We start from the raw sequence: 71226 nt of genomic DNA on the forward strand, positions 1-71226 counted from the left end.
TGGATCTTTCATTTATTTGCTACTTTATGTTATGAAATGCTTATTGCTGCTAAAGGCATATCTGGCATTGGTTTGTTGAAAACCTAACTCAGAAATGAGTTTGAGATTAAATACTTAGGTGCTGCAAAGAAGATTTTGGAGATGAGATCCACAGAGATAGGAAAGCTGGAAAGTTATACTTATCTCAAGAAAAGTACATTGAGAAAGTTCTTCAGAGATTTGGAATGTCTAATTCCAAACTAGTAAGTACACCACTTACTACACACTTTAAACTTTCAGCTTCCCTATCTCCTCAGACAGACGAGGAGGAACAGTTCATGGCTAGTGTTCCTTATTCTAGTGTAGTTGGCAGTATAATGTACGCAATAGTTTACATTTGTCCAGACATTTCATAGGCAGTGAGCGTTGTTAGCAGGTATATGGCTAATCCAGGTAAGACTCATTGATAGGCTGTGAAATGGATACTCAAGTATTTGAGAGGGACTTTGGATTTTGGCTTAATATATGATAGAGATGTTGATTTCAGTTCCAGAGTTATTGGTTATGTTAATTCTGATTATGCTGGGGACTTAGATAAAAGAATATCATTAACAAGTTATGTTTTCACTTTGTGTGGGTCTGCTATCAGTTGGAAAGCAACATTGCAATCCATCGTTGCTTTATCAACTACAGAGGCGGAGTACATGGCAGCAGCAAAGGCTGTTAAGGAGGCCATTTGGTTGAAAGATTTGATCGCTGACTTGGGACTACAGCAAGATGAGATTTCAGTATTCTGTGACCGTCATAATTCAATACATTTGACCAAAAATCAAATGTATTATGAGAGAACGAAGAACGTTGATGTCAGGTGTCATTTTCTCAGAGAGATTATTACAGAGGGTGTTATAGAGATTCTGAAGATTGCTACTACTGAGAATCCAGCAGATATGATGACAAAGCCAGTTGCGGTGTACAAGTTCAAACTCTATTTAGACTTGATTGATGTTCGGGGTTTGTGATTCCCTTGGGGGATTTGGTGGAGGGGGTTGGTTCTATGGTCAGAGTGTTAGGCTTGGTAGATTTTAAGCCAAGGTGGAGATTTGTTAAGAGGTAGCTTGAATCTAGTTGAAATAACGACTCTGCAGTATGTCCACTCGAGCGGTGGTTCTTCAGCTTGAGCGAAATGCAAGTCAGAGACTTTCGCTCGACACCGCTAGACATTCAACTCGAGTGGTATACAAGTCCGAGAGTTTAGCTCAACACCTGCTCGACAGTCAGCTCGAACGAGGTGCCAAAACCCTACATTCGCTCGAGCGCCGCTTGAGTACTCACTCAAGCCAATGTTCTAAGCAAAGGGGCACGGTTTTCAACAAATAGGAAACAGCGCATACCTTTTTATTTCTTAACAACTTCAATCGTTTTGAGCTTTTTTAAAGAGCCAATGACATTTGTGAGAGAGAGACATGAGGGAGAGTTAACTTCTCGGTGAAGAAGTTTTGCATTAAATCTCATGTATTCTATCTTTGTTTTATAGTGAAATATCTGATATCGATCCTGTCAGTAGACGTAGATTTACATTGAACTGAATTACTTAAATCTTGATGTTCTGTGTATAATTATCATTATTTTTCTTTTATTTATTTCTACTGTAATACTTCAAATTAGTCTTCATATCCGGTTATTCCCAACAAATTTAATGTTATTTGATCCATTGGATCGTCTGAGAGTGCAGCAAAACATGAAAAGAGAGTTTGAATTCGATTAAATAAAGCGCGTGAGATGCAAAGGATGAACGTCGGTACTGGAAAGTTGCGATTTTGGTGTGAAAAATTGCTTGAAGAAGACTTTTTTAAGAAAATATTATGTACTATAGCTCTAGGCTCGAGTAGCACTCCAGACAGGTGAAGTACTGCAGGTCGACTTTAGGAAAGAGACCCATGCAGTTGTGACCTTGTACATACGACGACAGTATCTTTGCAATTAAAATGACATGATCATATCCGCCAACCTGTTCAGGGAGTTGTCGGACGAACCACCTTCTCTAATACAAAGTTCAACTTTTCCCTTCAGATTATTAGCATTCTCTCTCACCACCTCCCCTTCCTTATCCACCATTAATTTTCTTACAGCTTTCTCTATCTGACCTCTCTCCAACTCCTCCAATTCCAAACCTACCCTCCACACATGGCTCAGGTACCTTGCATTCACTTTCTGGTCCCCGAAAGAAGGTCTGCAAATCATTGGAACCCCTTCACAAATACTCTCCAGCGTTGAGTTCCAGCCACAATGGCTCAAAAACCCTCCCACCGCGCTATGTGCCAGAACTTCCTTCTGGGGTGCCCATTTCACAATGCAACCTTTCTCTCCAAGAGTTTCTCTGAGAACTTTAGGAAGTTCTTCTATCCATTGATCTGAACCGTAACTATTTGAGCCAGGTCGAATCACCCACAAGAAAGGCTGCTGACTGTTGGCTAGTCCCCATGCCATTTCAGCTAGCTCTTTCTCATCCATGGATGCTATGCTTCCCATGCTTACGTATATAACTGAGTTTTTAGTTTGCTTCCCAAGCCATGACATACAGCTCGTGTCTTCTTCCAATAAGCTACTGCTATAAGAGGCTGGAGCAAATTTGTGCACAGGACCGACGGGAAGAACTGGAACTTGGCATTGTTGTTGGATTTGCTCCAATAATGATAGTTCAAGGCTTTCCATGGTATTCCAAACGATGGCTGATGATGTTCCAATATTATACGAGTCAACAACTAGCTGCTCAAAGCCGCATAAAGTTTTAGACCTGGGAACGGGTAGATCCTTAAACCTGAGTAGATGAAAACCAGGGACTGGGTCCTGTGACGCAGAATCTGTTATCGATTCGTAGCGGTTAGTACTAGCTAGCACGGTACTGCCAAAAAAAGTAAAGAGCGGCGCTATTCTGCCGCTCACCGCTCAACCAAAATTTCTATTTTTATTTTTAATTTTTTAATTTATATTTATTTATCATTTTAATTAATTTTTAAAAAATATTAATATATTATTTAAAGAAAAGAATAAAAAAATAAAAATAAATGAAATATTAAAATGAGAGGCAAATGGAGTGGCCCGTCAGATTCATCACTATACCAAAAGAGGAAAAAAAAAAAGATTGAACATATTCTTGAAACTTTTTATTTTTTTTATAAGAAAATGCTACTTTGACATCTAACACCTCATTTTAACACTTTTTTTATTTTAATTTTTTTTAATGTAACGAAGGAAGTAATTATTAGTATATCGATTTTTTTTTTCTATTTTTTTAAAATTTTTTATTCCGTGCATTGTAGATCACTGAGATTTCATTTTTTTTCCTAAGCCACGGATCAGATTTTGTGTGAGAATGGCACTTATCTATAGTCACATATATACCTTGAAAGGGAATGTAACCTTCGAGTGTGAGAATGGCAGTACGAGCCAAAAAAGTAGCAGCACTGGTGGTGCGTAAGACGATGCTTGGAAGCTTCAAAGAATTGGCCACAGCCTGGGAGATGTACAAGAGCTCATCATGGATGATGCAGGCGACATCATCGTTTTGGCCTCCTCGCCGTTGCGTCATTATCTGAGACAAGCATTCCTGGAGATGCGATTTGCATCCGACATTCGCCACCTGTATAATTCTTACTAGATCCCCGGATGATATGTCGTCCCCGGATAAGCCATCCTGGAACGGAATGAACTCGAAAGAAGGATGGTTGGAAGGGTTAGGAGAGTTGAACTTGCAGTGAATAACTGTAATGGAGAATCCCTTGGAGTGAAGAAAGCTACCTAGTTGAAGCATGGGATTTATGTGTCCTTGAAATGGACATGGCAGTAGAACTAACCGGCGCCGATGTTTCTGTCCGTTCTTTTCCATCTCCGACCTGCCTCTCAGGGACGTTACACGAAGGACGAGGTTGAAGCCAGTGTATCGATTTTTGCTAAGAGAGCTGCTAGTGACTGCTACTCTTTATAAGGAGGCCCGTGTACTCCATCATTTGTCTTTTTGTCCATATCAGCATATGTCAAATGACTAAAATGACATGATGTGGATTTGCACAAAATAGTATATGAAAGGAGGCATTCGATTTTATTTTGTCGCTTACCCAGCCCGGATGAACCTCTTATGCTTTGTGCCGTTTGAAATCCGGCGTCGTGGTCTGCTTTCAACTCTTCCACCACCATTATCGTCATCGGTAACGTAGTCAATACCTCCTCTACCACCATCGTCGTCAGCGGTAACGTAGTCAATACGTTATATCAATATGATGACAAAGGCTTCCTGCAACTTACCTTTACAATCCATGTGGACCAGCAGAGATGTATTATAGAGATATGTATATTGTCATATAATTACATAATAGTTACAGCAGCAACATTGGTGATAGCAGAACACAAACTGTAATGACAATTGGTTTTGATGCATAAAATATCTCATCTCATAGTTATAATTTTTTAAAATTTTTATATAAAATATAATAAATAATTTAATTTTTTTAAATTTTAAAATAAAAATTATATTAAAAAATTATATTTTAATAATATTTTATTTAATTTTTAACAAAATATATCATCTGAATTGTAAAGTTAAAAAAAAACAAATACAATAACAGCATATCAGGAAATATTATTTGTTTATTTCATTTGACTTTTGTGAAACGCCTACCTTTGAGATAGTGATCCCCCATCACCCATTTCATGGCCCCCAAACACGCATCCCTAGACTAATCAAAGCTATTATACCAAACCAAAAATACGAAATGATACCGAACAGTCAATACCTCATTCTGCACAATTTCAAAGCTTGATTCTCTGTTCCGATGAATAGGGCCAAAATATGCACAAAATCTAAACGCAACTATAACTCCTTGTTGGATTTGCAAGTAAAATAAAGAATCACCACAAAGAAAGAAGACGAAATAAATAATTCTGATTGCTTATAAAATAGAAGAAACGACACAAATGCTACAGAATACCCATCGAGATAGTACTGTTTTGTTTCAAAGGGGAAAAAAAGCTAGGAAGAACATTTGTATTCCACCCAGTTAGACATGACTTTTATCAAAAAAATACCCAAGACTTGACTTCAAACTCTCTTCTGTATTCAAAGAAATACCCATCCGGGTAATAACATATCATTTTTTCACCTAACAACGTGTTTTCACCTAACAACGTGCACTCATTCATAGCATTCTTGAGCTACATCAAGGCAAGATTTATTGTTAATGCAAATAATGAAGTTATTGCGATGGAGAAATCACTAAGGTACCTGCGATAGAGAAACCAATTTGAATGAGAGCTCTACCAAACTCCTCTGCAATGGAGTCGCCGACAGCTTTAATGGGATGCTGACATCTTGGTCAGTAGCTCTGTTAGGAACTCTGGTCTTGTCCCTAATACTAAAGACCACGAGCTTGCCTTGGTGAGGATGATGACCGAGTGACCTTACCAACTTGCTTAGCCTTCAACAAAGGGTTTATGCTTGAATGATGGAATGATAGAAATGATGATGGAATTGGATAGGCTAAATGTTTAGTGGAGGCAAATCAATGTGAGCGGCTAGACTTGTCCTTGAGTGTGGCACCAAGATGATATGCTAGGGTTGGATGAGTGAGGTGACGTTAGGGTTTAGGGTGATGGGTGACTAGGGTTGGCGTGGCTAGGATGAGGAATTGGGTTTAGGATGAAAGGCAACTAGGGTTGCCGTGGACTATGGGGATGGATTAGGATTGGCGAGATTGAGGGGTTGGCTAGGATGAGGGACTAGGGTTTCAGATGCAAGAGGCAACTACGGTTGCCGTGCACTATGGGAATGGATTAAGATTGGCGAGATTGAGGGATTGGCTAGGAGGAAATAAAGAAAAGATTTATAAGTGGTTGGAATCTATGTAGGAAAGTGGAAATTTGAATTTTCTTAAAGTGGACGGATTGGAATGGATATGGAAAGGTTTCAAGATGGAATGAATCTTTTGGGGAATAAGGGATTTCGGGTTTGGCTATTTAGGTAAGTCAATGGTTGACTTGAAAGATTTTAGGAATGAGGGATTTAAGGAATTGAAGAGGATTAGCAATTCCTTAAATCAAGGGATTTGAAATGGGAGGAAGTCAAGATTCCTAAAAGGAAAGAATTACCTTATAGGGACTTGAGATGGATGGCTAGGGTTTGATGGAGGGAATACATAGTGTGGCCGAATATGGTAAGTATGGAAAGATGGGAGGCAATTAGGGTTTCAGCTAGGTCAACGGTTTTGATGGATGAAGGGCAAGTATGGGAATGGTTCACTTATGGAAAGTAGGGCAAACACTAGGGTGTTATGGATGAGAGACTTTAATGTGGCCGAATATGGTAAATGGAAGGTAAGGGCAAGGGTTTTATGGAGGTGATGGAAGCAAGGTAATTTATGGAAAGTGTACTAGGGCAAACAATGAGGTGGTCGACTTTTGTAGGTGGCAAGGATCAAATGGATGAATGGGTTGGGTTGTTGGCCAAACAACACAAGGAATTCTCAAGAACAATGCACATAAAATAATAAGATCAAATGATAGAAAATGGAAGACAAGAGATGGAATAGAAAATGCTCATAAGATTAATTGATCTTTAGGGATTCACGAATTGCATCCTAAAGATGAAAAGAAACAAAATAGATTGAACCACACATATTCATGAATTGCAAGGTGTGGTCCTCTCTTAGGGGATTCATGTATTGCACCCCAAAGAGCCCAAGTGCCTAGCACCGAAAAGATGACATCAAGAACAATAGTCTACCCACTTAAGAAATTTTCCAAAAGATGTAAAAGAAATGCCTAAAGGTCCTATTTATAGAGATTACAAATTGGAAACCTCCAATAGGTCCCTTTGAATATAAATTAAATAAATAAATAAATATAAAAAATGATGGTCTTGCATGGCCAATGTGGCCCATGATATGTGTTGGCCCTTGGTGGCCTAGGCTGGCCCATGGCATAGGCTATGGGCATGGTTGGCAAGGCTGCTAACGTGTTGCTGGCATGGCCCAGGCATGGCCTGAGTGCTGGTATGGCTGGCATGGCCCGGGTAGGGGACTGGGCGCTGGGGCTGCAGTAGGGGCATGCTAGCATGGCCCAGGCAAGGTGACTAGGCGCTGGGCTTCACTGGCCTATGTCGAGCGCCAGGCTGTGCGCGTTGGGGCTGCGCACGCGGCGCGTGCGCACTGGGCAGGTTGGGCGTGCTATGCACACTGGCCTGGTCAGCAGCCTTACTAGGCATCCTGGGCATGTCATGGTAGGGGCTATGGCATGCATGTGGGCCTGCTGTTGGGCTATCCAACCTTGTCTCGACATGGCTAGTGGTTTGGCCGTGGGCCACAAGACATGGGATCCTGACAAGCTCACACCATGGTCGGTAGCTCTGGTAGAGTTCGTCATCGCCCACCTTCTCTTCCCAGTTTATTTCTCCATCGCGCCCAAATGCCCAGTTCCTTCAAGCCAATCTCTAGCACTCTAAAACGAACCGTTTTTGGGCATTTAATCAAGCCTCGTTTTGGCCACATAAAAGGTGCGTGTGCAGACCTCTAATTGGGTATTGTATTAAGAATTTCTCATTATTTATTAGGTAGATTGAAACCCTAGACGTAAACTTTTTCTCAAGCTTTTTATAAAAAAATATTTTCGGAGTTTACTTTTTACAAAATTCTACTGTAAGTATATATATATATATATATATATATATATATATATATATATATATTAGTAAAATACTGAAACTTCTCATAAATCGGAAACATTACAATATTTATCCTTTAAAAATCCTACTATACCGTTTTATTTTGCTCTCTTATTTTGACTGTTTATGTATTTAATTTTTTTTTTTTACTTTTTAATTAAAGAAGTGACTATTAGTATATTAGTGTATTTTTTATTTTTAAAAAATATTGAAATATGTTAAAAAAAACGTAAAAATAAAAAAAGAAGATAAAAATAAAAACTGAGATTTGTACTAGTGGACACACCTAGTAGTCAAATCTGGGTGACACACTATAGCTAAGTCTGGTTTGGATCTACAAAACTATCTCATCTCATCTTATATTTACAATTTTCTCAAACTCACATACAAAATATAATAAACAATTCAATTTTTTCAAATTCTAAAATAAAAATTATATTTTAATAATATTTTATTCAATTTTTAATAAAATATTTTGTCTTATATCATTTGAACTGCGTAACCAAACAAGGCCTAAAACTACTCAAAGACGAAATTAATAGATCAAGAGGGATATTCTTCTTCCATCCATATGATAGATACCCAAAAGATAAAGATCGAGCAAAATTGTGACAAGAGAAACAGCAGTACTGATTTTAGTCTGTTTTCCTTAATTTGTACTTAGCTGCTAGACGCAACGTGGAACTATCTATATATGTTGACGACTTGACGTCGATACTCAAAAGAGAACAAACTAATAGTGACATAAATGATGTTTTCTCAATCTTTATGATCTTAACAATTAATGACTTGCATGCATGGACAAAGTAATTGACGAGGAACGACAAATGAAGTTGAAGTTAGACACCGTTTGTTTCATTTTTCAATTTCCGTGAATCAACATTGATATGTGCAACAAAAACTGAATTATTACTGTTCATGTATTGTTAATCTCCAATTTCTTTTTCCAATTTATTATAGAGTTATCAAACCAATAAATCCACGACAAGGTGACAAACGAGTCCTTGTTTTGATTCGAGTTTAGAAGCTTAAAACCTGCTTTTAACAGCTTAAAAATATATATATATTTTTTTTAAATGATATGTTTAGTAAAAAAGCGTCGTAACTAAATTAAAAATCGTTTTAAATATATATTATAATGATGGGATCACCAAAATCGTAGATCTGCATCGTAATAACTAACAATGATGCTTTGGGCTTGAACTTTGAAGGCCTTTTTATCCATTCCATGCCTCAATCCTTCGAATCTAATTTGATTCCTTTCCTTTCCATTACTTTACTTTCCTTTCCTTTCCTTCTTTCTCAAAAAGTATCAACTTTGATCTCACGCGCGGTCCCAAAAGCACATTTTCTTTTTCTTTTTGTTTTAAATAGTTTAAGAATCTTTTCAGTTTCTCTTATGTAAAATAGTTTTAAGGATTTATTTTTGAAAAAATAAAATCATATAATTTCGAAAAGATTATTGGGTTTAACGGTAATACTATATACAATTTTGGAATATGCAGTCTTAGCGTGCTTCATTTTCAATTAATTGGAGAATATTATTAAAAAATAATTTTTTCATGTAGATCTCAGATTTATCTACTTTTTTCAAATGAAGTATGCAGTGACTGCACACTCTCAATCTCAATTTGGATACACAATCCTCTTATCTCATCTCATCTCATGAATACAACTTTTCCAAATGTCCACACAAAAATATAATAACAATTTAATTTTTTTGAAATCTCAAAATGAAAATAATACTAAAAAATATATTTTAACAATATTTTATTTAACTATTATTCAAAATATCTAATCTCATTTCATCTGAATTGCCTATCCAAACCTAACCTAAGACTTTAAATATCATTTCACTTGTAGTTTAAATACAATAAAGTAAAAGGAATCCAGATGAAGTAATCCGCATTGGATTTTTTTCTTCTAAATGGTCAAAAAATGTTATATTTTAATTACCTACACATAATCAAGATTAAGTCGAATCGAAAAATATTATTTATTACAATCTCATCTATTTTTATTTTAATTTAGATTGCGAGTTTTTGTATAATTTTTAAAGTTAGAAAGTAAGAATTAGGAGATAGATTAGTAAATTAGTTTTGCAGAATTAATAAAATGTTTTTAGTTTAAGCGATATTCGTAAGAATATCAATAAATTTCAAGATATACTTTATATGTGCATCCCTCACCCTTTTTAGATTGTGAAATTTAAAAAAAAAAAAAAAAAACTCTAAAGATCTTAATCTTCCATAATTTATGAGGTTGAATATTAATTAAAGAAGTAAACGCTTTAAAATAATAGAAGAAGAGTGTCGTCATTTTAATAAAAGAAATGTTATATATCAGTCACTATTTATTTTTATATTTTATATTTATAGATTTTTTTTATAGAATATATTTTTATAGAATATGGAATAGTAAATAATAAATGAGAAGAATTTATTTTTTTGTAAAGGAGAATTTGAGTGGTTACCGCCATCAAAGACCACATGGAAAATTGTGAGAGAAGCGACAAACACTACCTCCAAATTTGGTAATCGGGAGAGAAAATGAAAGAAAAAATGAGAGAAACCATAAAGAAAAAAGGTGTATGATGTGATTGAGCAATAATAAACACTGATGACAAAGACATTCGATAATCATAGTTCGAAACTCACCATCATACGGCATTATCACCTTCTTCTTTTTCTTTAAACTCTATTACGACATTGTCCTTAATATTTGAATATATTTTTTATCTTGTCATTTATATATAGAAATATTTTAATTATAAAAAAATATCATAAAATAAATTTATAAATTGATATTGTAACATATCATATAAAATCATATCATTTTATAAATTTATTTTTATAAAATATCTTTATAAATATAACATTTCTCATTTATAAATGAGTGCATTAACACTTTTTTTGCCTGATATAAGACTAGTAATAAACAATTTATAAAACATAAAAAATTTAAAATATATATATATACACTATGACTTGATTTGAAAAGAAATTAATTTTTAAATTTATTTTACAAATCAAGTCTTGTACTATTTTTTTTTTGAAAGTGAAGTCTTGTACTATTAATTATTGAGAAAATCTATTAACACATTTTTGTCAACACATCAAGCATACTGCTAATTTGGAAACATTCCACCTTAATTATGCAAAACAAATGATTGGTCTTTTTATTTTTTTAAAGTTATAAATTATAATGGGTCTCACTTTACTTTTTAGCAATAACTTTTAGAGGAGGTTTAGATAATGAATTGAGATAAAATAAAAGTTAAAAATTGAATAAAATATTGTTAAAATATTATTTTTTAAGAATTTACGATACATCAACTACTATTCACTCTTACACCTCATACCTATAGGGTAGCATAATAGTCACCAATTGAGAAATTCTCATATTTCTTTTTCCTTTTTTTATGTATTTTTTTAATCATCTTAAATATTTTTTAAAAAAAATTTACAATATCATTAAATAAATAATTCTTTAGTCGCTTATAATAAAAATAATAATAATTCTTTAATCGGTAAATAAATAAATACTTGTTGGGGAGTCTGGGATCCGACCCATTATCGGATCCATATCATTTTCCAAACTTATATCTATCTCACTTTTTTTAAGAATAAAGTTACATCTATCATTATTTAAATCAAAATAAAAAACAAATCGATACAAAACAAATAAATAAGAGTCCCAAAAGGTGGGGCCCAGGAACATCCCCTCCGGTGCCTCTGATGTGACCGCGTCATATCCGGTCTGCCTTTTTAGCCGTCTGATCAAAACGATTGGTCTCTGTCTCTGCACCCTGCTTTGACTACATGTACCGCACAAAAAACAAACGAGCTCCAGCCAGAAACACTCGCAGGACTCTCTCTCTCTCTCTCTCTCTCTCTCTCTCTCTCTCCCTCCCAGTGCGACGGTCTGTGGAGCTCTGACTGTAGCTCTTTTTGCTGATACTATCTACGGCTTTGGCGTTTGGGGAAGAAAAAGGGTAGCATTAGGATTACGAGGCGATTGATTTCTCTGTTTTTTTCTCTTCGCGAATCTTTTCCTACTCCCGAACTATGCACCGACAGGCGTTATGTTCTTTATTATTTTTATTAAGTTTGCTTTGGCTTTCGTATAGCTGGAGAATCGTTGTATCGTTACTTGTGGCTTATCCTAAAGACTTTCGAAAGTGGTTTTCATGGACCACCCGATTTTTCTTTTTAATCATTTTTGGCTTTAAGTGTATGTTTATCCGGTTTTATCATTTACGATTGTCCGTATACTGCCTATTGTCATCTTTCATTCCGAACTTCTTTTTCTCTACGTGAGAGTTCAAATTTGTCTCATCATTTGGATGCGACTGATGATAGCGTCTTTGCTACCGGTGCGTAAGAGTCACCTGGTACCAACCGCGCATTCTTATGCATCGTGAGTGCAAGCAAAACGAAAATACTGATAGCAACTAGAAGACCCGTGACCACTAAAATTGTTCAGTGACCTTGCATTTTGGTTTGGGAAATGAAAAAGAGGTAGAGTGGGGGAGGAGGTATTAGCAATCCATATTCATTTTCTTCCCCAATGGGATCTTAAAAGGTCTGTGATTATGGGACAATGAAAAAAAAAAAAAACAATTCAGGTGATCGACAACATCTAGAAACTTCTGGGAAGCCCTTACAGTGTCAAGCTGCGAGAAAGGGTAAAACTGAAAAGCCTAATCTATAGTATGCTGATCTTCTTCATGAAATTACTAAGAATGCAAAGGACATCCCACTCAAATCTTAGGATAATCTTCAAAAACAACAGAATGGTAGGAAGGCAACCGAAGAAGATGAACTTGTGAATTACATGTCAAATTTGCCAAGTTATCTGGAGAGAGGAGAGAAACTACAGGAGAAAGTTTTGACTGTGGGCGTCTTGAAAAATAGCACTATGGTCATAAACAGGTAGCAGATGAGAGCAGTCAGTAATCACAATCTAGTAGCAGCACATCATCGTCATTTTCGACGGATGGTTCATCTGCTCATTCTAGCAGAGGTCATATATATATAGCCACTCTCCTGCTCGTCCAAGGACACGACATCCTTCAATATTGCATTGCCATCTGATGGAATCTCCAATAGAAGGTCATTCTCAAGATGTCCAAGCCTTGAGGGAAAGTGCTGGAAAGTTTCAAGATCTTAAATCTGCAGAGAGCAACATCTTGAGTGGGCAGCGGAAGTTCATAGATCAGCCTCTTCGTAATACAGTAATCAAAAGAGAACAAACTAATTGTGAGAAGCGATCAGAAACCACAGATTTTTTTTTTTATTTTGTTTGGTTTTTTTATTTTTTTCATTATGCTTGAATTTAATTTATTCAGCTGGTTTTAAATCGATTAACTTATTTGACAAACGTTTCCAATGGAGATGTTTGACTTCATGATATATATATATATATATATATATATATGTATATATCTACCCCTTTTACTTAAAGCCGCTATAAACATGAACAGTATTAAACAGTGCTACGTGTTTTACGCTTTTCTTCTTCCTCCTTACGTCCCTCTCTACATCTTCACAGTAAAATCACAACAAAAATCACCACACAAATTTCCACACAAATCACAAATCAGGGGTCATCGGCTGAAGGAAATAAAGAAGTGAAGGGGTCGTCAGCGAAGGACGAGGCTGCTGGTAGTAGTGCGGTGCCGTACTGGTTGCTAACGGCAGCGCTACTGGGAGAAACCTGTGCGTGTAGAGGAAGAGAGAGGGCTACGGGCTTTGGCCTGTTGCGAGGGGAGAGAGAGAGGTCTGTGGGGACGAGATCAGCGGGCTGGTGGTGATGGTGTGATGCCGTAGAGATGGCTAACGGCGACGCTACGGGGAAAAACCCGTGCATGTAGAGGAAGAGAAAGGGCTACAGGCTTCGGCCTATTGTGGGGGGAGAAAGAGAGGTCTATGGGGACGAGATCAGCATGGGAAGGTCGTCGATGACTGGGCTTGATGATGGCGCAGTAGCGGCAGCCGGTGGGTCTGGGCTGAGCCGAGGAGAAGAGATTGAGAGGAAGAGGGGCGTGCAGCTGGAGGAAGGGAGGGAGGAGAGAGAGGGAAGAGGGAAAAATGAAGGAAAAAGTTAGGGTTTGAGACTTTAAATTTCAACCCTTCATCTTGAATCTCCAGAATTGATCGAACAGTGGAGGTTAAAACATTAAAAATAAATTAACTTAAAATATATAATTAAAATATAAATTCAACTTTAAATTATAAAATACTAATCTTTCATAATTAAATAAATGATAGAGTTTTGTTAAATATTTTTAAGAGAGTAAAATCATATAAATAATTCGAATTTTTAATATAATTTAAATCTCATAATATTCTTAATTAACTAAAATCATTTAGATAAAATAATTTTCTACCATTATAATATTTTTTGAGTTTCCAAAATAGAAGAGACTTACTTTAATAATGAAAAAATGTAAGAGCAATATAATAATAAAAGATTTTGTATTTTTTTAGTGCTCCCTAGGTCATTGAGTAGTATGATTGAATTCTACAATTCATATATTTTGCTAAGAAAACTATTGCTAAAATATCCAAAATCTTTTAATTTTCATATCACTCATATTACTGTAACATTTTGTTATCATTATGATACTTGTTAAAATTTATTTTTCTACTCTTGTATATTAAATTATTAACTAATTAATTTTATTTAAAAAAACATATTATTTTTACATTTTGTAGATATTAGTCACTAGAAAAACGTGCATTGCACGTCACTCCACAACTAGTATACATATACATAAATATATATATATATATATATATATATATGTATGCCTATCACAATCCAAATAATATTAAGAGTAGGGCTACTATGCCGTCCCACTCTTACCGCTGGGCGTACCGCCCAATAGTTTTTTTTTCTTTTTATATTTTTTAATACATTTAAATATTTTTTAAAAATAAAAAAATACATCAATACACTTAAAATCACTTCCTTAATCACTAAGTAAAAAAAAATGACCAACGGTCACATTGAGTGGTAAAACTGGGGCAGCACAATAGTTTTATCCTAATATTAAATTAGAATATGAGACATGATAATTAGCAGCTTATAATAGAGTCGGTCAAGGTTCGCAATCTAACAATTCATCTTAATTTGGGGCTGAATTAACGTCTAAGAGCACTAGTACTGGATTCATCAAATGAGTTCAATCTTCAAAATTTGATGATTTTAGCTTTAAAATCCTGGCAGTGGATGGTGATATGCTCAAATGTCAAGTTTTTAGCTACAGTACATTTCCTTTCATCTTCAAATTTGAAGACTTCACACTCTATAACCATTATTTTATTTATTTAAATTATTGTTTCCCAATTTTGAGCCACAACATATTTAAGTTGGGAAATCATAATTTAAGTATCAAATTAAATTATTAATTAACATATAATTAGTGTAATTGTAAAATATGAAAAAAATAAATTAAAAATATTATTATTATATTATTATTTTGATGAATCCAATAGCTAATCTAATATGGGGTTATAGATAGAGAGGTTTTGGATTTATAAAAAATATGTATTTTTCATCAAATTTTGAAGATAAAAATGATGAATCCAATACTAATGCTCTTATTTATTTCACTGTACTAGACAGATTATAAACTAGCTAATTGAGTAGATACAACGTCCTTTCTTACAACTTTTTATATAATTATATTTTAAAATGAGGGTATTTATGTAAAGTAATATTACTTTTATAAGTTATTTTATAAAATTGTCCAACATTTTAAATATAATTGTATAAAAGGTTGTTTATAATCTTATATGTCTATTATTATATCCGCATATAATAATTATTACCCAATATAATATATGACCCACATGGCACATACGTTTATATTAGTTAAAGAAAATCACAAGTACATAGAAATAATAAAAAAAGAAAAATATAGTATATTCCACGTTCTCTTTCCAATTAATTGTGAGTGCTTGAACAGTGATCTCTAGCTTTTTTACCTCTCGATCGAGTTTCCCACTTTACTATAACTTCGATCCAGCTTGGGTATTTGAGATTTTTCAATGAGGACCATTCGTTCATTTGTATTTTAATACTTTTGCCAAAGGCTCAATAACCATGTACGTGTTGGGTTGGCCATGAAAAAAAAAATGATGTCAAAGAGCATATGGTAAAAAAATACACATTAAATATTGTACTCTTGCTGGCAGCTTGTAATGGAGATTTAAAAAAAGAAATTTTACAAACTACACCATCCATCGTCATACTCTTAAAATAAATAACATGAATTCAGACAAATTAGATATTGTACACATCCCACCCAAAAACCCTAGCGCCATGCCTGACACCCCTCTCCCCTTTCAGAAATCAATTGACCCCTCCCAAAAACTCTATCAACTACGCTCTCGTTTTACATAAACAGGAAAAAGCTTAATCCGTTCGATTTGTGCTCAACTCAACGAGTCTTTGCCCTCAAAACGGTACACTTGATTTACATGAGTTTTATAATCATGCACTTTTTGTCACTATAAAAAAAATGAACATTTGTGAAAGATTATTTGTAACGAGAATGACCATTTGAAACAAAAACAGACTTATTTTAACAGGAAATAACTAACCACAAATAAAAAAAATTTTATAGTGTATTTAGATATTGAAAATGTCATTATTTCCTTCATGTTCCAAGAATCATGAGAATGCATACATGCGCAACTTATATAGTACTGTCGTTTCATTTGTCTCTAGTCTTTATTAAAGTTTGATTTTTGACAATTTCAAATTGGTTGTGCCGTATTTCGTGGGTTGTTTGTTGCGTCGTGTTCAATAAACTCAAAGTTTGCATATGAGTTTTGACCTTTTTATATTCAAGTTGTAGCACTTCAATGAAAGTTTGTCTGGTGAAGATTTCAATAATATTATTGTAGAGTATTTAGACTTATACTAATTTGATTCTCCCAATTGTCTAATTGCTCATAGATCATGTGAACTTTTCAACTTAAAAAAATTATTATTTTTATATAAAAATACAACATCGATATGTACTTGTGCATGTAGTGTTCTCTCAATTTCCAAGAATAAAGATAAATGATATTTACATTCTTAGGATATATTGTAAATCATGCCCACTCATTTTTTAAAAAAAATAGATAAATTTAGAATTTATATGAAAAAATTATTTTTTTAATAATAGATTCCATATTTTTTTCAAAAATAATACACAAAATTTAGACACTTTATAACTTATCAAGATTCCTCAAACATTAACAGAAGAAAGAAATTATTTGTACATTTTATCTCTTGTGATTGCTTTCATTAAGGAGATAAAGGAGCCAGTTTTGGGCTTTGTAAATGAAAGATAGTGTTGATTGATTATGTGATGTCCTTTCCAAGATGGGCTTGAGGCCCAATCCTGTCATGGAAACCTAGTCCTTGTGTGTCCAGTTATCGGTTGGATGATCTTCTGAAGATCATGATTACCGGCATGATATTTATAGTTTTGGAGTGCAGTCTCGACCCTATGCATACTCTTATTAAAAAAATAGAGATGGTTATATTTTAATTTCAGATTATTTTTTAAAAAATATATGTAGAGATTGCACATCAGCAATGTACCGGAAGTATAAGAAATGAAGCTTACGTTATAAAAATAAAACTTACAAATAAATTTTCTAATATATATATACACACACATACAAGGTATCTGTTGTGAACATGTCCAAACTTGATTTATGGCGGTCTTGGTTTCCATATTTTGCAAGTCATACTGAAACAGAAGTTTCTGATGAATTGGTAGAACGTACATGGTACACATTTTTACTCCCGAAATCACCCTCGAATTAATGTAGTACACATTTCTCCATTATTTATACAGTCCAATCACCCTAGAATTCCTCTGATCACACGGAGATCACAGAGAGTTACCGATGGATGGTATGAGTCATGATCATGATATGAGTGGCATGGCTGGAGCGATGCCACCATCATCCATGAACAACGGGATGCATGGCATGCACATGAAGAAGATGATGATGCACATGACCTTCTTCTGGGGCACGCACACAGAGGTGCTCTTCGACGGCTGGCCCGGCAGGAGAACTGGCATGTACGTGGTAAGCTTGGTATTCGTGTTTTTGCTGTCTTTCCTGGTGGAGTGGCTCTCTCATTCCCGACTGCTCAAACGTGGATCGACCAATGTCCCGGCCGGAATGTTCCAAACCCTCTTGTATGCCATAAGGGTTGGGCTGAGTTATTTGGTTATGTTGGCTCTCATGTCTTACAACGGCGGTGTGTTTTTAGTTGCCGTTGCCGGTCATGCTTTCGGATTTCTAATCTTTGGAAGTCGGGTTTCAACAAGATCATAATGCTGTCAAAGGATTTGATCCTCCTCCAATGACTTGTTGAATAGAAAACAAGGGGCCCCCATTTTGATTGATCTTAGGTTTACGACGTTGTAATTTTCTTAATTAGTCCCTTTTTATTTTTTGGTTTTGAGAATAATAGGACCTATTCAGATAGCTAGATGGTTTGTACTGCTATATGGTGTCTCTCTTTCAGCAAAACAGAGTATTTTCTTAGCTTTTCTATGAAAAATAAATCAATTGAATATAAAATTCAGAGAGGAGGGTTTTCGTTTTCAATTCTCTTTAACTTTCCAGAATAATTTCCAAATTGGAATTGGGTGAATGGAAATGTGTGGTTGGGAAGCAATAAACGGCATGATGATCATGAACCTGGTCATTAAGGGTGCGTTTGGTTACCAAACTCACTTCAACTCATCTCAACTCATCATTACAATTTTTTCAAATCCAAATACAAAATATAATAAACAATTCAACTTTTTTAAATTTCAAAATAATAATAATATTAAAAAATAATATTCTAACAATATTTTATCATTACAACTCAACTCAACTCAACTCACTTCAACATCCACACACACCCTAATTGAGCGCATTGATCTCTAAAGATACAGCAAGAGGGGTCCATTAATGAAGTTCTAATATTAAACTCTGTAATGGAAATTAATTATTTTTTTAGCAAGTCCATTGAATTATCTTGTATTTCCTATGATGGGAAGTTCATAAAAATAAAATCAAACTTGGGATACAATTGAAATCATCTATAGGATCATGAGAGAGATTTGTGGTTTATGTCCGGGACATGTATTCCTTAAATATTCCAATTTCAACAGATTCTGAATCAACCCTCCCACCCCCTACTATATTTTGAATGCAAGGATCAAATAATATGAAATTAATGTTACATATAGTCATGAGTTGTGCAAGCATCAAGCACTGCTTTTGAAAAAGATATTAGAAAATTATTTTTTGTACGTGGGTCTTTACACATTCTATATCTGCAAATACTATTTCTCATAACATTAACATGCAACAACCTTTAGTCAATCGGGAAATTCTAATTCAATATTCCTCTTAATTAAGAGTACGAGTAATTTTATTGATTCACGTCCAATTTGGAAGTATGATCACTTAGTTTTCATTTCTAGAATTTATTTATGTCAATATATATAGAGAGGTATTATTCCGAATGAGAATTGTTAATGGGAATGAAACATTGAATAGAGATCATCTTCTCCAATTCATGTCTAAATTGCGATATGATTTTGGAGAGAAATACAGATTATAGATATACAGATTATGTTACCTTGCTTAAATTGGACTTTTCTTCGAACTGCTAGCGTTAATGCATTCAATGTTGCACATATATATCCATCTTTCCATGCATTGGACCAACAATGAATACTGTTACATACAGTCACTTTTACGTATTTTTTATACACTCTATTGATATCATTAGCCAAAGTAATTATTTTATATTAAAAAAAGTGACACAACCAATCATATTAGTGAAATACATAAAAAGTACCTAAAAATAATTACACATAAAAATTTTGTTTCAATTAATAAAATTAGTTCATGGAAATATCATTTTCTTTTTATTTTCATTCAATTTTATAAGGATATATTTTGAAATCCTTAATTAATAAAGACGAGACATAAATATGCCAGCTCTACCGCTACTACAAATAAGTAAGTTTTTTGTAAATTTTTCTAAAGTACATTTAATATTTTTCATATAAATATATAGCTGTCTGCATTACCTGGCCTAATTAACTTCAACGAGCTATTCCTTAATTGGTTTTTCTTTTTTTGGTTGAATTAATTTATTAAGCAGTACCCAAACTTATCAGAAAAAGTAGGAAACGAAATAGCTAGAGTACGTAAAAACGTTTTTTTGAAAAAAAAAAAAAAAAGCAGTAAATAATAAAAATATATATCAGATTCACTAATTTTTTTTTAAAGAAATTTAATTTCAATTGGACGCGGTGGAATCAAGATCTCCTAGAGTTACTACTACCGAGGAAAATGCATGACATGATAAAAACACAACTGTCTCTTATAAGCCTTCGAAAGATCATGAGTGATCATAATAATTAAAGTGCAATGTGTCCAATAAATTAATTAATACATTAAACATTTAATATTAGGATGATGCTACATCCGTTAAGGATCGGTACCGGTCAGTGTCAAAGCAATTTTTTTTTTTTTTAAGCATTTTTGTGTATTTTTTAAAATACTAAAAAATAAACACATAAAATGCTTAAAGAAATCACTAATCAGTACACTTTATGGGTGCATGGAAGTATCGTATTCAATTCCTTAATATTATTTGTTGTTGAGAGATCATCGCAAGAGACCAGTTCAGACTCTACAACTATTCTATTATATATCTCTCAGCCAATTAGAATCTAATTAGTTTGAATTAAGTTTGTTGCTGCAAATAAGCATGTTTATATTAATCTTGAGAGAGAAATCGATGCTAATTGGTTGAGAAATATCTGGAACAGTTGTAGAGTTTGAACTTATCTCATCACGTGAGGATATCTCAACACTAGTGAAAAAAATATAGTACGTACTGTGATCAGTTCATGAGTTCCAATCGACACCAGTGTGGTCGAGAAAAGGACAAACTTCGTGCAAATTAAAGAAGAACAATCACTGAAACTATTCAACTTGCCAGATTTCTCAAAGCCCACAAAATAAGGCCAGTCTATAAGCAATTTGATTTCAAAATAGCCATTTTTAACATATATAGATGTCTATATATCCTGCTGGAGTGGCTGATCTCTCTAGCTCATTCCAAACTGCTCAAACGTCGATCGATTGATATCCCGGCCGTAATGCTCCAAACCTTCTGGTGTGGCATAAGGATTGGGCTGAGTTATTTGGTTATGTTGGCTGTCATGTCCTACATTAATGGTGGTGTGTTCTTGGCTGCCGTGGCTGCTCATGCATGCTTCCGGATTTCTGATTTTTGGAAGTAGGGCTTTCAGCGAACCAGATGCTGTACAAGTTAAAAGGATCTAATCCATTATCCTTCTTCTTCAATAATTTGTTGAATAGAAGACTAGCCGCACTCTGATTCTTAGATTTACGCTGTAATTTCTTTAATATATTCTTTTTTTAAAAGAATAATTGGCCTTACTAATATAGATTATCTGGCTTTATATATGGAGTCTTTCTGGGGCCTATAATCGAGCCGAGTCGAGCCAAACCGGTCTTTGGCTTGTCAAGTTCGGCTTGATTCAAAACATTCGAGTTTGAGATTTTTTTTTTTTTATTTTTTGTTTGAGCTTGACTCAATAAGCTAAACTCCCAACTCGAATTCGAGCTCAAACACGTCCCACAGATGAGTTCAAGTTGAGTCGAGCTCAAGCTCGAATTGTTTATTTTCTTTTTTATTTTTTGAATAATATTTAAATCATTTAATAATTAATAAATTAAACAAATAAAAGATCTAATATTTAATTTATATAACCAACAAGTAGAACCTCTATTGAATTATAAAATTTTTATAAAAATTATAAATAATTAATATCTAACTAGTTGATATTTATCCAAAATAATAATATATTATATGCCTACATATATTATTAATACATACACTTAAAATGATAGCATGTATCTATTTCATATATGGTTCACATATACTAATATATGAAATTATTAAATTTTGTCGACTAATTATTATACAAATTATAAAATATACATATGAAATATATTCACTATATAGACATAAGTAATTAGATTACATATTATATATTTAATTATAAAAGTGGTATGCTTATATTATTAGCTAATACATATATATGTATATATACATAGGTGTATGTATATATTTATTAATATATGAATGAGTTTTAATCGAGTCGAGCTAATGAGTCGATTCAAGCATAAACGAGCGGGCCTTAACTAACCTTAGTCGAGTCAAGTTGAGTTTTTTCGAGTATGTGTCATTTACAAATCGAGCGAATATATGCTTTCACAAACAAATTTTTTTTTTTACGAGTCAAGTTCGATTCGAGTTTAACCGAGTGAGTACCGAACGGGTTATCGAACAGACTGATTTATTTACGACCCTAAGTCTTTTTTTCAAAAGATGTGGGGGTGAAAAAGAAAGAAAGAAAAAAAATTCAAACAGAGTATTTTCTTAGCTCTTATAATTCAAAAGAAAATTTGCCGAGAAAAAATATTAATTAAAAAGAAAATTGAGAGAGAGATTTCGTATTCATTTCTCCTTTACCCTACATTAATAACTTCGAATTAATAAATGCATGGTAAACAAAATCATTTATTGCGTTCTCTAAAGCTGTCCACTAATGAAGTTCAATTAACCTCTTTATGGACATTGATGTTTTTTTTAGTAAGTCCATTGAACCTTGTTTTTCCTATGATAGTAAGTTTTTTTTTTTTTTTTTTTTTTCCTATGATAGTAAGTTGATGTGAATCTTGGGATATATCATACAATTAAAATCATAGGATGTGAGATACTTGTGTACGTTTTATATGTCTTATTATGGGACACCTAGGCGCTATTCCTTGATCCAATTTTAATATATTCTGCATCCAAACCACTCCTGGCCTGTTATATCATGAATGCATGGGTGAAATGACATGATAAGCATGCAACGACTTGCAATCACGAAATTCTCCAATGTTCCTATTTAAGAGTATAAGTAGTTTTATTAATATGACAATATATTTGGGAGTACTATCAGTACTTCATTTATATTTCAAGAATATTTTTATCGCACACGTCAATGGAGTTAATAATTTGTATGCTAATTGTGAATTTGAATAAAACATTGATGAGGCCGAGCCGGAAATCACAGTCACTTGAACTGTTTAATTTAATTTTTCCGGTTCTTTGCTATATGAAATGTTATACGAAACTCAACAGCAATTGAGTAAGATCGGAAATGGGTTTTCGCAATATTATTAAATAATATTTTCTTAATTACTAAGTTAAAAAAAAAAAAAACTGAAAAATAGAAAAAAAGGCAATCCGGAAAATGAATGGGATCTCCAAGCGGGATCCCTAGCATTGCCGTATTATATATGATTGATGATTCAATGTGCATCTATATATGGTGTAATAAAAGATGTTGAAGGTTAGCTAGCTAGGCTTAAACGAGGTGAATATATAGCCATTTCTTACACTAATTTTTGGAATAAAAGATTAGAGAGATTGGACTGATCTTATCCGTGTGGAGCATGCAAAATATTAAATGTATCTATTAAAATATTTGTGACGGATCATTTGCAACGAGAATGAATATTTTCAATAAAACATACTGATCATTTTTTAAAAAAACAGCCATTTCGTAAAAAAACTGATCACAATTAAGTAATTTTCTTATAATGTAATCGCAACTATTTCACCAACTTATATATATATATATATATATATATATATATATATTTATTTATTTATCTGACTGTATCAACGTTGTTTCTTCCTGTTAGCTAATAATTTCCAACTACTCCATCAACTATATATTGAGCTGCTTAATTTAGTTAAAGTAGAGCAAGAGATCATAGAGGCGTATGTATAAATGCTAATAAATTTGTCGTTCATGCTCGATCTGGCGGGTGCGGCTCAACTTCTCATTTTATTTTTACTTTCTCCTCTTTTCTTCAATGTATGGCTTTGTTTTGACGGTAGATTAGCTTGCTTTTGCTGTCCCTTTAGGTCCAAGTTCTTTCCTTCTTTTTTATTGCACCATTTGGCAAGGGTTCTTGTAGCATGCACGGACCATCCCCACCACACCCACCACAACAACCACCCCCCCCCCCCCCCCCCCCCCCCCCCCCCCCCCCCCCCCCCCCCCCCCCCCCCAAAAAAAAGGCTTTGAAGAAAGAATATTACTGTGTGCTTAATTTGGTTGCATGTATTCAGTTCTAACTTTGGACAATTTTACCAATATAAGTTTAGAAAAGTTCTATTAAGTAGTTCTACACTATATACTTACTTTTAAGTCTCGTTTGATTACACAGTTCAGATTAGATGAGATAAGATATTTTGTTAAAAATTAAATAAAATATTATTTTTATTTTAAGATTTAAAAAAATGAATTATTTATTTTATTTTATATAGAAATTTAAAAAAATTATAATAATTATATGAAATGAGATAGTAACTAAATTACCAACCGTTACATTTTATCTTTTTATTTTTTTTCTTTACCAGATGTGTAATATAAGGCTGCTAAATAGAAAGAACTCATAAGTTTATAATATAACCAATCTCTCATAAAAAATTAAGAGGTGCATGTATATTGTCCATAATTACTAATACATGAGTAATGTGGAGAATGCGTTCTTTTCCATACCGACTTGTAAGAAGATATGCTATCCAGTTACAGTGAAGGAGAGGATATGATATAGATTTGAACCTCGTCCTTTTTCTTGTAAGCTTGTATATGTCGCATATATATCCACTCAACTAACCCCGAGTGCGTACTAGTGCTAATTCAGAGCTCTTTTATTATGGTACTGTAGCCAATCACTTCAACAGTAATAGTACCATAATTTTCTTATATATATATATATATATATATATATATATTCAGTGTCCTTTGTAAATATTGTCACCTTGCCCCCACATTGAGCGTCACTAATGACCGACCTTTTCGGTCCCCATGCCAATTATTTTCCGAATGAGTGTAAATTGTACCCTCGTTCAAGGCATTTTCTTTATTTTCCAAGAAAAGAGATGGAATGTCAAAATCTTTTAAGACTAGATGTCACGAGCCCTGATCTCCTAATAGGACATTAGATTTTGGCCTCTCGAGCTTAGATTTGACTACACCAATTTGACGATTCATCGCTTAAGTGAAAAGATGACTCATTTTTAGAGTACTACTATTAGTTTGATCAATCGTATCTTCACGTTAAATTAGTTATTGAATTAATCAAAATAATAATATAATATTATTTTTATTTTTTTTCATATTTTACAATTACACTAATTATATATTAATTACTAATTTAATTTGATTCTTACATTATTATTTGATTCTTACATTATTATTGCAAGAAAGTTAGAGATTAAGGTATCGTTTGGATTCGAAAATGAGTTGAAATGAGTTAAGATGGGTTGTGAATAGTAGTAAGGTAGGTTGTGAATAGTAGTGAGATTAGTGAGTTAAAGTTAATGAATAGTAATGAATAATAGTGAGATGAATTGAGATAAGTTAAGATGAGTTGTGAATACAAACCGGGCCTAAACGTGAAAAAAAAGACCGTTAGAGATTAAAAGTAAATAAAAAATATACTTGATGAGTGAATAGTAGTCCTTCAAATTTAAAGAAACTCATCCATTTACTGCAGCTCAAAACTTTCTACTTATCCCTTTGGCTAATCTAATGCAGTTCTATTTTAATGAAATTCATCATATTTTATGTTTGGCTAGGCTTTTGACTAAACTAATACCAATGCTCATGTGAAATTGGCCTTGCATCATTTTTGGAGCTAATTTGCTTAGTAATTTTAAACAGAGAGGGTTGAGTCCACACAGTAGAATATACAAAATCTCCTTTGAACAGAGAGATTTTCTCGCAACTAAGGCTGCGTTTGAATGTTAAACTGAATTGAGTTGAGTTGAGATAATAAAATATTGTTAAAATATTATTTTTTAATATTATTATTATTTTGAAATTTGAAAACGTTGAATTGTTTATTATATTTTATGTTGAAATTTAAAAAAGTTATAATGATGAATTGAGATGAAATGAAATGTGTTTATCATTCAAACGTACTCTATTTCTTCTCTATTAGAAGAAAGAATCCTTTCCAATTCATGAGAGGGACAAACTTATGAAAGCCAATTTCCTCAAGTTTTCTTTTAACTCTTTTGTTCTTTTCAATAGTTAATCGTTGATCTACCACCATCCATTGAGGCTCCTAAAGAGATGCACATCCTCCTCTCACCTTTTCGGTCCCCATATTGTTTATGTTCCATTCATGTCATTAACCGTCTTAATGACATGAATTCCTTTCTTAGTACCTAATTAGTCAAAAAAAAAAAAAAAAAAAAAAACCTAGGACTTAGAACATTAATTTTGCTTCATTTCTCACTTTGTTTTAATCTTTATTGCACTGATATGGTATATTATAATGGAGGCACGTACAACTTGAGAGAGGGATCTCGAGGATTTTGCCACTTCTCCATGTATCCTATTTGTTCCTTAAGTCGAGAAAATAGTGGTGAATAGAAAAAGCATCAAGTCACTACACGAATCATAGATTATATTTTTTGAATAAATAAATTTATAATCTAGTATTTTTTTTTCTCCGTTTTTTCTTTTTTACTAAAGTCTTGTTTTTTTTATAATTTTTATCAATTTATTTCATCTCATTTTATTTAATAATTATAATTTTTTAAATTTTTACATAAAATAAAATAAATAATTTAATTTTTCAAATTTTAAAATAAAAATAATATTAGAAAGATATATTCTAACAATATTTTATTTAATTTTTAATTTTAATTTTGGTTCATCCCGTTTATAAAGACAAATTAGGCTTAAGTCAATGTTAATTATAAAAGACAAATAATATTTATAATTTTAAATTGTATAAATTTTAGGAAAAAATTATTTTGCCTTTCCATTTTGTCTATTCTATTTATTTATTTTTTTATTTTTTTATTTAATGATTAAGAAAATAATTTTAAATGTATTGATATTTTTTTAAAATATTTAAATATATTAAAATAATATAAAAAAAAATTACACTGAACAGTACGCCCATCCGCAGCATAGTAGCCGCATCCTACATTTTACATATTTTGTTTTTGAAAAAAATACATAAATTTATAAGATCTGGTGTCACACATCCCAATTGGGATTCGTGGTAAGTCGTGAAATCCTCAGTTTCGAAGAAGGTTAGTCGGCCTGGCCAGGAGGAGACCAAGGCCATTAATAATTACTATCATTGTAGACTGTAAAGTTACAATCCTCGGGAGGAGAATTAGAAATGAAATGTTTCTTCAAAATCCATTCCCATTCACTCAATTATTTGTTTATTGCAGTGTTTTAAGGCATTAATTTATGAATAAATGATTTCAAGGCCACCAACATTATATTATAATAGCTGTTCTAAATTTACATTACCATAAATTTGTCCTCATACCAAAACGGACCGACTTAGAATCAAGACTGGTTGGTCTCGATCCTTAAAAATATAAAGTTTTAAATATGTTATTAAAAAATTAATATTCTATCAATTAACTAATATACAATATCAATTAATTAAATTATATAATAATTATATAAGTTAAGAATGTAATTTTTATCTAATTTATTATCATTGGCCATATAAAATAATTTTTATTGAGTTAGTTATATAATCCACATTAATAATTCATTTAATTTTAATTTAGTACTTTAAATAAATTTTTTTTAAATTTATTTAAAAATAAAATAAAATAATAATTGGACTAGATCGACTGGACCAGACCGATAGCTACAAATCCGAGAAAAATGATGGACCGCACTCCATTAATATGATTAGTTGGTCACTTTTTGTTTAGTATAAAATAATTGATTTGACCAATTAAATCAATAGATTGTGCAAATAATATGCAAAAGTAACTGTATATACGAAAATTCTTTCAAGTTTTGGTAGAAATATAGAATAATTTTGATTAAAAAAATATTTTTTGAAATATAAATTTATTTATGGTATATTTTTTAATTAATTATAAATATTATTTTTTATTAATATATTAATAATTATTACTCAATAATTATAAAATAATTTTCAATATGAGATTCAAACCTTTATCAAATCCTAAAAAATAAAAGCTTTCTCATGTCATTATCCAAACACATTTTTTAACAAATCATCTCATTTCATCTTAACTATTAAATTTCATTACTATTCAAAATTTCTTATCTAATCTCATCTAAGGCGCAAGTAGTACTTCATGCCAAGAGAGCCAGCCAGCAACCTTGGTTTGTAAAACTTGCACTTTGCATTCCCAAGTATGCCAGATTCATTCACCCGTTCGTGGGAGACAAAATCAATACACTCTTCAAGAAGAAGAAAAAAGTATATATTAGAACTGAAGAACAAAGGAGAACAAGAACAAGTAGTCTCACGATGCATGTGCTGAAGAATTATCACAAGCATTTCAAACAGATATTCATCCTAACTACACTTAAACTAGACAACTTTCTTTTTATTTAATATTTCCTCTTACTAAAATTGACCATATCATATCAAGAAAAAGAAAAGAAAACATATATAATATATTGTCTAATTAGTCTATCGACTTGTTTGTCTGTCTTATTATCATCATCATGGTTGGGAGATTCTCTGTATTGACGCAACACGAGTCATTTCTTTTCCCCTTTTATTCATTTTTCAATCTTCCTCCCCCTTTTATTTTCCTCGAGCAAAAACTGCCAAACCGACCTTATCAGCAACGGATTAGAAGTGACGAACAAGCCATGCGAAAGTGGTGTGGCGTCACCGCTCAATACGTCCATTCTTGAGGCAGACCCATATCATGATGGCTCGTGACTGGCACTGTCCGGCCGTGGCGTTTCTGCTTTGAATTTAAGATATTTCTCCTACCCATCATCGAAGTATCTGCAAGCAAACCAACAAAAACCAAATGACTATTTCTTCAAAGTGGAAGACACGACAGAGAGGACAATGGCGATTAACTATACCATGTTGAAGAGAAGAACCACCAGCATCGGATCGAGACCTCACTCTCATTTGGTCAAAATGGTGCTGTAGGGCCTGCACTACTCTTGCGGGGATAAACACAGGGGAGCATCCTGACCATATCAGATAAAACCAAACATATCACTCTTCTGAGGAGTCGATTGAATAAGGACAACAAATTCCCACCTTATTTCTAACATTAAACTAATTTTAAGTCTTGATTAGAAGCACAAGTTGGGTTTGTCTCATTCCCCCCTCACATGTTTCCTCAAGCACCAATCAAAGGGTTACCCAAGTGGGGGGTTCTTTCATTTTCCACTTCTTTTTCAATTTGTTGGGCGCAAATGTAGGCTAATAGACCAAAGAAATGGACAGCAGAGGAAGATTCCAGTTCACACTCGGAATAAAACTTAACAAAAAATTCCAAAACAAAACGGAATCACTTAATATGGAGTAGTTAATATTCCACTTCAAGACCAACTACTCCCAACAGCCATGGTACCCAAAGGAAAGAACCCCAAAAGATGAAACGAATTTCGGGCTAAAACCCACAAAAAGCTAGCAAAGTAACAGATATATATAGTAGTTAGTAGTACCTGGTTTCTTGCGTGATTCCGAAGAGTACCAGATTCCGCGAGGCAAGAAAACACCTGTCCCACATGATGATGACTCGGTACTTCCTGAATCGCTACCCAGGAAAAATATCCTCATACCCGATCCGTTTTGCTGGTGACACTTCACCTGTTGCTGGGTCTGAATCCATGGGTTTGTACGAGCTGCCCTTCCTCCATCGACAGACCCGCCTTTCTTCAGAAACAACTGTGGCTGTACTGTTCGCTCGGGTCGCTGAGAAATTTTAGCTTGTCCTCCCCAATTTGGAGAGCCTTGTTGAGTCGTAACACGCTGTTTCGGTCTAGAGAACTATAAAAAGTAGAACAACAAAAAAGACAAATTAACTCACAACAAAAAGGCTAAAAAGATAATATATACGGCTAAAAACCAGAACTTTCTATTACTTGAATAGCACGAAGTTGATCTTCAGTGAGAGCTTGGTTTGAGTTTAACCCAACATTTGGTTTGAATGGCATGCTCCGAAGTCCTTCATCTAGGTATTTGGGCATCTCGTAATCGTTTAGGTTCATCTTCTCCAACCTTCCAACAACATCGTAGGTGCCATCCGAAAAGGAGTCTTTTCCAAAGATGAGAGGAGTAGGTGGTGGCGATGGTTCTTGAGATGGACCATTTGGGCTTCCATGGTTCGAGCCCAGCGGTGACCAGAGCGTTGATTCTGGCGAATCAGCCGAACCACATGTCTGAAACACCAACAAAATTAATACACAAAACAGTAGTTACCATGCTCAATGGAAAAAAAAAAAAAAAAAAAAGGAATATTGAACTGTGTTTGACGAAAATAAAATACCTTTCCTGTTTTGTCAGAGCATGGGAGGGAGTTTTTGCCATCGTCGTCGAGCATGCTGTGAGCCATCTGGCAAGCTAGCTCGGCAATGTAATCGTCGTCCATGTCACTCCCTGTATCGGCCGAACCGAGTTCCGACTCAACAGGAGAACTGAAAGCCGATTCAGTTCCGGGTAGAGCTTCCCAGGATTGACAATAGGCTGAACACTCTTTGAGATTGAGATTCTTCACTGCAACAGTACCTTCCTCGTCATAGAGAAAGTTAGAGGGAAGCAGTAACTCCGGACTGTGTAGGTCAACAGCCATCATTAATACCGGGGGCCTTGCTTTGGTGACAGTGATCAGACAACAGTCAGATTGGAGTTTTGATGATTTGTTTGCCAACTCTGGTTGTTGCTGGTTGGGATAAATGCATGCATATATATATCGGAGTAATTATTTCCTGGGTCAGACTGACAGCGTAAAATAGCGACAGAGGGAGTAGAGATTAGTCTGTAGTCTGTAGTCTCTCAAACCGAAAATAGAGACAGGTACATTTTCCAAATTAGGTTGAGGTTGCATTTATATTGGATGAAGTTGAGTTAAGGTAATAAAATATTATTAAAATATTATTTTTTAATATTATTTTTATTTTAAAATTTAAAAAAATTAAATTATTTATTATATTTTATATTAAAATTTAAAAAAATTATAATAATAAATTAAAAAGTGTTTAATAACTAAACGTATCATGAATGGTATTACAATCGGTTCATTACATCAACCTAGTTTAAATGGTAATATTTGAACTAGTAAATTTTAATTTTTAACATTTATTTTTTAAATTAAATAATACTATTTAATTATGTAATGTATAGTGTAGAGGTCTTAGACCATCACTCTAGCTTCGTTTGGAAATATAATTCATCTGAATTCATCATTATAACTTTTTCAAATTTTAATACAAAATATAATAAACAATTCAACTTTTTTAAATTTTAAAATAATAATAATAATAATAAATAATATTTTATCAACTCAACTCACTTTAACATCCAAACGCACTCTTAAATAATATATACATACACTTTAATTATATGAATTTTTTATCGATTATTTTTTTTAAAGCTAATAATCAGTGAATAATATGACATAAGATGTAAATATAACATAGGGCATAACTTATTAAATATTATTCAAGACTAATACAGATTTTTGATTAATTATTTTGGCTTATCTCTTTTTAAATTATATAACGTAATTCACACATTAGAAATTCTTAGTTCTTGGAAGACAGTTTTAAACATATTTGGTCGTTATATATATATATATATATATATATATATATATTAATAAAATTCTTTTAATTCTAAGGAAGTTAGAGATAATTTTTAAGGAATGTTGTGATAATAGTGAAGTTTGATTTGAGAAACATTTTCTAGAGATATTAGAGTTTGAAGAAGTCTTGGGATTCATTAAAAATATGTTTGAATGGCAATTTTTAGGAAATTTTTTTGGGTCTTTTAAGAATTTTTTATTATTATTATAAAGATTGCGTGAGATATTTTGATAAAGAAAAACTTTTTAACTATAAAGAAATTTTATAAAAATAAACATATAAATTAACATGATTAGACATGATACGTTAAAATTTAAAAATTTTTTATTATAAATTAGTTAGAAAATTATACTTGACCCATGAGTTTACCCTCTCAAAATTATTACTCGAGTATTTTTTTTTATTTTTTTAATAGTTAAGGGAATGATTATTAGTAAAATTATGTATTTTTTATTTTTAATAATTAAAGAATTGATTATTAATAAGATTATTTAAACAATATTTGAAAGAAATAAAAAATACAATGACACTAATAATAAGTTTAGGAAATAAATTCATAAATATGAATAGCAAGTAGCAACATTCAAAATAGACATACGTATAACGGAAAGAGACATAAATTTATAATTTTATTTTTATAAAATCTATTTGAATAATAGTAACATTACTCTTTATAAATAAGATTATTTTATTAGAGCGTAAAAATTTTGTAAATGTAATTAAATGCTTAAGGTTGAATAACAGAACAGATCAACTACCGCTTTAAAAAAGAGAGGGTGAGAGAGACACAAAGGTCGTAGCACTAAACACTGTGTCTGACATTTTCTGCCAATTGAGTTCAGTTTTTTTCTGACCGTACACATAGCCAGCTGTGCAACTCATCTAAGAAATCCTTAAATGCCGTATTAATTTAGTACACACATATCATTTATTAGTTCGTGTACGTATTTAGTGTATATAGAATTTAAGAAAATTAAAAAAAGAAGATAATATTTTTTTTGAGAATTAAAAAAAAAAGATAATTATTGTATGATTGATTGGATTATCTTATATGAAAATAATAAAGATTTGTATCTCTCTTATTTCACTCTTATAACTTAGGATGTATTTGATAAATGAATGAGACCTATTTATTATTATTAGTTTTTAGTTATAAACAGTTCGTTATTAATTATAAATTATTTTTTATTTTTTATTATTATTTAAAGATCATCTAAAATCAATTTAATAGCTAAATGAATTCTCAATTTGTATTCACAACTCATCTCAATTCATTTCAACTCATTTCACTACTATTCAATAACTTTAACTCACAAATCTCATTACTATTTACAATTCATCTCATTACTATTCACAATCCATCTCAACTCATCTTCAAATTCAAACGATACCTAAATGTACAAATATTTATATTTTTTATATATTAAAGCGCGTCTTACCCTATGAATAGTAGATTTTGTTTGACATGAAAAATTACATTTCGGCCATTTTTTTCTTTAGTTGGAACTTTGGGCGTTACTAGGTGCTATATATCCCATTTGATTGTTAAATTTATCTGAGTTTAACTCAGTTCAACTTAATTTTAAGCTAATTCTAACATTCAAACATCCAACTCTTAAATCATTAAATTCATCTCAACTTAAAATTTCTTTACACGTAAGACTCACAACTTTTAATTCAACACTTCTTTACACCTGAAACCTATAACTTTTTTTAACTTCTCATAAATACATCTAAACTCATCTTAACATTCAAATACATTTAAAATCATCTTAAATAATTTTGTTTTGTTTGCCTATTTTTTTTAATTACTTTTTTTTTTCATTTTATAATATTATTGTAACTTGTGCCAAACTTTTTTTTATATATACATTTAGGGAAGGGGGATTTTGACCCTCATACCTCTATTTTAAAAATTGGAGTTATGTTAATCAAACCACGACTCTTTTACAATTTGTGTCCAACTTTGTAAACTAAAAAGTACACATACTGGGCCATAAATCTTATCCATTTAAATAGGTATGGTTATTAAAATTATTTTTTTTAATTTAATTTTAAACATGCATATCTAACATCCTTACTAATGTACACAAAAGTGTGCTTGTTTAATGCATTTCACTGATAAGTTGTTCTACTACAAACCTGCGAAGGCTTTTTTTTTTTTTTTTTTTTTTATTTTAAGTTGAAAATGATTTTGGACTAAAAAATTCTTGGACACAATTTCAGGTAACACTAGCTAACAAGTAGTCTCAATTGGTTTTTTTTTTTTTGGGGGGGGGGGGGAGTTGTTTTGCTTTATACCGTGTCTCACTTTTCTCCTATTTTTCTTCGTTGGATTGCTTGATGATGATTTTCTTTAAAGAGCTCTAATATGCATATATTAATATGTTATTACGTATTTGTTTATGTTGTTACTATCTTTTGAATATTATTTTCTATTGATTGGGTTGCTATTGTAAATATTAAAATCTGAGTTACTTCATGTGCTTATGATGGACTGTTCCGCATGTTTACTGTAAAGATAAAGAATTAATGATGTCATTAAAAATTTGTTGTAACTGAATTTCTTCTTACAGTACTTTGTATCACATCTAGAGATGTAAAAAGAACTAAAAAATCGGTTCAAACGAACTGGATAGACCAAACCAAACCAAGGGTTCAATCCGGTATCGATTTTTATATTTTGAAAACTAATTTAAACCTAATTAGTCTTGTATATATATTTTTATATTATATTATATATATTATATGTTAAATTATTAATTAATATAACATGAAGTCTTAATCTTATTATTCAAATCTATTAATCTTATAACATAAAATTAATATAACATTTGTTAAAAGTCAGACATTACTTATACTATATTATTATAATTAGACACTATTATACTATTTTAATTTTAATAGATACTAATGAATTAGTAATTGTTAATGGTAAATTCTAACAATTAAGTTTAGTGTTGAAAAAATTATAATACTAAACTTATGTAGTGTCACATGTGTAAACGGTAAACCGGACTGAAATTAAAAACGAAAAAAACTGAAAGTTTTGATTTCGGTGATAAATCGATCCATATCAGCTCTTAAATTTTTAAAATTAGTGTATACCGATTCAGTTCCAAAATTTGTCTAAAACCGGACTAGACCGGACCGAACCGGTTACATCTCTAATCACATCTTTTAGAGGTTTCAGTGTGGTGTTTTTGTAGCACTTTGCTTATACTTAGATGTTTATGGCGCAATTATTGTATTAAATTATCTACGACTTCTAATGTGAAACTTATATTAGATATTGGAGTTGTGGTGCCCTCGTTTCAAAATAAAGAGTCAGGCGAGTGTCCATGGTGCCAGGGGTGCCAACCGACCGGCAACACCCCATATCTTACTCGGGGTTAGACGTATATTCTCAAATTGAGCACAAGCCAAGTTATATTAAAATTTCAGCGGAATAAGTTGAGAGATTAGTTAGAGACTAATACTAAATGTACCATTGATTTGTATTATTAAGAAATTTTATCCTTCAATAGTAATATCCATATGTCATCTTCATTTCTTCCTAAATAATATTATACAACGTCATCAGTTCATCACTTATAACAAAATACAACAAATTGTACATGGCTTGTTGCCTAACTAAAATAAATATCTTAACAAATACAAACAACTACTAAAGGAGATAGCCTATGTGTCCCCACCTTGGGTGGGATTGATCCTTTTTCTTCAAAAAAATCTTTCTTGGTTAAATCTACATCAATATCTACGACTTCACTAAATGAAACCGTAGGTTGGATTACTACAGTGAACTTCAAATAAATTCTAATGATTAAAATCCATGATATTACTATTAATGAATGATAATGGAAATGAATATATATATATATATATATATGCACTGTTTCATGTAAATAAATATGTAAACACACATATTTATTCATGGCAATGAATCACCCTTATGACAAAACACATGTATTTATAGTCATATCAAGGTATCATCCTTAGAATATATCTCAAGTATATAAGTATGGCAAAAAATACCCTAAATCTCATATATGTATAGTCATTAACAAGGCAAGAAACCACCATCTTATCAATTCACATAAAATTCATAACACACACAAGAACACCACGCATGATCAACCCAGAGATTCTCTCTACCTATATTATCAAGTGAGATCAATACGAAGATGTTCCACCCCAATTATCACGGGGAACCACTCTACTCATATGAAACTCATGGCAACGTGCCGTAGGAATGGCGCAATTACTCCTCAACCCATCCATAATTATAGACACACAGGTAAGACTTAATACTTGAAAATCATAACATCATCAATTCACAAATCTCAAACTCATTATCTTAAAATCACAGCGTAAAAGTAACCAATAAACATAATAAGAAAAATGTACTTTCATATAAGAAGGAGGTTTGTTACAAAATATGCAAACACTGAACTTACAACATACTCGCACACATTTACCTCATATTCCTAGTATGATCGTAGGAGCTGAGCTAACCTACTTCAAAAGTACTTTGAAAATTATAGTAACACTAGTGTTGATCCTTCCATCGCACGCTTTGAAGTCACTTGCTTTTCAAGACTCTGACTAAAGGAAACGACAAACACTTAACGATATTGAAAGTGAGATTTTGGCTTTTGTCCAATGCCTTTTATACATTGGGACTGCCAATCCTCACTTTGATATTCATCCAACTCCATATATGCTTTAATGAGAGACCTTCAATTTTAGCCGTCCATTAGTCCTCTAGCCTTGAAGGATGGCAGATATTGATGGGAACAAGGCGTGTATGTCATTGCAGCTTGCCTTGGGTCTAATCTCGCAGTCTTTCCCCTAATAAAAATCTCCCACGTGGTGCCAGTCATGCCTCTGACATGAAACACTACAGCCTGTAGGTTCGTAATCTTTTTTCCGCATGCTCACTCTAGGTGTGACATTTCTTATGAAGTATGAGCCTTATGTACGACACATGATGCCCTCTTAGCACCTCTACGTTCCTTTGAAGAGCTTCCACATTTGCATCGAACTTATCGTTACACGTTGCTCACCCTTGTATGGTCAACGCATCATTTGCTTGCCTAGTGCAGGGTGAAAAGTTCTTTTATCTTTTGGTACTTAATCATGTCTGCTAAACATTCTACATAATGCCCCTTGCGCTTCTCCTAGACTAGTTGCATTTTACTCACCCGGTTATGTCCTCGTTGCTCACCCTTTATCCTCAGGAGGGGTTCTTTTCTCTAGCTTCAACACATCCTCGCATGAGTAGTGATACAATTATGATAAAGTTGCAAATATATGGAGCTAAGCACATGCCTTGCATTTGTAATCCCCACTAAGGTTCACTTCTAAAATGCCAGAGTTAGAAAGTTTATATATGAACAAAACTCTCAATAATTTAAGGATATATTTGGCAAGTGAGATAAGACACAAAATTCTAAATTTTAAAAAATATATATTAGAAAAAATACTCATGTGTGTTGTAGAGCCACTCATAAAATAAATCACACCCATTAATGAGTCAATAAATCACATCCATTAATTAGCTTGATTACAAGATCCGCCTGTTGGGAAGGTATAAAATTCAGCTTTGTGGTGACAGGTAATTGTCCTAAATGATTTTTTGTTTTCGGTCTTTTAAATAAAGAGTTCTTTAAAGAGAACCGATAAAATAGCTACTCTTTTGTAAGTGAGAAATGTTATTTATTATTTTCATATAATATATTAATATGTATATTATTTTTTTATTTAAACATTTATATATTGATGTGTGGTATAGAGGATGATAAATAATATTTTTCTATACAATTTGATCTTTAAATAAAATGATATTTTTTGAAATATTTATTTTAATTTTGATTTTAATGTGTTTGAGTTTTAAAAAAAATATTATTTAATCAGTTGTAAATAAAATATAATTGACTTGTATCTGTATTATTGCTCTATTCAAAATGGTAGATAAGACTTATTTGATGTGAAACAACAAGTTACTTTAATTATTTTTTTCCAAAATCTGTAAGATTCGTAATTTTATTTTAGATATAGAAAAAAAAATTATAACAATTGAAAACAAATAAGAAAATGAGCTGAAATCTATATTTTAAGGTATAATTGTATGTGTATATATATGGACTCCATGTGCCATTAAAAGTGTTGTATTTCTTATCTGACAAAATAGTTTATAAGGAGGAACCTATGTGCAAAGCACATACCTAGGTTCATATAGTTCGCAAATAGGGGTGTAATTGGTTTGGTCTAAAAATTTCGGTCTATCATTTTTCTCTAACCGGATTGTTAGATATTGATCTGATCAGTCTATGAATATTTTTTTTTCTTTTTTTTTTTTTTTTATAGAAAAATTAATACAAGAAATTAATTAAATTAGTAAAATTAATATTAAGTGATATCTTTAAAATTTTATATATGGTTAATGGTGATCTAAAGGATGAAAATTAAATAATTAACTTATACAACTACTATATAAAATAATATATTATATATATATAATATTTAAAATATATATACATTTGGTCGATTTCGAGTCTGAATCAATAGTCGTACACCCCTATTTGCAAATATAAAATTTCAAAAGTTAAATGTTATTAAGGAAAAAATTCCTGAAAAAGTTAGGACTTAGAAAATCCATATAATATAATCTTGAAGATGAACTTTTCTTGAAGATGAACTTTCTCCTTATATAGTGAGATGAGAATTTTTTGTTTTATATGAAAGTTTAAAATATTATTGTTTAATATATTGTTTTGAGATTTAAAAAGGTTGAATTGAGATTTGAAAAAGTTGAATTGTTTATTATATTTTGTGTGAGAATTTGAAAAAGTTATAATGATGAGATGAGATGTTCTTAATCATTAAATAAAAAAAACTGTTGAGAGCCCAACGAGAGCCCCATATTTAAGAGTAGCATTTCTCTTATTTTATATGAATAGTACTATATGTACTTACAATTTTACTTATAAGACTCATTCTATTAATTTTCTTTTGAAATTTAAATTTTGAATTTTAAATTTCATGATTTTTAACGTATCAATAATTAACATGTAGAGAAATAAATTTTTTATAAAATTTTTTAAGTATATTTAATATTTTCCTATTTTATATTAACCACTGCATAAAATAAAACTTAAAATATTAGCAAAAAATAACTGCCTAGTAGAAGTAGACTTCTTAATAAAGTTAGATAAAGTTCAAGGTGTTAGTCAGCATGTTCTCTTTAAAAAAATTTGGAATTTATTATTAAAAAAATAGTTTTTTATGTGAAGTTTATATTTATTTTTTTAAAAAAAATATATGAGATTTACACATCTTAAAACTACAAATATTATTTCTTTCTCCGTATGTGTTAAATGCCTACATTCTTTTGTACCATGAAGAGCTAATTTCATCCTAATTGACTTAAAAATTCAACAGATATTAAAATAGTAATGTTATATATAGTCGTAGAGTGTGTAAACGCCACACAATTATTTTTAAAAAAAATACGGTCTATTATAAAAAAATTAATTTTTTTCATGTAAATTATATATTTACTCATTTTTTTCAAATGAATTACACAGTACTTATACTTCACAATTGTAAATATCATTTCACGTATTTAAAAATTTCTGATCCGAATGATGGAATACATACATCAATGGGATGGAAAATTACAAGTTCATGGTGGCCCAATACGTGCTAGAGATCTCGTTTGCACCTTTTAATTTATTTTTTCGAGTTCATTCCATTATAAGCGACATTTTTCACTACACCGCTGTAAACGCATTTGATATTTCAAAAGATTAATCAATTGAATGTATTTAGATTTATATTTCAAAGAATTAATCAATTTTAAATTAAAGTCTCGTGGAATTATTATAAAGACAAACATCCCTCCTCTTAATCACTTAATAATTTACTCAATCCGGCCGTATTAATCATGAATTGCCGACTTGAATGGACCGTTTGCTGGAACTTAATACATGGCCTCATGAAAAGTATGCCGGGATTACTCTCTTTTGGTGAAAATTGTTTTATTTTATTTCTATATTATTTTGTTACAGATAGACAACCTGACAGTTGCTATGATAAAAATTTTATTTATTTATTTATTTTAAAAAAATACTCGAGATTTATATATTTTAAAATTATAAATATCATTTATTTCTTACTAATATAATTAAAACCTTCTCTAAACTATCATTACAATTATGTAGAGATAAAATAATACATCGAAAAGATAAAACCACTTGCATTTTCTTTCCATTTAAGTTATCAATAAATAAAAGGACAGATTAACATGGATGAATGAATGTGCCATATGCATGGAAAAAGGCTTGGATTAATTTAACAATACATGTGATATATTGCAAAGCAGTCACGGAGCCGTTGAAAACTGGCCCAACTACCGTTCAACGATCAGCGCGATACCATTTTGTTGTAGTTTCATCTACTCAACATTTGTGCCATCTTCTCAAACTCCTGTTATAAGATTACGTAAAAATAATTTGATAAATTGATATAATTTTATATGATTCATTCGATTTATTTTATAAGAAAAATAATTTTATAATCTAATAAATGATATGAAATCAAGATTAATCTATTCGAAAGTATTTCTCTAATATTAATCCTCGTGCTTCCATTTCTGTTTGACTGAACCCTAAAGAAGGAAGAGAGAACATGGCGAAAGATCGGAATATTGGGGTGGCCTTGGACTTCTCGAAGGGAAGCAAACTTGCTCTGAAATGGGCCATTGATAATCTGTTCGACAACGGTGACACCCTCTATGTCATCCTCGTCAAGCACTCTCTAGGCGACGAGTCTCGCAATCTCCTTTGGTCCGCCTCCGGTTCACGTAAGTGCAGTCTTTACTTTTAGGCTAATCTTACTCAGAGAGAGTTTGCAATTTTCTTTTTGTTTATAGTTTTGAGATGGTGATTGTGATGTGTTGATCCGAGTTTCGTGGATCTTGGATGTAGCTCTGATTCCATTGGTGGAGTTTCGTGAGCATCAGGTGATCCAAAAGTACGAGATAGACCATGATCCTGAAGTTTTGGGCTTGCTGGACACTGTTTCTAGGCAAAAACAGGTAACCCTTTTGATTTCGTGACAGTAAGTAGGTGTTTGTATTGTCTTTCTGTTGATCTAGATCCTCCCGACTTTAGAGTTATAATGAGAGATTTACATACGCATCAATAAATATTAGGGAGTATATATTTCTTTTCCGCCCTCAAGATCCCTTAATTTATTGGCATGTTATATAGGTGTCGGTGGTCGCAAAGCTTTACTGGGGCGATGCAAGAGACAAACTCTGTGAGGCTGTTGAAGATTTAAAGCTTGACTGTCTGGTCTTGGGCAGCAGAGGCCTTGGCAGCATCCAGAGGTATTCATATCTTTTTCCTTTTTTTTTTTTTCCTCGAAATTATGAAGGTCACAATAGAAGGATTTAGAAGTTTGTATCAAACCAAAAGCCTGCAGAGTTAAAAAAAGAAAAGAAAAGAAAACCTTCAGTGACAGTTGAATGGATTGAACAACTAGTTTTTATCGTCAATACTCTAATTTTGATATTTCAATTGCCTGAATGCAGGGTACTCCTGGGCAGTGTGACCAGCCATGTTGTAGGCAATGCGACTTGCCCTGTGACCGTCGTAAAGGATTAAAGTGCTCAAGGCCTTTGATTTGACGTACATGAAGTTTGCTGAGGGGGTATTTTAGTTGAAATAATGGTGATGTGTCTCTGATAGCCTTTGCCTGTTCAGGGGAAAAGCTCATCTTAATAAGGGGTTGTTGAACGAACAGTACCTGAACTTAGAGATGTGAAATTTCTGGGTTTTCAATGTTTTTATGCCTGCTTTCTGATCCTTGTACCAGACATTATTATTCATGGTTATATGGCTTTGCAACGATTCATGTCTCTGACTTTCGCTTCGTGTTTTGGCCAGTTTCGTTACTTGTAAACCATAATGTAAGAACTACTGAAAAGAGAATTTGGTTATGTGTTGAGAGCATCAAAGATTAATGACAATGCAGATTGAATCAGTAACAGAAGATGCTAAAGATTAATCAATGATATATGGTATTTATGAGAGCGAAGCGGGGAAATTAATCCGTAATCAATGTAAGAGAAATGTTTGATCCATCCAGAGAAATTAAGGGTTAAGATAGATAAAATGAAATAAGTTGAGATAGTTTATGAATAATAATAAAATTATTAATTAAAATTAAATGAGATGAGATGAAGTGAGGTTTCTGTATCGTTTACATAATATTTGAATTGTAAAACTGGTTTTAATTTATCACGTACGTGAGGAAGATGGTCCAGTCAAGCAGAGCCCATGATTGCAGCCTGATTTTTGTGCTTTTTAGCCCAATGGATTGCGCATGAGAGTTGATCATCCCCATTTAGAAGCTAAACGAACTAGTGCACTCAAGCCGATTTATCCCTCTTCGACTCTTTGCTTGCCGGAGAAGACACGTTTCGATGCTAAGGTTCTAACTTTAACGCCACTCCTGATCAACTGTTCCCAACAGAACCAGAACCAGAACCAGAACCAAAACCAAAACCAATTCTCTTGTAAAGAAACGCACAGCCTAAACCAGATCAAAAAACATGTCTCCGAATCCTCCTCCGCTTTCCCTTCCACCGCTCGGCCAACAATCTCCGATGCGTCAACAGTCACGCCGTAAAATAAACACGACGACCATTCACATTATGGCTCTAGACGGCATCGTCAACGCCAACTCGCTTTTCACGTTGGCGCTCTTCCTCGGCCTCGCGTGGTACCCCACCAGCACTCTCGCCGCCACGCTAGTCGGCTCCGACGAATCTTGCGCTGCCGGGTCCGACATCGCTGAAGACCTCGTGGCTTACCACGTGTACTCCTTCAGCTCCTTTCTCTTCTCCAGCCTTATCGCCCTGGCCCTCAAGCAAGCCATCAAAATTCGGAAACCCGGGATCGTTGGCGGAGGCGAGGCGCTTATCGTCACCATGGGGCACCTTAACATGGCCACGTTGCGGCTCGGGATACTCGTTTCCGCCATCGGGTCTGTTTTCGGGTGCGGGTTCTTGATGATGGCGCTGGTGGCTTTGGTTCAGATCAAGCTGGGGTATTGGCTTGTGGGAGTCTGTACACTTTCGCTGCGATTGGGCCTCTGGTGATTCTGGTCCCTTCGGCACTTTTCATTTATGTTTTTCTTGTGCTTTATGCCTTTACTCGCTAGCAGGGGCTTTCAGATTCTCAAATCCAAGTCTGTATGCTTTTGATACATAGAAATAATTTGTATATAAAAGATAATAAGAAATGTTGAAGGTCACGACTTTAGATGGGCTAATCACGTCGCTTCAACACCTAAAAAAGTGTTAGTTATTAATTATTTTCATCTGTAATTGTTTTTATAGTTCAGAGGGTTGGAATTACCAAATGATTCTGTTTTTGTTTATTTGATTATGTTTATGCTGAATCAGTGTTTTTTAGGTGCATGACATGCCTGACTCTGCAGTATAAAATTGTTGGTTTTGGGTTTAATTACTGTTATTGTTGGGAGTTAGCAGTGACAGTGGCTTCAAATTTGTTTTCTTGCCATGTTCTAAAGGGATATAAAAATGGGGGCAGACGGGGGAAATATTTATTTATACATTAAGTTCATCTTCCATAAACAAAGTCAATTGCTAGAAGTCTTTCTTCTAGGGTCTGCTTTGTTTATACAGGAAGAAACCATGTGCAGTTGCCTCTTGGATCCCAAAAAGAGGAAAAAAATATGATTGTCAAAGTTAGTGCAGCTTATCCGCTGGAATTCTCAAGAATACCACTTCTGTAAGTAAGCTATTGCTATTTTGCTCCTAGGTCTATTTTTTATATACAAATCTGAATTCCCTTTGCAATAATTTTGCAGTTTTCTCTCAGGAAAAACTTGCTAGAATCGCCTTCTTGTCTCACATTTTGCTCACTTCCATGGCTTTTAATAGTATTTTGAGTATCCGTTTTCTCTGCAACACCATCTTCATCTTCTGTGCTTTCTCATTTATCTCAGTCTTTTATTGGTGTCACTGCTCAGGGCAATGCTATTCCCATTACCAAATGAGGGAGCAAACGCAGAATCAACCGATTGACATCCTTAGATTCCCTTCTGCATGGAATCAACTTACCTTTTCCTCAGAGCCAACTCCCAAACTCCTTAAGATTGCACTCTTTATCAAGAAATGGCCTGATCCATCTCATGCAGGGGGGCTTGAACGGCACGCCTTGACCCTCCACCTTGCTCTTGCCAAAAGAGGCCATGAGATTCACATCTTCACCAGTTCTTCCTCAAACTCCTTCCCAAGATATCCAGTAAGCAATTTATATTTTCACCTCTCAAAGCCAACCACTGCAGGTTATCTTGATCAAGCATCAGTTTGGAAGCAATTTCAAACCCAAAACACAACTGGAAGGTCATTTGATGTGATCCACACTGAAAGTGTTGGACTCAGGCATACAAGATCGCGATATCTGACGAAGTTAGCTGTTACATGGCATGGTATTGCATATGAAACCATTCATTCTGACATCATTCAAGAACTTTCACGACCTTCTGAAGAACTGCAGGCACATGCGTTAACTGAAAGAGCTATGAAGGTTGTTGAAGAGGTGAAGTTCTTCACAAGTTATGCCCACCATGTTGCTACAAGCGATCATGCTGGAGATGTCTTGAAAAGAGTCTACATGATCCCAGAAGAACGAGTTCATATTATTCTCAATGGTGTAGATGAGGAGATTTTCAAGCCTGATGTTGCCAAGGGAAAGGAATTTAAGAAAAAGTTTGGCATTCCAGCTTTGAAGTTATTGGTTCTGGGATTGGCTGGGAGATTGGTAAAGGACAAAGGACATCCATTAATGTTTGAAACTCTGAAGGAAATGTTCAAGGAAAACGTTACATTCCGGGAAACCAGTGTTGTTCTGATTGCTGGGGATGGTCCTTGGGGTGTTAGATACAGAGATCTTGGGGCAAATGTATTGGTTCTGGGGCCTCTAGATCAAGCTAAACTAGCAAAGTTTTATAATGCCATTGATATTTTTGTAAACCCAACTCTTCGAGCACAGGGGTTGGATCATACTCTGTTGGAAGCAATGCTTTCTGCTAAGCCAGTGATGGCTACGAGGCTGGCCAGCATTACAGGGTCTGTGATCGTTGGCACAGAAATGGGCTATGCATTTTCGCCAACGCGAACTTCGTTAAAACAGGCCTTGTACCAAGCTTGGCTTGATGGCAGAGGAGTTCTGGAGAAGAAAGGCCAGGCTGCTCTGCAGAGAGGTTTGGAGTTTTTCACTGCCACCAAGATGGCTGCCTCGTATGAGAGGCTATTCCTCTGCATATCAACTGATGGGAATGGGAAGGACAGTGACAATTATTGTCAATACCAGTCTACTTCCAATTAAAATGGTGACATGAACCTCCATCTCGGAAGGGCTTAATGAAGCAATAATAAGACCAAGTGCAAGCAAGCGTTATCAAGCTTTATTTGCAGCATTCCATCCGAGGAAACTTGGGGAGGAGAAAGGGGAAGGGCGGCTACATCATAAAGACATTGGACCTCCAATATATTGGGTTCATATTCATGAGAGCTACTTGTGTGAAACTGTAACCTCATCAAGTGAATCTAGCCAGCAAAAAGCTACTGGTGAGTATTATCATGTGCCCACAAACACCTAGAAAATGCAAGGATTTTTGCTGGATGCACTCTTTTTTGTTTTTTGTTTTTTTGGGTGCATTAATAGGCTGCGTCTGTCAGATTCCTGAATTGGAAAATGGTATTTATGTTTGCTCAATTTGATAGTAAACGACCAGACCAGTTAACTGAGATAATTATGAGGATTTTTTTACCATTTATATCATGCGTGAATCATCTGTTTCTAATTTTCAAACTATCCTTATTGATTGGTTTCCAATATGCGATGAAAGCAAAAAGTGGGGGAACTAGGCAAAAAAATCCATCATGGAACCTTGGAGCATTTATGTTGACATCTGCATAACAATTCAAGGCCTTTTCTCCATCTATTATCACAAATACAGGCTTAAAAATAGCATATCAAGATTGTTTAACTACATTGGCTGCTCAAGCTGTTTTGGGTACTTATTTATATGGCAGATGATCTGCCATACTTCATATCAAGGATATATGAATTCCTGCATACAGAACAGAGAAATTACAAATCATTAAGTTGAAAGACACAAAATGAAGCAGGGATCAAAATTAGGTGTGAGAAATAATAGAGAAGGATTTGGAAAGCATCAACATGAAAGATTAATGCAAGCATGCACAAAAAGGTGTCATAGTTGAAGATTTTTTGAGATAGAAGTGACTGCAATAAGTCAGTTAGCTCAAATTGATACAAAAACTGAGATCAATAGAGTGTGTTATGTACATACCTTGAGAACAGATGGAGAACTGTTATGCCTAGGACCTCAAGGTCCTAATAATAAAGTGAACCTAATAAAATAAAAAATAAAAAAAAAACAGTTATGTTTGTATGGTTGAAAACCATATATATGATCTACGACAGAATCTTTCAATTACAACATCAATACCTTGCCACCAATTTCCTCGAGATGCACTGTTTGAGTTGTTTCCATTCGGTTCATCTTCTCCCACATTTTGTTTGAACTAACTCATTACAAAGATAAGAACAATATTAGGTTTACATCTCAGTCATCAATTAATCAAGCTGACCGACCATATGGTAGCAGCAGATGTTTATCAATTGTCAACTAGTCAAGACTCACAAGAGGGTATGATCCAGAGGATTGGGTACTCGGGGTCTGAGAATAGATGTCTTGCCCACCGTAGTAAAGAGATGAACTTAGATGGCATGGTTCCACTCTTTCTTCTTGGAAAATTGAACTCCTGTCCTTGTTGGCTGTATAGTCTGAGAAAAATGCAAATTTTGAGGCGATATTTCCAAGCATATACTTTCAAACTAAGGTAATAAGAAGTTTGTTTGAGCAGATCATGATAATTCTGGAGATTGCAGGGAAGCATAGCCTAGAAATAGAAGTTCACAAAATATGAGAAGGCATTCTTATTGGTTCTTAGCAAACACAGGTTCTAACAATTTTAGCTCTTCTAGATATAGGTTACCAGAAATGGTGAGCAAATAAATTAGTGACAATATAGATAATGAATATGAAGTGACAATTTCTAGCTCACTACCTTAGAGAGAGAGAGAGAGAGAGAGAGAGAGAGAGAGGTACAGTGTAACATCAAAGGAAATTGGATGGGGCTTGATCATGAACCTGGAGTTCCTTGTTTCATGTTCCATGTTTGATTTTCGGAATGTTGTTTTTGCCAAGATCCTATTACGTCAGTACTCGAGGAGTTCTTCCCAATCAGCTGAAATTACAAAAAATGAGGAGTAGTTCAGATATAGGCGCACGTGAATCCCATGGCAGATTTGATATGTTCTTCCAGTGAGGAAAACACTGGAATTGCATACTCAACTTCTCCATTCCAATTGACACTGGCTGGAGAAAACAAGTTTTTTCCATTATATGCTTAACTTGGATCATCTCGTGAATTTTAAAACAAACTGAAAGTATTGTAGAAAGCGAAAGAATGAAAATGAGCATGAACAAACTAAATTAGGAGTTTTCCAAGAGTTCCTCGAGCAAACATTCAAAACATGAATAAAGCAAGGATGCTTGGCCTTGATCAAATGGATGTCTACATAATTTCCATGTGCCTAACAAACTACATTAGGCCTATCACCATTCTATACACTCTTAATGACCACCAGCATCACCTGAATCCTGAAAAGGAATTTCTAAATCTGACCAAAAAGAACATTTTCCCTGATTTTGTTTTCATTACTATCATATTAAGTTCATCAATTACAGCAACATGATAGAATTTTCAATATAAAACAAAAAAATTAAGAGAACAAAAAGAGAAAAAAAGAGCAATGCTAGATGTGGGCAATTACGGGACTCGCTTTTTGTAAAGAATGAGATCTCGTTAAAAAATTAATTTCTTTTACGTAGATTTCATATTTTGTTCAATTTTTTTAAATGTGTGTGCGACGGCACAGTAAATATATCATTTCTCAAGATCGAAAACAGTAAGATTATACCGCAGATGGAGGCGGAAAAATAGACGCAAAAGTTCCTGCAGACGATGTTGGTGACGACTCCTTGGCACCAAAAAGCTCAGCAGTGATCGATGAAGCTGGTGAACACCCTTGCTTCTTATTCTCCATTATCTTTCGTTTTCAACTCAAACCTCCAAAAACAAGATAATCAAACCAAGAAGCTGGAAGAGCCAGACGAAAGAAAAAGCTAAGATTTGCAGGAAAAGAAATCTCAGTGGAAACAGTGCTCGTGAAAGATCACAGTATGCGAGATGAACTTAAATTGCTTCACAAAATGGCAGATTTATAGTGACACTCCAATGGAAGACGGCACTGACCATGCCGCCCATGTGCCCTCGTGACCCGCCCGAAAACAAAAAGAAGAGAAAGGCGGCGTCCTCTTACAATATTTTACTGGTTTTCACACTACCCCATTTTATCAAGGATTTGGAAATTTCCATTGGATTATCCTAAAACACTCCCATTCACTTTCTGTTCTCTGCATATAATATCATATCATCATCTTTTTCCTAGAAAAAATCATGGATAAGTTCCACGTGGGGTCCATTCCTAAACCCAAGTGGGCTTAGAATCATTCGCCATGTGTCCCCGGCGGATGATTGCGACGTCTGTCCTTCGCTCTCTAAGAATCACAGAACTTCATGTCAATCCCCTTCCCCCTCTTCACACAAAACCTCTATCCGACCCCATTCTCTTCTCCTAGCCAATGAGCCTCTCTTGGAGTGATTTTCTCGGATATCGGTCCCAAGACTTTGAGAGAGTTAGAAAGTGAAAGAGATCTCAATATTTCTGATCCCACCAGAAGATAACAAGATAAGGTTGTTTTCCACTCAAAGTTATTCCGATATAACATCATTGTGTGGCCACTGTCCAAATAGTTGTCTCTATTCTCAAATATCAAAGTAGAGATACTAGGATTTCTGGTTTAGCGACCATGTATCCTGTATATGTCAGCCTTCTGGTTCTAGCAAGTCTTACATATATGCTATTTACAAAATTACACGTCAATCCATGAGAAAGGAATTAGAAACATATTGTACGTACGTGTATTAGAACAGACCCTGCATGAACAAACTAGAAGAAGTATCAAATCATTCCTTTCAAGAGAGAGATTATTCAGTGAAGATGTTTAGATCAAGGTGGATCGCGCGCGTCCGCCATCCATGTGGTTAATGTCCGAATTCGGAAGGGTTCGCAAGGAATACGAAGCCATGCATTTGCGCAATTTATATATATAACCATCATTTCTACACACTTACTTCCGGCATAGAGTATAGCTAGATTGAAGCGAGGGAGGAATATGTCATTGCAGGTGATCAGGGAGCAGTAATATGTGGATCATGCAGGCCGCCTGCAATCAATGTCGACGTTTCATATTATTTGAGCTCCATTCTGAGTGGTTTGTACATGTAGTACGATTTGGATGTATCCAGAGTCCTGCTTGAAGGATGGATGATGCTACCAAAACCAAGAAAAGTTGGATATATCATACATGAACAACAGCTTGCATGTACGTACGTACAGTGTTAAAGACAGATATAAATGATTAAATTTAATTATCTCTTCTAAATTTTTGAGACAACAAGTGATTTCACATTTACAGTATCAAAATAAAAAATCTAAGTTGGAAGTGTTGTTAAATATCACTCAATCTACCTAATTGTGTTCTTTTTCAACAGCATATTCTAACATATACTCATTGAACAGATCCTGGAAATACAGTGGAAAATCACTTTCGACTAATCGTATGTGATTAGAACTCATCCTATTCCCATTACTAATCCGGATGAGTATCTTTTTGCAACACGTATACGATGCAGTTTGCTTGATATACATGATCGTTGGCCATTAATGTGGCTCAGTTAGTACAAATATTATATGAGATATATTTACAGTTTTAGAGTATGCAAATTCTGTATATACGAGATTTGCACATTTTAATACTGAATTTATCATTACTCATGTTATGTATTGAACTTGAAAGGCTAGCTGATCAAGTGGTTGGTTTGAACTTTGAAGCGAACCAGCTCAAGCCGAATAAGATTATGTATAATATCGCTGCAAACTGTCCCACCTTCGCTCTGGTCACTTCTACTCGATTTGTTTTTCTTGTGATTTCAAACCTAATTTTTGTCCTTTAGGGTCACCCACCACACGATTTCAGACTCATATGGTTCACATCCTTTATGAGATACCGTTCAGTTCATGCATGGAATCATGATGTGTAGTTATCAATATGATATGTCTAGTCAGATTATTTAAGCCGGATGATTTTTTTTTTTTTTTACCTCTTTTTTTTTTCCCCTTACTTTCTGCTTGTACCACTAATTAATTACACTCTTGAATACAAAAGAAAAGAAAGTATTTGAAATCTGAAGTGCTATGGGTGAATTCTGAAAATTGTGTTAAAACGCTAAGTACTTCGTGACCAGGTGGCCACCGGTGAAAGCACAAAAACGACAAAAGAATAATATTTATAGAAAAAATATATTTATCATTCCAACTTCCATCATTCTATAATGTAGCATTAGATGATAAATTTACAAATGAAATGTAACAAATAATTTTCAATCACATTATAAGATGATAGATGGATGATAGAAGTTAAGATGATTAGTAACATTACTTATATTTATATGTCAGCCTAGCTAGATATATAGGAGTGCGTTTATCTAACATAATATAAGTTATTTATCTTTAGAATCTCTTGAACATTTAAAGGAACCTTTTTTCACACTCTTTTATATAATTTTATTTTAAATGATAAATATTTTTATAAATATTTTATAAAAATAATATTATTTTATAAAAATATCCTTAATTTAAAACATAATTGTATAGAAAGGATAGTACGTATATCATTATTTTGAATTAAAAGTGATGTCACATTTCTTTTATTCATAATTACTTTAACAAAAAAGAAAAACCAACTATGATTGTTTTAATAAATGGATTCTCTTCTTAAGGGTAAATATTTTTAAGGGTAAAAATATGATCTTGATCTTATTAAAATAACATTTTAATGATATGATCTTGATATTTTAGCTCTTTGAGGAGAGACCATTTTTTGGGTCAAGTTCTGAAATTAATGCTACCCATAACGCCTCAATAAATGGTCTAAATCACATTGCGTATACTCTAAAATAACTAATCAATAATATAATTGGAGTTTCATTAAAATCTTATAAAGAGCAAAAATTTCTCTTTCTCAAACAATGTGAGATCTCATATATACACCACCTACCTTTATTTTTATCATATGGAGTATCACAATCTACTCCTCCTTAAATTCCTGACGTCCTCGTTGGCTCAAGTTTCACATTTTTAGTTGTAATAAGCTCTGATACTATTTGTAACGTCTTAATGGAAAACCCAAACCACATGATCTATACTCCAAAAAGACTAGTCAATGATACAATTAAAGCCTCATTAAAACTTTATAAAGAGGAAGAACTTATCGTTTCCAAGTAATGTAGAATCTCATACACCACCTATCTTTATCCTTATCATATGGGGTATCACACTACCCATGTTGTTTAATATCATCAGTTTCTCCAGAACAAGATTTTCACTTTGGATGATTATTATATATATTTTTTCATCATACCTTTAGAAATTGAATTTTTGTGCTATTGCCAAAAATTTTATGATCAGATTGCTAAAACTATATAGTTCAAGCCTTTCACCCTTCAAAGAAAATAACATTTTAATTAAGACTCTAAAGAGGCGCGTTTGGTAGCCAACATTGACATTTTATTTACAAATCATTCACAAGGTCATGAGCATCAAATTATCAAACTATACATATTTATAAGTAATACCGACATAAAGAAAAAAAAATGGAGATACAACTGATCATCAAATTCTTATTTATGGCCTTCAAATATTTTTGAGCAAACTTGAGTAAACTGCGTGTCTGCATGAATCAGTTTCCAACCTTGCTGCAGATTATACCATCTTAATTAGACGTTCTGATCAGTTGTATGGAACAAGCACATTTAAATGAGAACATAACTTTAGAAAAATGGTATTTATCATTTTCTAACCATCCTTTTTTTTATCATTCTTGATATGACATCGATTGATTGAAAAATCAGTAAAGAAGACAGATATTTTTTCAATTATTTGATGCAACATCGAGAGATGATAATTGATAAAGTTGAAGTCAAAACTGCCTGTAGAGCAAGGAAAAAAGAGGCCGCTAATTAGGACTATAAACGCCCGGCGATAGCAAATGCTGCTTGGATGGTTTGAGCATTCATAATACGAATGATTCATTTATTCTATCCTTTAAAATATAATAAAATATAATTTTTTTATTTTATATATTAATTTTTACAATAGATTATACATTATCTTATCTATTTTTTATATCATTTAAATATTTTTTTAATATTTTTTTATTTATTTCAAATATTTCTTCTAACTACCAATGAATTTGTAAAAAAAAAAAAAAAACTAAAAATGTTTTAAAATTGTGAACAATATTCTCTACATCTACAGAATTAATGTGACAAAATGTAAAATAAAGATCAAAATATAAAATCTATTAGAAGAATTTTTGATCAATTTTTTTATATTTTATAAAAAAAAATATTTTACATGAACCATAATGGAATGCTCTAATATAATTACCTGTTTAATATTGGCTTTGTGGCTGTCGCTTTGGCCGTATATAGCCCACAAAAAGGATATGTTTTATGTCAAATCAACTAAATCATTGGGCGTCAATAGACTCGTTACGAATATTTTAAATGTCAAGACATACTCGATCGCCAACCCTTTTTTTTTTTTTTTCACGGCAATTTACAAATGTTATTTTTTTTTATTAATTTTAATTGTAAGCAAAGAGGTTTGATTTGAATCTTGTTTAGATTCAAGTTTTTTTTTTAATCTTAAAATAGATTCAACATTTTATGTTAATTTATGAATTTATTTTTATAAATTTTTTAGTAATTAATATAAAATTAAATATATTAATTTTGAGCTCCATGGTGTAGTGGTATGTTATTGTTTTTTTATTTTTAATTACAAAAACATAGAATAAATTATATATATTCTGCCAATTAAGTAATAAAGGGATTAACTTCTAGTTGCCATATATGTGCAATAGGAAAAAAAAAAAAGATATTAATTGTAACATTAATTACATTAAACATATAAAAAATGACATCTATATCAATGCTGGATGAACTATTTGCAGTTAGATAATCAAAATCTCTTTATATCTCTTTAACTCCCAATTAATCATGATGGTTCAATAATTATTGGGTTACTCTTGCGTGGTTTGAGATGTTTTAAATCGTAGATTCATCTTTGAATTATATAAATATTAATAGACGTCTAAGAATACAGTAAATATTTAATCCGCATTGAGATAATAACTGGTAGGTAGGGTCGTATCACAGATCTAGACAACATGATATTCGTTCTTGGTCATATCATCTTTGACGAAGATGCTCATGTTGCTCGTGCAGTAACCATCTGTCTGGTCACAATCTTTTAGCTCCATTGTCTTTTTCTTTCCGCCTGTTTTCATATCTGCCAGCTTGTACCTTCGTAATTACATAATCACTATAGAGTGATATTAAATATAGTCAAAAGTTGTACAATCACTTTATATTTCTTTTAAAAAAAGAGAAAACATTTACAATTATAAATTTTGTAACCGTCTTATAATTATTTTAAAAAAAATAAATAAAATATGAGATTTATATGAAAAATTTTAATTTTTTAATAGTAAATTTCACTCTTTTTAAAAACGATTACGCGACGTTTACGCACTTTAATATTATATGTAGAATTACTCCTAAAAAAATATAGAATCTATTATTAAAAAATTAATTTTTTATATGAGTCTAATATTTACTAATTTTTTTCAAAATATGTGTGGCACTTCAACATTCTGTAACTACATATATCATTTTTATATAAATTATAATTAATGGAGAAATTACGTTTTGCACTTTAGAATTGCTATTGCTTTTTTGTTTTCTTCTTTTTTTGTAACTGGCATATTCAATGTCAAAATTGTTAATTTATCGCTCAATATGAATTTAATGGATATCGATTAAGATCTTTATGTTATTATATTAATTAAGGATGAAAATTAATAACACTATGAGGCACAAATCTCAAAAGATAAATGCTACACGGCATACTACAAGCATCTATTTAATTAACATATCATTTGTTATTTTTATTTTTTTATTTAAATAAACACATATTTAAATATTAAGATAGAATAATAAAAATAATAAATCACATATTAGTTAAATAGCGATGTGTGGTGTAAATATTCCAGGTAAATTTTTTCTTCAGAAAATTACAAAATAAAAAATGGACCAATAAAAGCACAAAACGACATCGAATATTTTGCAAGCCTAGGCTTGTATTCTTTTTTTTTTTTTTTCTTTTTTTTTTCTTTTTTTTCCTAACATAGACAGAATCTCCCAACTAAAAAGTCTCATAATTAATTAGTCGGATCTAAATTTTATATTACAAAATTTATATATGGCATGATTTATTATGATATATTAGATTTATTTTATAAAATATAATTTTAAGATCTAATAAATTAAATTAAATCAAGTTAATTTATTAATTTTTGTATAAAAGTTATATATAGACCAAACATTTCTTGTTTATTTATAGTTACTTCAAAGAAAAATTTTTGATAAATTTTAATAAATGAGTTAGAAAAATGCTACTTTGCCCACTCAATTTGTTCCCTCATTTTGACACCTCATGTATTTTTAATTTTTTTTACTTAATAGTTAAGAAAGTAACTATTAATATATTGATATTTTTTTATATTTTTAAAAGTACTTTAAAATGATAAAAAAATATGAATTAAAAAATTAAAAAATAAAAATGTGATTTTATACTAGCGATCAGTTAGAGTGGTCTACTCTGGACGGCAGAGTAGCATTGCTCAATGAGTTATCTTCTTTGTCTTCTTTCTTCTTCTTTTTTTTTAATATTTATAGGAAATATTGGACATCCGAATTTTACTCCCATAATAGAGGAGAGTGGATATCATTAACCATACTATACTCATGTACTTAAGAGTACTTTTAAGTTTTAACATCAACCCCTCATTTGAATGTTGAGATGAAATAAAATAAAAAAAAAATTAAATAGTAATGAAATGGTTTGTAAATAATAGTAAAATAGTTTGACCTAAGATAATTTGCAGAGTTTTAAGAAATCATAGAGAAAAAATTGAATAAAAAATACAGAAACGCTACTTATCATCCCCACATCACACACCAACGTATGATTTGTTATTTTTGTCATTTTATTTAAACAAATATACTTACACATCAATATATGTGTGTTTAAATAGATTGACATAAATGATAAATCATATATTGGTGTGTGGTTTAGGGGATGAAAAGTAGAATTTTTTTTAAAAATATTATAAAGTTAAAATATTGTTAGAATATTATTTTTTAATATCTTTTTGTTTTGTAACTTGAAAAAGTTGAATTATTTTTTGTGTTTTGTTTGGAAGTTTGAAAAAGTTATAATGATTAGATAGAAAAATTAAAAATTAAAAATTGAAAAGTGTGTATTTGATTGGTGTTTAGATGTTGAGGGTTTGGGCCAAAGACTCACAAGAAGATATGTAATGTAGAAGAAATTATTTTAAAGACTAACTAAAATTATGGGATGTTTGGTAACAATTCTCATCTCATCTCATATCATTTCATTCACAAACATCATTGGAACATAAACACTTTTAAACTAATCATTACAACTTTCTCAAACAAAAATTATATTTTAATAATATTTTAACTTTATAATTTTCTCCCTTGTTTTCTAAAATCTAGAAAATATTTAACTCAAACTATCTCACTGCTATTCATAAACCATCTTACTACTATTTACAAAATTTTCATCTCATCTCATTTCCCAAACATTCGAAATAATAAGTTTTACTATTATAAAATTATTTACTGTTTGGTAACCATATGTTTAAAGCACTTTCAAACATATTATATTTATTTATAAACAAATTAAAAAATTGATTTTTGTGATAGAAATGATGATTAGTTGATTTTTTAAAGATTATCATCATAACCTTAAAAGTTTGAAAGTTGTAATTATTTGAAAATTGTATAGATATTTTCGCTCATTGATTGTCTTTTTAGCTTATTTGAGATTAAAAAATGCTTTAATCTGTAACACCTAAACAACTTAATTTTTTATTAAATAGATTTTAAGGCTATTTAAATATTTTTTAAGATTTTTACCACAACTCCAAACAGGCCCTTAGTGTTGCCTAGACGTCTCCTTCTCCATCACAAGCTATTACCCAAATTCCAACTTTGCCTAGAGTTTTGTCCACTAAATATTATTTGATATAGTGAGGTAATTGGACTCCAAAATAGCACTTATAAACTTCTTGATCATATAGGCTTCTAATAATACAATATACACTTTGGACATGACATGAAGGAAGGAAGTTGGAGCATTTGCAAGCTTAGCACAATTGGATCATTTACTCTTTTTTTTTTTTTTTTTTAATATAACCTTAGAATTTCATTAAGAAATCAAGTAATACAACTGTTATCTCTATTTAGACATCCCAAAATAAAATATGGAACATCCTTTATCCACACTTTTTCTTAGTCTATAGCTTTCTTTACTAAAGTATGAGCTACCATATTCTTTTCTCTATGAGCAAACTATAAGAGCCAATTTGGCTTGTTTTTAAAATAAAATTTGACATCCTCTACTAGAGAGCTATAGCAAAACAATACTTCTTCATCACTACTCACTGCCAAAATGACATCCCTTGCATCACCTTCAAATCTAGCTTTCTAAATGTTAAGGTTTCTACACAACTTCATAGCTTTCCTCATAGCAAAACATTATGCCATAGCTGCATCATCCACATTTGATTTTTGATCACACACAACAACCATAGCCTCCCCTTCCTCATCTCTAATCATAATTCCAATATCCATTCTCTTCCTTTTTAAATCCAGAGAAGCTTCCCAATTAATCTTTACAAACCCCTTTTCTGGTTACTCCCACTTCAAGTTGTTAACTACATTATTCTACATTTATCCTCCCTTTTTAAAAGAATTATGAGTTTCTTGATAATCTTTGAGAGCAGTCTTAGTAGATATAATTAAGTTCCTAGGCAAGCCAATCTTTTTTCAGCCATACCCTTCTTAACATCACTATCATCTCTTCCAACGGACACTTATTCAAAATAGACATGAGTTTCTCCGACAGCAACAGGAAATCCACTTCTGATCTAACCCATTTCTGAACACAACTTTTATTATCTCCCCAAATATCATTTGCTGCAGGACACTCCCACAACACATGCATAAGGGACTCTTCTTCTGCATCACACATAAGGCACATTTTATCCTCCACCCACTCTCCTCTTGTAAAGGTTCACTTTAGTAGGCAGTAAGTCATTATTAGCTTTGCAAAGGAACAATTTTGTCACTCCTGGCACATCCAGATCCCAAAATTTCCTCCACCTTTTATCCACTTTAACCTCCTTAGAGCTCTCTCCTTTACTCCTCTCCATTTTGTCCAAGTGCTAAAAGTATGCAATTCTAACAGAAAATGTACTTTTCTTAGAAGAACCCCAAAACATCTTATCTTTAGCTTTGCCTCTACTCAAGCGTATATTAAGGATCTTCTCAGCCTCTTCATTGTAAAAAATAGTTCTGATTTTTTCTTCATCCCAATCCCCATTCTGTTTATCAATTAAGTATTTGACCCTTGAGTCTTCCTGCATCAAAGAAACTGGAGACTGGATAGAAAAAGAAGAGGGACTAGGTAACCACTTGGAACCCCAGATTTGAATGTCTCTCTCATCACCCACTCTCCACCTTATCCCTTCTTTTCAGAGGTTCCTAGCTAACCATACACTTCTCCATACAAGACAAGGTTGCATGCCTAGTTTTACTTCCATAAAACCAGAATTTATATAGTACTTTTCTCTGAATATCACAGCAGCCAAAGAGTTATGGTACTTAAGCAACCTCCACCCTTGCTTTTGCAAGGAGAGCGATGTTAAAGCTCTCCAAATCCCTAAAACTCATGCCACCCCTTCCTTTCTGCAAGCCCAACTTTTCACACTTCCTTCACATAATCTCTCTCCTTTCATGTTGTCTACCCCACCAAAATTTGGAGAACAAAACGTTAATATCCCGACACAATTTTTTGGATAGTTTGAAGACACACATGGTATATGTAGGGATGGCCTGCAAAATTGTCTTAATCAAGACTTCTTTACTTGCTTGTGATAAAATGTTATTTTTCCAGCTTGCCATTTTTTGTCAGATCCTCTCTTTAAGATTCTTGAAAGTATTGAATTTTGATCTTCCAACCATAGCAGGAAGACTAAGGTATTTTTCATATGTTCCACAAACAAAAGAATTGCTAGCTTCCTTTATGGCCTTCATATCTGCTACCTTAGTGTTTTTACTTAGAAAAAATAGAAGTCTTATCTTTATTAAGGAACTGGCTTGAGGTCTTTTCATAAATTTTCAGAACCTTTTGAATCATTCTCTACTCTTCAATCTTTGCTCCGCCTAATAGAATGCAATCATCTGCAAAAAGAGGTAATTGATGCTAGTACCCCCGAGCCACTTGCACCCCTTTTGTAAAATTCTACTTCACATAATAGTTCAATAAAGTGCTCAAGCCTTCAGCACATGATAAAAAGAAATAGAGTGACAATGGATCACCTTGTCTCAACCCTCTTGTAGGCCAAAACTTGTGCCCCCATTAATCAACATTAAGACTTCACACACTTCATCACTAAACTCACCCAAGGACCACTTACACTTTGGTCATAATGCACACAGACGTACAGAAAATTAAGAAAGTAAAGCAATAATTAAAAAAAGAGACCAAACAGAAGTACATAAAAAAACCGTGGGCGGCAGGATTCGAACCTGCGCGGGCAAAGCCCACATGATTTCTAGTCATGCCCGATAACCACTCCGGCACGCCCACTTGATGGGTAATGTATGGTAATTTTTATATTTAACTGGATTTCAGTACCATTTCCCAGAAAAAATGTGAATTAAATCTTATTTCTATTTTCGCACACATGACAAAGAATTACTTAGAAAAAAACATAACAAAGTCTTAATTTAACATTTGTTACAGATGTGGGTCTTAATTTTGCCTATATATATATATAGACAAACTTGCGATGATTACAAAAGCAAAGTGATGAGATTAATGAATTTTGGGGGGGTAAGAACCATTGAGAAAACTTTACTACGTATAAATTAATGTTCTCTTTAGAAACTAAACAACTATCAGAATAATTAGTTGCAAGAGGGATTAGGGAGCCTTGAGATAACTTGTAACCATAACAATGGTCGCTTGAGAGTCCAAGGCAAAATTAAAACTAAAAAACAAAACAAAAGTAGTTCTTTATATGATGCCCTTCCCAAATCCACAAGAATGATTACGGGTCAATTGAGAACTCAGTGCATCTAATGGAAGAAAGACGAAATAAAAGATTAAGTGGTCTGGTATGTTAGTTATGAGTGGACATAAAGTAGAGTTGCAAGCCGACATACACAAGACTCAGTCACTTAAAATCTATGTTTGGATAGTAAGAATATTTGAAAAGTGTTAAAAATGTTTGTGAATAGTTATGAGTAGAGATTAAAGTGGGTTTGTGAGTCCCATTAAGAGTATTCTAAAGCAAGGATATAGTTGTACAAAAGACAAAGGCAGGATCAAGGCAACAAGACTTTTACGGACCACTAGACCTCATCTCCTTCAACCTCTCATTCTCTTCTACTTCCATCACCATTGTGTTAGTGAGCTTATGAGTGACTATGAGAGCTTGTATTAACAAACAAAAAAAAAATAGTGGATTTCTCCTCCACGTGAACCGTAGATGTAGGTTTTAATGCCGAACTACTTAAATCATTCTCTCTCTATTTATATTTGCTACATTTTATTTACCATTTGAGCTATGGATGAGAGCATTTCAAGCATTGTACGGTACAATTCTGTTGGCATCCAGCTTTGGTGGAAAAATGCATCAACAGGTGGTAATATAATTCCTTTGCTCACATTATCCTTGAGTATGGTTAACGTTACTATTATTCAGAATAAAACCGACTTAGGTTATGCACATTATTTTACCTTTTTGAACGATATAAAGTCAACATGACTAACTCGAAATGTGAGTTAAAATTGTATAAAAAGAAAAAACAAGCAACTGAAATTTATATTCAAAGCCAACTCAATCTGCAAAACTAAAACATACATGCAAAACTAGAACAATACAAACACACGGAGGCATCAGGCATGCACGAGGTAGTTGGCCGAGGAAAGCTAGGGCTTCATTCAATAATTAAACTTCTACGTGCCGTATAAATTAATGATAGGCACTGATTTCACACTACTAGTTACCAAATCAAGCTCACGAGTACGATTCATTTCAAAGGCCATCAATAAAATTGGTATGTTTGAAGAATGAGATGAAATGAAAAATTCTAAAAATTTTTCACAATTTTTTTTTCAAAACATTACTCAAATACAAAATATTTTTCAATTTCAAATCTTCAACTTTTTCATCTAATTACTACCTAATCATTGCAACTTTTAAAAATTTCAAAAGAAAACACAAAAATCAATACAATTTTTCAAAATTTAATACAAAAATTATATTCAAACAATTTCTTAAATTTATAATATTTTATTCAACTTTTTTTCTCTCATTTTTCAAAACGACAAAACCTAATAAAAGATTTTAATTCAAACCATTTACTACTGTTTACATATCATTTCACTATCATTCACAGAATTCTGAAATACTCTAGGACGTTTGATGAATAAGGTGAGATGAGAATTTTGTGAATAGTAGTAAAATGGTTTGTAAATAGTAGTGAGACAGTTTGAATTTAGTATTTATTAGATTTTAGGAAAGAGAGAAAAATTGAATAAAAAATATTATAAAGTTAAAATATTATTAAAATTTTTTAATATTATTTTTGTTTTGGAATTTGAAAATCTGGATTTTTTTTTTTTTTTTGGAGTTTGAAAAAAATGTAATGATTAGTTTGAAAGTGTTTGTATTTTAATGATGTTTGAAAAAAAATAAGATAATATAAAATGAGATGAGATGAAATGGGATAAAAATTATTTATAAACATTCCTGATAAACGAGCCCTACGTTACACCATGTCTATACCAACATAAACACACGATAAGACGGCCTGGAAGCCTTAAGACTTCCAACACCCCACCCCCATCAAAATGAAAAATAAGGAAGACCGTAAAATTCTAGCTTATACTTAAAATTCTAGATTAAGTATAAGGGGTGGTGAATGGAATTCAACATTATCCTTTTGGTATATATAAGCCTAGATATGATTTGGATTTTTCTTGATTGAGTAATTCTACTTATAAGCTACTATTCACTCTCACGCTCCACACTTATAGCTTCTTCTTTTTCTTTTTTCATAGAATGTGTGAATATTTTTTATAAAGTGTGGGATAGTAAATAGTGACTGATGAGAAAAATTTGTCTACTTGTATTATTTCTATGCTCAGGCAGGTTCAAAAGTGTGTTATGGGCTTTAAAGGTGTGGAACTACCATCTCAAGTTGAAAAAGCTAAGTGCGGATCCCTGGCATACTTACGGGTAATCAAGAACTTCCCTTCCACACAAATATTGTTTCTCTTTTCTTCGATCGGTCAAACATTTTTTCTAAAGGATTCCAATACCATATACCTGAATATTTTACTGTATATCCTCATAGAAGGCGTTTCAGGTGTCAGAAAAATACAAGTAAAGGAGTATTTTATCAAATGGAAATATTAAAAAAAAAAAAAAAAAGGAAAAAGGAAAACTTAGCATCTGCCAAATATCTCTTCTGGAGGATCATACACGTGCCGCTCGGGAAAGAGCTCTTCAAAGTCTTGCTTGACTTTGTTTCGTAACAAGGGATGTGGCAGAAGTCCCTTCAACAAAATCCTGAATGGCAACTCATCAGGAGGATCTGGGGATTTCTTCATGTCTTCGTATATGTTCATTGCATCTGCAGGAGATCCATACTTTAAGAAGCCCCTGATGACTTCAGTATATGTTTGAGAATCAGGGAATAAGTCCTCCTTTCTCATGTCTTCCCACAACTGCATTGCGTCATCCATTTGTTTACGTCTCGCTAATGCAATAATCAGGTCCTTATACAGATAGACATCGGGCTTGTACCAGTCTTGCTTCTGTATCACCCTGAACATCTGAAAATTCATTGAGTTGCTCGTAAGCCCAAGTGTATAATTTTAGTTAAAATAAACACTGATGTAAAAATCTAAGCATAATTTTATTGTTAAATGTAACCAAGAGGAAGATTTTTTTTTTTAATAAGTAATCATTCTGGAATAAGAAGATCAAAACCCAGGAAAAGATGTTATCAGCCAGATCCAAGAAATCCGCCATCTTTAATAGAGTCATGGCAAATAAGGGTGATAGGTTGAAAATTTAATATGGGAACTAACCAAGAGGAAGATGATAGAGATTCTAATCAAAAGATATGGCCTAACCAAATTATGGTTTCTGCATCTGAAGAACCATAACTTCAGACAAAGAAAAGTCCAAGTTTTTTCAAGGAAGAAAAAAAGAAAGAGAAGGCTAAGTTTGTATTGCAGATATGGTTCCATATTGAGGAAAATGAGGAAAGGCAGACGAGAGCTAAGAAAAAGGAACAATAAAGTTATCATTGCCGATGAAAGAGCACCTGACTTGAATGCCGCATTAATAGGGCATGCTAAACCCAAAATACAATCATAAACTACCTGATTCTCAATCTATAACCATTCCTTCAATATCCTCATCGTGAAACTAGTAAACAATAAACAGTAACCCATCAGAAGTTCGATACTAAAAGACCAGAAAAATTGGATGCGTTTGCCAGTGGTTCCATTATAGAAATGCCCACTAAAAGAAACCCCTGGAATTGAACTCTTCATAGTTGCACGGACAACCAGCAGCCACATGCTCAAGCTAAGTTCACAAAGCGAATACATTGCTTTATATGTGAAGCTTCAATTTAACAGTAAGTAAAGTGATCCTCATACATATATTAAATCAGAGCATATTAGAAGTTTCCAGGAGTTGATTTTTCCTCAAAGGAGTTTTATCGAACACTTGCAGGCCGTATTCACTCTACTGCTCATCTTAAAGATGTATTCTACAAAAGGTACTTGCTTTCGCAATTTATGAAGTAAGTTCGCCCTCAAGAAGATCATTTCCACCTCACATTGCAATTAATGACTATTCCAATTCAGTTCATAGAGATAGAGAGAGAGAGCTAACAAAGTGACCAATCAAGAACCCAAAGGATGAAAATATAATAGCAACACAAACGAAAATGTATAATAGGCAGTACATCTCAAGCGAACCTTGAAAGCCAAAGCAACCTCTTCCTGGCGCTCGAGCTCACAGAGAACAGCAATAATATCCATCTTCAAGAGCCTCAGTACATGGGTCTTCATGAATTTCTCAAGCTTCTCTTCGTCATCCTTGAACCTCTTCAACCCCAATATCACAAAAAGCGCTTCTTTCCCAATCAGCTTCTTGCCTCTCCAGAGTGGTCCTCTGGGCCTCCCATCATGGTATAGCCTAAAGGGTTTGCAATAATCGGGTACTGATGCTAAGACTTCGGGTTTTACTGGCAATGAAGGTTCTCTAATAGGAACTATCCTTAGGTTCCGAATGAGTATGGAAGCCAAAAATGGGTGTTTTAGTCTTGAAAATGCACGGGTTGCCATTGGAGTTACTCGGGTGACCAAGTTGATCAGGTTTCGACCGGCGAACGAAATGAAGGGCAGTTCACGCGAAAGGCTAAAACGAGTCAAACGACATACAACTCAAAAGCAAAAACTACACGGCGTACACTCAGGACAGGGTCAGTAAAAACTAAAAAGTGCCAAGAGAACTTCAATTTCTAATGCAATATTTCTACTAACTAAAGGGTATAATGTGAAAAATGATGTTGGTAAGTTTTTTAATTGCCATTTCCCCATCATCCCTTAATATAATATTAAAAGATGATGAATGATATTTTTATATAAACAATGTAGGTAACAATACAAGAATTTAATTTTCACATCGAATTTAAATTTTTAATTAATAAGTTTATATGGAAGGAGAAAAAAATCCTTCTCGTACCATGAATAGCATTGAAGGGATGGCTCGCATAAACCTTTGAAAAGTAAAGAATCGTGTAAAAGATAGTAAAAGAATTGTGAAATGGTTGTATGTATATCATTTTCATTTTTTTTAATATAATAGAGATAGTTGAAAGAGAACACAAAAGACTTCTTGTCATTTAAGAATTGAGTCTTGCTGAGTACAAACGGTTTGGTGCACTAAATTGCATATCGATATTGACATGATTTTTTTTATTAAAAATAAAAATAAAAGAAGGAAAATTTTGAGAAAAGAATAAAGTCATCTATTTTACAAAAATCATTTTCGTCTCATTTTGTACCGTTTCATTAAGCGAATGTCTTATATGTCAACATCGGTGTACAGTTTGGTGCGCGAACTCACTTACAAGAAAACTTTTCCTCAAGAATTTGAATGAGACCAATTTAGGATCCACTTTCATTTTCACCATTCACGCACATGTACAATGCATTAGAAAAATAATTTTAGTTATACCTTGATTGTAAAGTTTTCGAAGTGTAGCACTTTTTTTTTTTTATTAATAACAACCGTATTTATTTAGATATAGAGAAAAAAAAAATAAGCGTACTTTTAATTGTCTAATATTTATTAAACATGATCTGTCAAGTTCTTCTAAACTTAATAATGAAATTTATGGTCATTCAAACTCAACACAATCAAAAGCTTTTTATATGTTGTTGTACATGCTGGCTAGGAGTTGTAACACAGTATGGCCTCAATGGTGAGGCAAAGATCGTCATTGAAGGGCAATTCAGATAGTTCGTGTATGGCTAATGAAAGTATTTGGGGCAAGTGCTGTCATCTCCTTAAACGAGAACAAGTTCTTTCAACGCCTCATGCACGAGCCTGGGATTAATAGCTTTAATTGGGGATCCATATGATGCTCATATCCGTAAGAAACTTTGATGATATTCTGAAACGTTTAACTTCTGGTGAAACTAAATAAGGAAGACCTTTTGAAGAATTCGACTTTAAGCCGTCCAATTACTGCACTTGGCTGAATTATTCTAACACTGTTTTTAGTGTAACAATCACATACAGCTTAAATATTATATACCACATTTCAATGCAAAGTGAGTTCCACTACATGAGATCACCACTACCTTCATATAGTTCTTGAAACTTCTTGAGCAACAATTTCACCTGAAGCATCCTTAGTAGATAATCACTGGATGAAGGATCCAAACAAAAAGGTGGGCAAGTTAAAACATACTTATAGCAGAAGAAAATCGAAGTACAAAATCATTTGAGGCTTACGATGTTGAGCAGGACTTGCCACCCAAGAGGCAAAAGATGTGATAATTCAAGTATGAAGGTAATTGGCAGCCATCATCAGCTCCAGAGTCAACTCAGGTTCAATGGGAAACTCAGTCTCCTTCCCACTGAAAAATAGTAGCATTTGTGTATCAGTATGACGTAATAACAATGGGGGGTAATGGAGTTTCTGATCAAAACTCCAGATCAATTCCAACGAACAATCAGTGCCAATTCCAGCTTTTATAAATATGTAGAACAGAAGTTAGAAATATTGGTGCAGTTATGTTCTTTACAAATAATTTGACCATGCCAGTCACCGAGATCTTAACAAAAAGAACAAACACAAAGTGTACCACATATAATTAAACAGACACGGTGCCTGACTCCAAGAAAGTATTGTAGTAAAAAAATTGATTATAAACAGGAGGCCCAGCAGAGAGATGCTTAACCAACTAAATTTTAACTCAAATCATTACAGGCAGAGTAACTATCAGATTATTGATATGAACAAATTATGTATGAGAAAAAGCAAAAAGTACAGATAGTCCGTCCTACTTTTCCTCAACCGTTAAGCTTATCATATTCATCAGGACCCCGATTTGAAATGATATTTCCAAGCAATTAGTCCATCCAGCTTTTTTTATTTATTTTTTATTTATCCAGCTTCTTATTCAACAAGTTGCCATTTTTCTAAAACCTGTAATTTCCTCTAAACTTTTACATGTTACTCCAATTATTAAATTGTGAAAATCCGTTAGTCGGATAAATCGAAAAATAAAAAATGACCTATGAGATAAAACTAAATCTGAAGGGTCATGATATGAAATTAAAATGTAACCATCCATATAACAGGCTCACAATAGCCTAATATGCACGGAAAATATTATACGAATTAATTTTTCTTTTTAAGGAAAAGTCTGAACTATCAGTATTTTTCCTATAAACCATCACGTAGATAAAGACATCAAGCTTCTAAATTACTAGAACATCCAACACTAGCTTGCCTAAACCTTCACACAGCCATTGGGAGCATCACTAGGAGAAGTAGCCATCACTTCACTCAGTAACATAGCTACTTCAAACATTTTGCCTGGACATTCCAATCATAAAAATGCATCAGCATTTCTACAATAACATATATATCTATACATGTGTATTATTGCTTCATGCCCTATGTTTAATTCATATAGACAGAAGACGATGCAAAAGTAGGAAGAAGAAAGCATGCAAAAAGAACAGCCAGACTCAATAGTTTATTCCATAATGGCCACTAGAGGAGTAAAATTGCAAGAGGACAAGTTACGGTAATCGACAAAGAATACGATAGATACCACTAAAGGCAACATACCACTTCCAGTCAAAAGAATATGGAGTTGCAAGAACCTAATCTCAGTAACACAGTATGTAAATGACTACATTCCACATCATAATAAAAACATTGTATTCATTCTTTTTCAAACCAATAAGACTTTCTCACACTTTCGCGCAGTTAAACAGAGCCCACATTAGTTATCAAGATTAGTTTAAATAAGAAAACATAAAGACAAAGTATAAACAGGGGAGCTTCTAGGTCAAACAGTCAAGAACATGGCAAAAAGCAACAGGAAGCTATGCCTTCCAACTGGGGATAAAAAACACGATAGCATTGGAAACAGAGAATCCAAGTATCTTTTAGCAGAGTGGGAAGGAATTTCAAGGGATCCCTTTCTTATTCCACAATTATCACACCTCTTGGCTCATAAACGAAACTTAAAGGATTATGACAGGGATTTTACTCGAAAGGTTGCATCAGTATGCCCCAATGCTACGAATTGAAACATAACAAATGATGTGATATTCCAAAAGACTGCAAGTGTGCATCTGATGCTTGCCTTGATATAGAGGAAGAACAATATAGATAATTCCAACATCAAAATGCAGGCAGAAGTGATCAAGGTTCTTTCTGCCTCTTTTCATATGATATAAGCACTAAAAATCATCTTTAAATTCCTTTGTAGGATGTATAAACGCCAAGTATAAATCAATAGAACCCTTTGTAGGATATCATACATGTCTATACAAAGGAAGAGAACTATGACGATGGCATCCACCCATACTGATGAGACAGACATCCAAAAATTTAAAATATGTTCATCGAAAATACCACAAAAGAAACACAAAGCCAATTATCGGACGAGACAGCCAAAAGAAGGACACGAATGAAGAAATAAATGAAGGGGAAGATGACAACCTGGCGAATTGAAGATGCCAGTAGAAATACTTGCAGATCTTCTCTAAAATCGTTGTGCTGATCTCAGGGAAAGTCACTTCACCATGCTGCGTTTCAGCAAAGCTCCCTTTCAGAAATTACAGAATAGATAGAACCACTTCGTCAGGCACGAATCACAGAAAGTATGAGAGGCAATAGGAATTGTTTTCTCCAAAATTTTTAACTTTAATCATATAATGCAAGATAATGAATTGCCTAGCTCAACCCAAGGCAGCCCTAATTGTATTCGGTCCGGAAAGAAATTTAAAAAGGGCAAGAGAGAGAGAGAGAGAGAGAGAGACCTGGAGAGGTAAGCATATTGTAGATGGTCTGAGAAACCATGGCGGCTTCCTTATCGATCACGAATTCGAAACCCTCGGCGCTGATCAGCTTCACCGTGTCCTCTTTCTTCATCTTCGCGCGCTCTCTCTCCCGTGCTCTGCGTCGTATGCGTTCGCCGTAATTCTCCTTTTATTTTTCTCTTCAACTGGCCGTGATAATCGTGATAACCGTGATTTTTTTTTTTTTGGATAATTGATAACCATGAAATTGGAATAGGGGAGGGAAAACAAACACATACGGCGTAAGTTTCTTGGACTTTGTTTTTTACTTTAGAGAAAGTCTATTTTATCTTTTTAATTTGACATTTTTATTTGACATTAAGTCAAAATTTGTTTTTTTATTTTATTTTTTTTTTACTTAATGGTTAAGGAAGTAATTTTAAGTGTATTGATATATTTTTTTTATTTTTTAAATATATTTAAATATATTAAAAAAATATGAAAAAAAAAAATTTATACTGGGCGGTATGCCCAGCGGTCAAAATGGGGCGGCATAGTAGCCGCCCCCTTTACTTTATAACAAGTGACTTTGACTATAAATGGATTTTATTTAGTAAGAGATTATTAATAACTGAGTCAATTATGCCTCAATTTACCAACTTGAATCACTCGTATAATACGAATAAATTTTGTTAATAAATTTTATAAATATTTAATCTAATATCTTTTTTTGTTGTTGAGAATATTAATACTAATATTAATATCATTATTTGACTACTTAATATTTAAAACTATTACACTTTTATTGTTAATAAGTAATTTTATTTTATGAAAATATTAAATTTTTTTATGTATTATTAGTTTGGATATTGATAATAAAATATTTTATCATGAATCTCTTGTAATTGTGAATGATTTATATAGTTATTTTTATATTATATATCAAGTTATATTAATTGAGTGCAAAAATAAATATACAATTTAGCTCAATCCATTTATATGAAATATGTTGAAATAGGTCAAATAAGTTGTGTCCAGGTCAACCCAATAAACTTTAATTACTAAACACATTAAGTAGGCCATGCCCTATCACTCGTTATTTATATGGGTCGTGTTAAAATTTAAGGTTTGACCAACTAAAATCGGGTTCTGATTGACCCATTGATGCAGGAGAATCTGAGAATGATAATGATGAGTTGGCAGATACCATGTTGATAGTATTAGACTACCTTGAAAAGGCAGATCAACATTAATATGACAGTAAAAGGTAGAAGATTTATCGAATTATGATGATATTGCGCACGTATTAATATTTTGGTCATAACTTTGGCTGCAGGTATCAGAATCACGCATGTTACCCCAATTTGAAAAGATTTTTTCGGCATGCACACCATGGTTGCTAAGCTACGCCTTGTACCGAAATCTACCATTTTCCTCTCCAAATTGTCGATTTAAATTAATTTTTTTCTTTTTACAATAATGTTTCACTATCACTTTTAAAGCACTTTCAATTACTTCTTCATCCTATCCTTTAAAATATATCACCAAAATTCACTTTTTATATTATACATATGGACTTTTATAATATATCATACATCAGCTTATCTATTTTTTCTTCATATCATTTAAATATCATATTTAGTCTTTTTTATTCATTTCAAATATTTTATTTAACTATCAATAATATCCTCATATATTTTGACATTTATAATATCTCGTCATATACAATGTCATATAATTATGTTTTATTTTAAATTAATCCAAATTTATAAACTAAGCCAAACTATAAATTAATTCAAAAAATAAAAAGAATAGATTATATAATGAAAATATTCTCAAAGTATATTATGAGAATCCATTCTCGATAATTGTAAAAAAATATTCTTAAGATATTCTTTGATATATTCCGTGAATATGCATTTTCGATAATTGTGAAAGAATATTCCTAAGATATTCTTCAGTATATTTCGTGAATATCAATTTTCAATAATTGGGAAATAATATTCCTAAGATATTCTTCAGTATATTCTGTGAATATCCATTTTCGATAATTGTGAAAAAATATTCTTAGTATATTCTCTAGTATATATTAAGAATATTCTTTTAGTTTTCTCAAAACTTCAACTATAAATAATACAATTTATTCATCAATTTTCACCATCTTCTTATTCTTCTTTCTATATAGTTCTTATGGATCCCGTTTTTGAGGTATTTAACTCTTCGTCATAGGAGTTCAAATTAAATTTAGCTCTTGCTATGGAAGCAGAACGTTTGGGTAATGAAAGATGCTAGATATCACGTTGTAATTTTATTCTGCGTCATATATTCATTCAAAGAAATTCGCTTGAAGGCCACAAATGCCTTTTCCAAGATTATTTTGCTGAATCACCTATATATCCTCCAAATCTATTATGTAGGAGGTTTCGAATGCAACCTCATCTTTTCTTGCATATTCAAGTTGCAATCGAAGCATACGAACCATAATTCGTCCAAAGAAGAGATGCTGCTAGAAGACTTGGGCATTCCTCCTTTCAAAAAATAACTGTTGCGATGAGAATATTAACTTATAGAGTATTTTGTGATTTTGTGGACAAATACTTAAGGATTGCAGAAAATACAGCAATTGAGTATTTGAAGAAATTTGTAAAGGTTGTCATTAGCATATTCTCCAACGAGTACTTAAGATTGCCAAACGACAGTGATATTACTAGATTGCTCACAGTTGGAGAAAGTCGTGAATTTTCTGGGATATTAGAAAGTATTGATTTCATGCATTGAAAATAGAAAAATTTTCCAAGTGCATGGAAATGAATGTATTATGGTCACATTCATGAACCAATGATAATTTTAGAAGTCGTAACGTCATATGACCTTTGGATATGATATGCATTTTTTGGATTACCAGACTCTCATAATGATATTGATGTCCTAGAACACTCTTTTGTTTTTAGAGAGCTCGCTGAAGAACATAGTCCGAAGGTCAACTACTCAATAAATAGAAATGACTACTCATTGAGATATTATCTTGCTAATGGTATATATCATTCATGGTCGACATTTATCAAAACAATTCATTCTTCACATGGTCATAAAAAAAAAAAATTTTTGCTGCAACTCAAGAATCAGTAAGAAAAGATGTAGAATGGGCTTTTGGAGTGCTTCAAGCTCGATTTACAATTGTACGTTGACCTACATGGTTTTATGATCGATAAACGCTAAAGGAGATTATGATGGTATGCATAATTTTGCATAATATGATCGTAAAAGATGAGCATCATACTTATCTTCGAATAGAATACTTCATTTATGAACAAAATAATGAAATATCCTAAGAGCTAGTGTCTCATGAGCATACAAATGAATTTGTAAACTTCATTCAACATCTTCATCACATTTGAGATCGAGGACTTCATTCTCAATTTCAATTGGATCTTATTGAACATTTATGACAAATATATAGTCAATCTTAAGTACTTGTATTTTATAATTCACTATGTTTAGCCTAATGTTATATTCTTGTTTTGTACAAGATGTATCCTTAATTTCACTATGTTTAGTCTAATATTATATTCTTATTTTGTATAAGATGTAACCTTAATTTTCTTAATTTCACTATGTTAAGCCTAATGTTATATTCTTGTCT

General features: G+C 32.7%; 8 protein-coding genes, 1 non-coding gene and 1 pseudogene across 12 annotated transcripts; 4 read left to right on the plus strand and 6 right to left on the minus strand.

Annotated features, from left to right (window-relative positions):
* Positions 1-1721: 1721 nt before the first annotated feature.
* On the minus strand, positions 1722-4003 carry LOC121239107 (UDP-glucose iridoid glucosyltransferase-like). Of its 2 annotated transcripts, none has more exons than XM_041136243.1 (3): positions 3382-4003; positions 1955-2840; positions 1722-1924 (listed from the first exon to the last, which is right to left on the minus strand). In XM_041136243.1, exons 1-2 carry the CDS (start codon positions 3863-3865, stop codon positions 1960-1962), a joined length of 1365 nt encoding a protein of 454 aa, XP_040992177.1. In that variant the 5' UTR covers positions 3866-4003; the 3' UTR covers positions 1722-1924; positions 1955-1959. The 2 variants fall into 2 exon arrangements, with proteins under 2 accessions (XP_040992177.1, XP_040992176.1); XM_041136242.1 differs by having other exon boundaries at positions 3364-4000.
* A 13553-nt stretch (positions 4004-17556) lies between these two features.
* Positions 17557-18357, plus strand: LOC121239108 (copper transporter 1-like). The gene has a single exon (XM_041136244.1). It carries the CDS (start codon positions 17608-17610, stop codon positions 18043-18045), a length of 438 nt encoding a protein of 145 aa, XP_040992178.1. The 5' UTR covers positions 17557-17607; the 3' UTR covers positions 18046-18357.
* Positions 18358-28087: 9730 nt separating this feature from the next.
* On the minus strand, positions 28088-30561 carry LOC121239110. Its single transcript, XM_041136245.1, has 5 exons — positions 30146-30561; positions 29742-30038; positions 29322-29646; positions 28728-28838; positions 28088-28644 (listed from the first exon to the last, which is right to left on the minus strand). The coding sequence occupies exons 1-5, from the start codon at positions 30449-30451 to the stop codon at positions 28529-28531; spliced, it is 1155 nt and encodes a 384-aa protein (XP_040992179.1). The 5' UTR covers positions 30452-30561; the 3' UTR covers positions 28088-28528.
* Positions 30562-40100: 9539 nt separating this feature from the next.
* LOC121239111 (universal stress protein PHOS32-like) lies at positions 40101-41377 on the plus strand. Its single transcript, XM_041136246.1, has 4 exons — positions 40101-40326; positions 40451-40560; positions 40736-40854; positions 41059-41377. The coding sequence occupies exons 1-4, from the start codon at positions 40152-40154 to the stop codon at positions 41129-41131; spliced, it is 477 nt and encodes a 158-aa protein (XP_040992180.1). The 5' UTR covers positions 40101-40151; the 3' UTR covers positions 41132-41377.
* A 704-nt stretch (positions 41378-42081) lies between these two features.
* LOC121239113 lies at positions 42082-42692 on the plus strand (annotated as a pseudogene).
* On the plus strand, positions 42492-45398 carry LOC121239112 (D-inositol 3-phosphate glycosyltransferase). 3 transcript variants are annotated; one of them, XM_041136250.1, is made up of 2 exons: positions 42492-42626; positions 43527-45398. In XM_041136250.1, exon 2 carries the CDS (start codon positions 43550-43552, stop codon positions 44885-44887), a length of 1338 nt encoding a protein of 445 aa, XP_040992184.1. In that variant the 5' UTR covers positions 42492-42626; positions 43527-43549; the 3' UTR covers positions 44888-45398. The 3 variants fall into 3 exon arrangements, with proteins under 3 accessions (XP_040992184.1, XP_040992183.1, XP_040992181.1); XM_041136249.1 differs by lacking the exon at positions 42492-42626 and adding an exon at positions 43149-43289; XM_041136247.1 differs by lacking the exon at positions 42492-42626 and having other exon boundaries at positions 43422-45398.
* Positions 45399-45426: 28 nt separating this feature from the next.
* Positions 45427-48063, minus strand: LOC121239114. Its single transcript, XM_041136251.1, has 6 exons — positions 47576-48063; positions 46743-46839; positions 46233-46375; positions 46038-46113; positions 45879-45939; positions 45427-45635 (listed from the first exon to the last, which is right to left on the minus strand). The coding sequence occupies exons 1-5, from the start codon at positions 47699-47701 to the stop codon at positions 45923-45925; spliced, it is 459 nt and encodes a 152-aa protein (XP_040992185.1). The 5' UTR covers positions 47702-48063; the 3' UTR covers positions 45427-45635; positions 45879-45922.
* Positions 48064-58506: 10443 nt separating this feature from the next.
* TRNAS-AGA lies at positions 58507-58588 on the minus strand. Its single transcript has one exon. It is a non-coding gene; the product is annotated as a tRNA-Ser (tRNA).
* A 2621-nt stretch (positions 58589-61209) lies between these two features.
* On the minus strand, positions 61210-63503 carry LOC121239115 (protein THYLAKOID ASSEMBLY 8-like, chloroplastic). Its single transcript, XM_041136252.1, has 2 exons — positions 63008-63503; positions 61210-61846 (listed from the first exon to the last, which is right to left on the minus strand). The coding sequence occupies exons 1-2, from the start codon at positions 63374-63376 to the stop codon at positions 61457-61459; spliced, it is 759 nt and encodes a 252-aa protein (XP_040992186.1). The 5' UTR covers positions 63377-63503; the 3' UTR covers positions 61210-61456.
* A 1268-nt stretch (positions 63504-64771) lies between these two features.
* LOC121239116 (elongin-C) lies at positions 64772-67795 on the minus strand. Its single transcript, XM_041136253.1, has 4 exons — positions 67605-67795; positions 67285-67390; positions 65055-65179; positions 64772-64965 (listed from the first exon to the last, which is right to left on the minus strand). The coding sequence occupies exons 1-3, from the start codon at positions 67714-67716 to the stop codon at positions 65101-65103; spliced, it is 297 nt and encodes a 98-aa protein (XP_040992187.1). The 5' UTR covers positions 67717-67795; the 3' UTR covers positions 64772-64965; positions 65055-65100.
* Between the last annotated feature and the right edge of the window lie 3431 nt (positions 67796-71226).

The sequence above is a fragment of the Juglans microcarpa x Juglans regia genome, chromosome 7D, assembly GCF_004785595.1.
Source record: "Juglans microcarpa x Juglans regia isolate MS1-56 chromosome 7D, Jm3101_v1.0, whole genome shotgun sequence".
NCBI lineage: Eukaryota > Viridiplantae > Streptophyta > Magnoliopsida > Fagales > Juglandaceae > Juglans > Juglans microcarpa x Juglans regia.

Excerpts from the sequence above, each read along its gene's own strand:
- LOC121239107 (XM_041136242.1), bottom strand. The coding sequence starts at position 3,865 with ATGGAAAAGAACGGACAGAAACATCGGCGCCGGTTAGTTCTACTGCCA. Across the intron at positions 2,841-3,363 it reads AGGTATATATGTGACTATAG|ATTCTGCGTCACAGGACCCA; the intron begins ATAAGTGCCATT and ends AATCGATAACAG.
- LOC121239108 (XM_041136244.1), top strand. The coding sequence starts at position 17,608 with ATGGATGGTATGAGTCATGATCATGATATGAGTGGCATGGCTGGAGCG.
- LOC121239110 (XM_041136245.1), bottom strand. The coding sequence starts at position 30,451 with ATGATGGCTGTTGACCTACACAGTCCGGAGTTACTGCTTCCCTCTAAC. Across the intron at positions 30,039-30,145 it reads GCTCTGACAAAACAGGAAAG|ACATGTGGTTCGGCTGATTC; the intron begins GTATTTTATTTT and ends TTGGTGTTTCAG. Across the intron at positions 28,839-29,321 it reads GGAATCACGCAAGAAACCAG|GATGCTCCCCTGTGTTTATC; the intron begins GTACTACTAACT and ends TGATATGGTCAG.
- LOC121239111 (XM_041136246.1), top strand. The coding sequence starts at position 40,152 with ATGGCGAAAGATCGGAATATTGGGGTGGCCTTGGACTTCTCGAAGGGA. Across the intron at positions 40,561-40,735 it reads CTGTTTCTAGGCAAAAACAG|GTGTCGGTGGTCGCAAAGCT; the intron begins GTAACCCTTTTG and ends CATGTTATATAG. Across the intron at positions 40,855-41,058 it reads GGCCTTGGCAGCATCCAGAG|GGTACTCCTGGGCAGTGTGA; the intron begins GTATTCATATCT and ends GCCTGAATGCAG.
- LOC121239112 (XM_041136247.1), top strand. The coding sequence starts at position 43,424 with ATGGCTTTTAATAGTATTTTGAGTATCCGTTTTCTCTGCAACACCATC.
- LOC121239114 (XM_041136251.1), bottom strand. The coding sequence starts at position 47,701 with ATGGAGAATAAGAAGCAAGGGTGTTCACCAGCTTCATCGATCACTGCT. Across the intron at positions 46,376-46,742 it reads CATGAAACAAGGAACTCCAG|ACTATACAGCCAACAAGGAC; the intron begins GTTCATGATCAA and ends CATTTTTCTCAG. Across the intron at positions 46,114-46,232 it reads CCTCTGGATCATACCCTCTT|TTCAAACAAAATGTGGGAGA; the intron begins GTGAGTCTTGAC and ends GTAATGAGTTAG.
- LOC121239115 (XM_041136252.1), bottom strand. The coding sequence starts at position 63,376 with ATGGCAACCCGTGCATTTTCAAGACTAAAACACCCATTTTTGGCTTCC. Across the intron at positions 61,847-63,007 it reads AGGTTGCTTTGGCTTTCAAG|ATGTTCAGGGTGATACAGAA; the intron begins GTTCGCTTGAGA and ends ATGAATTTTCAG.
- LOC121239116 (XM_041136253.1), bottom strand. The coding sequence starts at position 67,716 with ATGAAGAAAGAGGACACGGTGAAGCTGATCAGCGCCGAGGGTTTCGAA. Across the intron at positions 67,391-67,604 it reads CAATATGCTTACCTCTCCAG|GGAGCTTTGCTGAAACGCAG; the intron begins GTCTCTCTCTCT and ends AATTTCTGAAAG. Across the intron at positions 65,180-67,284 it reads TGGCATCTTCAATTCGCCAG|TGGGAAGGAGACTGAGTTTC; the intron begins GTTGTCATCTTC and ends ACTATTTTTCAG.